General features: G+C 35.2%; 5 protein-coding genes, 1 non-coding gene and 1 pseudogene across 18 annotated transcripts; 4 read left to right on the top strand and 3 right to left on the bottom strand.

The window, feature by feature from the left end:
* The first annotated feature begins 1,610 nt into the window (after nucleotides 1-1,610).
* On the top strand, nucleotides 1,611-2,878 carry LOC113495809 (annotated as a pseudogene).
* Nucleotides 2,879-6,249: 3,371 nt separating this feature from the next.
* LOC113495805 (transcriptional regulator ATRX homolog) lies at nucleotides 6,250-30,781 on the top strand. Of its 6 annotated transcripts, none has more exons than XM_026874759.1 (29): nucleotides 6,250-6,478; nucleotides 9,923-10,005; nucleotides 10,390-10,580; nucleotides 11,052-11,161; nucleotides 11,403-11,437; nucleotides 11,562-11,765; nucleotides 12,118-12,223; nucleotides 12,312-12,404; nucleotides 12,519-12,659; nucleotides 14,215-14,331; nucleotides 14,594-14,760; nucleotides 20,837-21,000; nucleotides 21,276-21,413; nucleotides 21,675-21,850; nucleotides 22,119-22,240; nucleotides 22,539-22,659; nucleotides 22,893-22,961; nucleotides 23,175-23,322; nucleotides 23,609-23,786; nucleotides 24,074-24,186; nucleotides 24,468-24,576; nucleotides 24,660-24,831; nucleotides 25,124-25,336; nucleotides 25,724-25,883; nucleotides 26,504-26,640; nucleotides 27,356-27,440; nucleotides 27,545-27,669; nucleotides 28,184-28,389; nucleotides 28,465-30,781. In XM_026874759.1, the coding sequence occupies exons 2-28, from the start codon at nucleotides 9,923-9,925 to the stop codon at nucleotides 28,385-28,387; spliced, it is 3,681 nt and encodes a 1,226-aa protein (XP_026730560.1). In that variant the 5' UTR covers nucleotides 6,250-6,478; the 3' UTR covers nucleotides 28,388-28,389; nucleotides 28,465-30,781. The 6 variants fall into 6 exon arrangements, with proteins under 6 accessions (XP_026730560.1, XP_026730555.1, XP_026730554.1 ...); XM_026874754.1 differs by lacking the exon at nucleotides 6,250-6,478 and adding an exon at nucleotides 6,492-9,540 and having other exon boundaries at nucleotides 27,548-27,669; XM_026874753.1 differs by lacking the exon at nucleotides 6,250-6,478 and adding an exon at nucleotides 6,492-9,540.
* Nucleotides 30,764-31,612, bottom strand: LOC113495811. The gene has a single exon (XM_026874770.1). It carries the CDS (start codon nucleotides 31,508-31,510, stop codon nucleotides 30,968-30,970), a length of 543 nt encoding a protein of 180 aa, XP_026730571.1. The 5' UTR covers nucleotides 31,511-31,612; the 3' UTR covers nucleotides 30,764-30,967.
* A 94-nt stretch (nucleotides 31,613-31,706) lies between these two features.
* Nucleotides 31,707-34,741, top strand: LOC113495806 (DNA repair protein REV1). Its single transcript, XM_026874760.1, has one exon. The coding sequence runs from the start codon at nucleotides 31,859-31,861 to the stop codon at nucleotides 34,673-34,675; it is 2,817 nt and encodes a 938-aa protein (XP_026730561.1). The 5' UTR covers nucleotides 31,707-31,858; the 3' UTR covers nucleotides 34,676-34,741.
* A 2,371-nt stretch (nucleotides 34,742-37,112) lies between these two features.
* On the bottom strand, nucleotides 37,113-57,731 carry LOC113495807 (tubulin-specific chaperone cofactor E-like protein). Of its 5 annotated transcripts, XM_026874762.1 has the most exons (9): nucleotides 57,690-57,731; nucleotides 56,940-57,126; nucleotides 49,716-49,992; nucleotides 48,971-49,473; nucleotides 48,731-48,830; nucleotides 40,302-40,486; nucleotides 38,750-38,881; nucleotides 37,616-37,715; nucleotides 37,113-37,500 (listed from the first exon to the last, which is right to left on the bottom strand). In XM_026874762.1, the coding sequence occupies exons 3-9, from the start codon at nucleotides 49,959-49,961 to the stop codon at nucleotides 37,372-37,374; spliced, it is 1,395 nt and encodes a 464-aa protein (XP_026730563.1). In that variant the 5' UTR covers nucleotides 49,962-49,992; nucleotides 56,940-57,126; nucleotides 57,690-57,731; the 3' UTR covers nucleotides 37,113-37,371. The 5 variants fall into 5 exon arrangements, 4 of the variants coding, with proteins under 4 accessions (XP_026730563.1, XP_026730564.1, XP_026730562.1 ...); XM_026874763.1 differs by lacking the exon at nucleotides 57,690-57,731 and having other exon boundaries at nucleotides 56,797-57,215; XM_026874761.1 differs by lacking the exon at nucleotides 57,690-57,731 and having other exon boundaries at nucleotides 56,940-57,215.
* Trnam-cau lies at nucleotides 41,158-41,230 on the bottom strand. Its single transcript has one exon. It is a non-coding gene; the product is annotated as a tRNA-Met (tRNA).
* A 398-nt stretch (nucleotides 57,732-58,129) lies between the features above and the next one.
* LOC113495810 (persulfide dioxygenase ETHE1, mitochondrial) lies at nucleotides 58,130-66,491 on the top strand. 4 transcript variants are annotated; one of them, XM_026874766.1, is made up of 6 exons: nucleotides 58,130-58,285; nucleotides 60,939-61,068; nucleotides 63,916-64,060; nucleotides 64,359-64,573; nucleotides 64,919-65,189; nucleotides 65,637-66,491. In XM_026874766.1, the coding sequence occupies exons 2-6, from the start codon at nucleotides 60,940-60,942 to the stop codon at nucleotides 65,681-65,683; spliced, it is 807 nt and encodes a 268-aa protein (XP_026730567.1). In that variant the 5' UTR covers nucleotides 58,130-58,285; nucleotide 60,939; the 3' UTR covers nucleotides 65,684-66,491. The 4 variants fall into 4 exon arrangements, with proteins under 4 accessions (XP_026730567.1, XP_026730568.1, XP_026730570.1 ...); XM_026874767.1 differs by lacking the exon at nucleotides 58,130-58,285 and adding an exon at nucleotides 58,496-58,592; XM_026874769.1 differs by lacking the exon at nucleotides 58,130-58,285 and adding an exon at nucleotides 58,647-58,663.
* Nucleotides 66,492-66,782: the final 291 nt, after the last annotated feature.

Genomic DNA, 66,782 nt, shown 5'->3' with positions numbered 1-66,782 from the left:
CGGGGTGTTAACTATGATGATGGTTCTAGATTTAGTTTTATACATTTCAACATTTTACATAAATTTCGATTTATATGATAATCATCATAACAATTTAGAAAAATCACAATACGAAAACACGGAACATAAACAATCGCGAACGAAAAGCGAATGAACTAAATGAACTATTGGAATGTAATTACACTCTTTGACAGTTGAGTGACACTTCAATATGACGGTTAGAGTGAGAAAACACTAGTTTTTGCCATACATTATAAAATTTTCTGTTTCATTTTTGAGAATTAACCTCAAAACTTTAATTTAAGATTTCTCAAAAACTACACATTTCCGCACAAAAACACTTTATATTATAACTCGGGGCATCATTGCCGATCTATTAAAACCAAAAACACCCAGTAATTCGTGCAGCCCGTTTCTAAAGTCAACCCTATTATAATGTTGATAAGCAAGAATCAAGTATTTTAAAGAGAAATGAAAAACCCAGTCAATGTGGTCTGCTTTGTTTATCTGCTTGCATTGACATTCAATAATATTTTACTTATATTCGACGACATACTCATAAAGCAAGACATACGTATGTGGTAGATGCGCAAATAGTCAAAACCACACAACAGCCTAAATAAATAAAAAATGAAAAATACCATGTCATGGCCCAAAAATATACACAAACACACAAACATGACACTGAACAAAGGACACTTACGTTTAGCTATTTCCTTCCTTAAATCTTCCACTTGGTCTATTATATCTTGTAAAACTCTGTTTGTATTATCATTTAGAGAGTTAAATTTTGTTAAAGCTTTATCCAAATCTTGTTCAACCCCAAGACACGAATCCATGGTTAAGTGATCACAATATCGTGGTATATAAACACCGTTACGTAGTTCTAGCAGTAAATACGGCAAATGTTACTAGGAAAGTCACGTTTAATAGCTATGTAATTTAAACAATTTAGATGTATTTTATGAAAACAGACATTTTGCTTTCTACTGAATTTCTAAATTACACAGATAAAAATGAAATGTCATTTACTTTTAGCACTTTCAAAATATTGGCTGTATTGGCTACAGAAATAAACAAGAGAGTTGCAAAGAGTTGCTAGGTATAATACTTTTAAGTTATTATATTAAAATTTGCTTATTTCTTTGTGAAGGAAGATTGCATTTAAAAATCTGTTTAAATTAAATAAAGTCAGATTATAATATAATTCCTGTTTTCATGCATTTACAACCCAACAGGGTAGCAAAAATCTTTTATTGACACAGCGTGCGTCTCAGGATTAACGATTTTTATTCAGTACATTATTTACAAAAGTTTAAACATTGTTAAGGATAAAAGAAGGAGCCCTAAATTGTTATTATTACACTACATTTTTATAAGACTGATTCTGTAAGCAACCAAAAATACTAAAATTCATGCTCTTAACTCTTGTCTTAAGGAAATGATATGGCATAGCTCTTTTAATACATTTTAAATGTTATTGTCAGTTTTTTTTCTGAGAAATACATAAGAATAGATATAAAACTGAATTCCACAATTTAACTGACTGGTTTTTCATTTGTAACGAGAATATTTTTTTTTATTTTTCAATAGATTATCTATCTACCATTCTTGAAGTCTATGGTTATTGCACAATTGTTCGATTTCGACCCGAATAGTTAGGTTAGAAATTTTTTGTTGGAAAATTTATTGAAATTTATTAAAACTATACTTACTGTTACTTTACAAATATGGCACAAAGTAAGCTGAACGACATGGCGGGCAAATTTGCCAAGGGTGGACCACCTGGTCTTACGCCGGTCTGAAAGTAGCTGCAGTAATAGGTGCGGCGGGCTTATGGCATCTCGCAATCATTGTTTACCGTGGAAGGTGGTCATCGGGCCATCATGTTCAACAGGATAGGAGGTATACAAAATGACGTTATGAGCGAGGGTATGCACTTCCGAATTCCTTGGTTCCAGTATCCTATCATATACGACATCAGATCTCGTCCTAGGAAGATTTCATCACCCACCGGTTTCTAAGGATTTGCAAATGGTTAACATCTCTTTGAGAGTACTATCACGTCCAAACTCTAGCTCGCTCCCCACCATGTACAGACAACTTGGCACCGACTATGATGAAAAGTATTGCCTTCCATCTGTAATGAAGTATTAAAATCAGTTGTTGCCAAGTTCAATGCCTCCCAGTTGATAACTCAGCGTCAGCAGGTCTCACTGTTGATCAGGAGGGAGCTGGTGGAGCGTGCTGCTGACTTCAACATAATTTTGGATGATGTTTCCTTGACTGAATTAAGTTTCGGTAAAGAATACACTGCTGCTGTTGAAGCTAAGCAGGTAGCCCAACAAGAAGCTCAGCGTGCTGCTTTTGTTGTTGAAAGAGCAAAGCAGAGCGTCAGCAGAAAATTGTACAAGCTGAGGAGAAGCTGAAGCTGCTGAAATGTTGGTAAGGCCATGGGAATGAACCCTGGTTTACCTCAAGCTGCGTAAGATTCGTGCTGCCCAAGCATCTCCAGAATGATTGCTCAATCACAGAACCGTGTGTTCCTCCCGGGCAACAGCTTGATGATCAACCTGCAAGACCCCACCTTTGACGACCTTTCCGAGAAGCTGACTAGAAGAAGTAACATGAGGCTGAGAGTGTGTCAGCTGAAGGCCTGGAGCCAGCGACCACTCTTACAGATGTTGATGCTGCTGTTATAATAGGTGGAGCTGCTTCAGTTGTTGTTTAAGCATTTTTCAAGACGAATAACATAAGCATTATAAATTGTGTGAACAGTCAGCCTACTCACAAAATATACTATTGCATTTTACGTTATTTAGTTGTAGGTTTATAGTATGTATGGGAATCTAATTGAAATAAAAAGGTTCAAAATTAATTTGTTGTTATTATTTTTTGTTGGCCTTAATGCATTAGGTGAAGCTACTTATTCCAAAATAATTTATGGTTAAAATTTAAATACATTAGGTAATATTATCTTTACGAGTATTATCCACTAATCAGATTACAAAGCTGTAGTCCAGTCAAGCAAATAAAGCCCTCAGCTCAACTGTATAGGGATGTTTAAAAACGAGTGTATTGTTGCTTTTTAACCTTCATTTAAAAATCTAGGACGTGATGGTGAACTCAAATTAGTTCTGACCTGTGGCTTTTTTATTCGAAAATGAAAATGGTTAAGCCAAACAAGCTGACTTCTCGGTTTGAGCAACGTAATGTCTGTAATAAACTACAACCACCATGAATTTTATTAATCTCTTATAAGGCTGAAGCCACACTAGTTTCAATCGTCAATGCCTATTATGCTGGGTCCACACTAGTGGCTAACATCATTATCCATTAACGTAATAATTATTACGTTAGATAGAATTAAGCTATCGCCTAACACTAAGCGACAATGTTAATGCGTTAACTTGTGGCTACACCTACGGTTGTCGTTGATAATCGCGATAATTAATGGCATTTTTCGTTAGTGTGGCCCTAGCTCAAACTTAATAATTATATCAGTAGCTCGAATTCGTTTTGTCTCCACGAAATACCTACAATAGTTTTTTAGCTACTCTGGAACGACCGTCCATGTCTGTTCTCTTGACCGTGGGTGTTCCGCAGATGCAGACGCAGAGTACAAAATACATATAAATATAAATAAAATATTATATTTTTTCCCGTTCATGTAACTCTATTTCTCATAGCCTAGAAATAGGCTAGGTATATAACGTAAAAAAATGAAATCTCGTATCATTAGTTCCAGAGATCAGCGCGTTCAAACAAAAAAGTCTACAGTTTAATAATATTAGAATAGACCTTATGTTCCACAAATAAACTGCCGAAATTTTTGTATGTAGGTAACTGGTAAAAAATATGCATATATATGGGTGGATTTTAGATCCAGGCCTAATAAGCGAGAAAACTGGGGAGCTGTTTTATTTCGGTTCAATCAAGCTTCTTAAATTAAACAAACATTAAAAAGTTATGCAATATCCCAAAAATCTATGCATTTTAATCTTATTCCTATGCTTTATAGCGATCAAAGGCAGCATGCAGGGGTTAATATATCGTTATATACCTACCTACACCATTGTGTATGTACATCTTCACATATTATGCATTATTATCTTACCTATTTTTGTGCCAACATTCTGACTACATAGCATAGCATTAATTTAATAAGTATATACTTAGTTGTGTTTTTATTGATATAAATAGTTATGGCTACTTTAAAGCAGTTAATGTTATGCTATAATTGGTCAGTAGCTGATATCTGGAGTGACTTTGGCTACTTTCAGATTTAATATTTATATTTGAAAAGTAAAATAAGACTAAATACTGTCCAGTTCCGCTCGCAGCTCACGCGTTTGCCACCACTTCCATCTAGTCGGGCTATTCACTGATCGCATTATATAAAGATATTTTAAATAAAAGTAAGGATGTAATAGAAAAAAAAAATTGGACAGAATAATGCAAAATCCAAATAAAACCTAATTAACATTTTAGTTAAATTCCACGCGAACGAAGTCGCGGGTACAGATAGTCCCATATAAAACAACTTGTGTTTATCAAATGGACAGTAGGGAACCAAACTGTATGGATAACCAAGTGGTATAGGAACCACAAATAATCAACAGTTTAGGCAATGAAGGTTCGATCCACATACTTGTAGTTCAAGCATTCAGTAGTGTGATGCCTAAATATTTGTTCTGACCATGTGTGTAAAATTAAATAAAATTTCTCAACACAGATTTCCTGCGACAAAAATTGAATTAGGTTGAAGCATTTGTCTATCGGAGGCCAACATTAAAACTTGATTCATTTAACAAGTATTTATTAATACCTTACTACAAAATATTCCATATTATATTTCACTATAAGAGCCATCTCTTAAAATATATACAACAATACAATACAAGTACTTCAATGTTATTGCAATTTAATAATTTAAATTATAAACATTTCCATTATATGAATGAGTGGCACCTAACAAATTAATAGTGACTTTACATAAAATAAAAATCTATGGTTAATTTCTCAAACAATGTTTATTACACTAACGGATATAATATAATATATGCATGTGTTCTTTCTACTTTTTCAATGCAGATGGTTGGGGTAGCCGGAATTTGGACATTTCAACTTCAGCTTCAAAGAAACTGGTGCTGTCGTATTGGTAATATTCTGGCACTTTGTAAGCTCCAGTCTTCTGAGGATCAACACCAGGGCCCAGTGGTTGATTTGCAGGATGGATAACATTACTGCTTAGTCCAGGAACATCAGGAACCGTCTGAGATGATTGTGCAGACGATGAAGGAGTGCTCTGAGGACCCTCGCTGAAGAAACGAGGCAAAACTCGTAACGAGTTCCTTCTTAGGACATTCATTTTTTTTTAATTATTACACAACCACAACAACCAAAAAAAGTGCAATATTTTGACATTGACAAGTCGCTGAACAGCTGGTTCGTCCACAGATTACTGTCAGATAGTATAGTCTTTTCAAATTACAGCCAACTAATTAACTAATTTGAATTTAGGTGTGTTTATTGTTGTTCTAATTATTTCTTTATAGAGAATTTTACAAAAGAAAATCATCGTGAGATACGCTCTAAATATGAATAAAATTTGGAATAGTCAACCTTCAATAATCCAGTTTGTTGATTAGTCCCAAAAATACCTACATAATTACAAAATTGTTCAATTTTTCTGTAAATGAAAAAGGCCTAAACCAGCTCTAGTCAACTTGTGGCTCGCGATCCACAATGCGCTTTCATTGCGGTTTATTTTATTATTTTAGCGTTAACAAAATATATACCTAAAGTGCAAGGTGTAGTCAGATTTTGCGAAATGAATTATATGTTAAATTCTCTTACACTTAAAGTTTTGTACTTAATTAGGTATTTGTGTGATATGGATTGTTAACGCTTCGGCGGAACATCAGCCCGCAGTAGTGATGCTATTATACAATCATCTTTTTAATTCATTCAGTTGACACTTCTGTGTTATAAAATAATTTTGATATATATGATATTAAAAATAATTGTTATCATTCAACAAGTGCTTAAGTCGATTTTTCACAATCGATTTTGTTACAAAATAAATGTTATTGAAGTTCCTGTTAGTGTTGTTAAATATCAAAACTTAATCCTTTTTTTAATAAAATATGACGATGTTATGCTTTAGATTTTGATAAGCAATAAACATTATTTATTCATAAGCCGAAAAAAAAATGATAGATGGATCGTTACACTGGCATTCATAACTTCCGTGGTACATTGCGTCTCTCTAGTGTCTATGGTTCTTTTTCACGACTGTTTTGGATAGTTTACCTACCTTGCCTATATTGCCGATTTTTCGGTCTGGATGCGGAATATGTGGATTATTTTACAGTGCAATCTATAATACAACGTATTATAATGTTTTTCAATCATAGTTAATTCCTTTTGCTTAATAGATTTCCGTATAACGCTAGTTCAGCCATTTACATGAAAGGTGAGTACAAAAAATTGGTACCTCTATTTTTTTTGTAAAGCTTATGTTTCGCCTTAGTGACACTGTGACAACAATGATTTTAAGAATACATTTCTGATTTATACTCACTCAGTCCGTTGTACCTGATTGTTAGTAATTATGCATACAGTGCTGCATAAGTAATAGTTCATGTATATATCTATTTGCCGCTATTTTGTGTTTTATATTTATGTATAGCAGCTATAACCCGACCGAGTTGAATATGTCGCGAGGAAAGGAAGCGCTACGTTCCATTTCATTTCATGAGGTCTTGCAATCGATTGAATATCTATTCTTAATTTGGTACCAGTCTACTAGCTATCAGGAACTTAAGTATTGTTGACCTTATGACGGAATTTCTTGTATGATTTAAAATTTGGTGGTAATTACATCCAAAACTTAATGAATGTTCTCGGTAAAAAAAATAAATGTAAAAAAAATCGAAATGGAACGTTTTTTAGTCTATGGTGTTTTATACGCTTTTTCCGAATTAGTTAAATTGGAGAATCGTAATTACACTCTGTGAAGTGCGAAGTCAAAATGCATGCATATTGACGACTACATTTTATTATTGGTCTCGTTACGATATTTGTGTATAACTTACGAGTTCATTGTGAAATCTGATATATGAAATGGCGGCCGAAGTGCCTGTAAGTGTTGTATTATGTGAAGCAATGGAGTATCTGTCTAAACTTGGTGCTAATCTACGAACTCGGTCCGAAAATTTGAAAGACAAGAGAATTAATAAAGACAAACTAAAGAATGCTCATGCTGTTCATAAAGCTGCCTCTAAGGTGCTTCTTATTTGCGAACTGTCAAAAAAGTCTCTAGAAAAAGTTGAAAACTGTGTTCAGAGTGTAATCTCGCGAGTTGACGCATCTCAAGCTCCATCGAATGTTGGCGGGAAAAGTCAAGAGAAACCAAAGTTTTACTATTTCGAATATGACACACATAAATTACGAATATCTAAGAAAATTTCAATAAAACATTATACATCAGCTAAAGTAGTCGCCAAAAGTATGACTATTTCAATGCATGATAATTATCCTGTTTATTACGATTGCAAACTAAAGAGACTCAGGGTAGGAACTTCAGACTTCAAAAGTCGTAAATTGGCAAATATTGATTTTGAAACTAATCAGGGTAAATCTGACTCCAATCAAAATGAAATTGTTGATGTAGAATCTGATGATGCAAAAACTGAAATGGCTGAGAATTCAAGTGATGTTACAAAATCTACACAAAATACTGCAGAATGTACCAGTACCAACAGTGATAGGAGAAAACCATTGAGAATTATGAGCATCAGTGACACTGAAGATGACATTGTACCTTTAGCGACTAAATCCTCAAATTCTGTCTCAACTGAAGATAGTGTAAGTAAATTAGTAAGTGATGAAAATAAAAGTGAAGATAGTAGTGCCACAACTGAAAATAATAATGTTGACCATACTGAATCCTTGGTTAAAGAACACAGAGAGTCTCATTCTGGGCCAGAGGATGGAAAGGTTTCCACAGAAGAAAGTAGTAAAAAAAAATCTACAAAAGGTGGTCCAATCACAATATTTTTTAACAGAAAGAATACAGTGAAAAAATCCAAAACAAATGGACAACAAAAGAATTCAAGTCAAATACTGCCTGTAGATGACACCAATAGTGAAGAAGATTTTAAAAGCAATAAAAATAAAGAGGCACAAAAAGAGAATAAACCTGCAAGTAATGAAGCAAATTGCAGTAGTGACAATCTTGAACCCATCAAAAGGAAAAGAAAAAATTCAAATGTAAGTGATTCTTCAAGTCAAATTAATGATGATTCCACTAAGAATTCAGAAGAAAATAACATGCAGAAGGAACTTAATGATGATTCTAATGACTCAAACAATTCAAAACCCTTGATCCGCTGTGTTAATATTACAAAATTATTAAAACCAGATGCAGTGCCAGTCAAAAGTGACTTGTTTGCAGGAAAACAAAGTGATATAAGAGAGCATTTCAGCAAAAAAGGAAGTGCTCAGGTTCATAGTAAAGAGGAATCAAAAATTTACAATCTCGGAAATAAGGAATCCTCAAAATCAATGATTATTAAAAATAAAAGCAATTGGGATAGTAAACTTAAAGAAGTTAAGAATTTCAAACTCAAAAAGTTTAGTTTAAATGTAGAAAGACTGCCAGAATTAAGTACAAAGTTTTTACTTGACCATAATCTTATTAGAATTATTCAAGGTGGCCATACTGTATGTGAAGTTAGAAAAGATGAAGCAAAGTCTGATACATATATGAAAAAAGTTAAAAATGCCTTATTGAATGATTCTGAATCAGATGACAGTGTAAAAGCTCAATCAAAAAGAGTAAAACATAGCCTGCTTAATGATTCTGATTCCGATAAAGAAATTGGAACAAATATTGACAGTCAGGTAGTGAGCCAAAAGGAAATTAATCCTGCAACTATTAAAGATTCACTACTTTGTGATTCTGACTCTGACAAAAATGAAGAACAGGTTGTTAAAGAAAACAGTAAAGTCTCTGATGGCAATACTAATAACAGTCAAGAAAGAATTGATACAGTGGTTGAAAACATTATAGCATCATTGTCTAGGTTAAATGAACATTCAGCTCAAAACCAAGAAAAGAGTGATGACAGTAGTCTTAAGTCTTATGTAAATAAGGAAAATGATAATCATAATGTCAGTGAAACAGAGAAACTAAATGAACCTTGCCATGATACTATCAAAGCAAAATCATCTTTATTAAATGACAGTGATAGTGATTCCGAACCATTTCCAAGAACTAAGGAGAGGTTTATAAGTGCCAGGGAAAGTAGTGAACTAAAAAAAATGCTTCTCAATCATTCATCCAGTTCAGAGCATGAAGAATCTGTAACAAATGTGTTAAAAAGAGGCAGAAAAAAATCACGATCATCAAATTCATCATCTTCAGAAACAGCAAAGTCAAAAAAAACGGCATGTAGTGAAAAAGCCCACAACAGTAGTATCAACCAAATTGATGGGACTGTTGATGAACACTCTGATTCCAGTGTTAAAAAGGTTAGGATATAAGTTACCACACCAATATGACAGATTGCCTTTACTGCGAAATTAATTAAATACATATATTTGTGTAATTCAAATAAGAAAATGTCGCATTTACTATGGAAAGTCTCGAAATTATTGTACTTGTCTACATAATATGTAAACATATTTTCAGTAAAAATGTTGTTATGTGTTAGTATAAGCGCACAATAAAATGCCCATAAATATATTTGGAGTTTTTATTTAGTACAAAATTTAGACAATACATAAAGAATTTATACATTTTCAGAAGATAAGATCAGCTTAAAACAGTTCAGAAAGTAAGGGCTGTCTAATACCCTTGCCTCATTACTAATATTGAAAACAGGGACAATAAAGATTATAAAAATAATTACAGATGGTACGCTCTAAATCAAAACCCAGTGGCAGCAGTGTCCAGAACTCAGAAATTCAAGATGCGAGTGACAGAGATATTGAAGGGTAAATATTTTTCCTTGTGGCAATCAAACATGCCAGTTAAATACATATCTCCATCATTATTTCACATTTCATCTTACCTTGTACTCTTACTGGAAATAAAGTATAGTGGATGCTGTACATGCTATGCTAAAACAATCAAACTGATGTTAGTAATTATAAAAACAAAATGAGTTGACCTTGAGGTGTCCTAGAAAACTCATACCATCATATTATTCAGCTAATGAGAAGTTTTATTGTACAAGCCATTAAAATTAGGCACTAATCACGAAATATGTCTATTATATATATCACATAGTCTTTTTTCTTAGCTGTTCTACTTGAAGGATATTTCATCATAGGTGAATTATATGAAATGGTTCCACTAACATAGTCGAATGTTCGTAGGCTGACAAATTTAAACAGTTTAAACAAATCTCGACGGCATGGTTCTTCGTCAAACAATACTGAGAGCAGGAGTTCTGCGAGGCAAGCGTGTAAGCTGAAGCAGACGCCGACCATCGGCGAGGACTTATTGCACGCTGAGAGCAGCTCAGACGTCTCGGAGAACAATGTCGACGAAAATGTTGAAGAAGAAGGTATACTTCATCCACGTCCATATCCTGCATATTAAAAATGCAGGGAATAATTGGGAGTGTAGGGAATAATTCTTGACTTTCGTTTTTTTCAAAACGTAAAGACCGAATCGAATTAGGTTATTCTGTTAACGGAAAACAAAACAAAAGGATAATAAAAATATTTGAGTCTTTAGAAAGGGAGGAACTACCCTAAGCCATTGTCATCAACACATTCTCTTAACTTTTAATCGTATTTCTGCCATACATTATTTTATATAGCCCATATTTATTGGAAGGAAGGAAGTTAAAAAACAAACTCAACAGATGATATGTGTGATGTGCGTGACCTAAGCATCACCTTTTATGATCCATCACACTTATGCAGGTATTATTTTGACTTACAGAGAAACAGGCTTTCTTAGGCTACAGTAGAACCCTAACAGTCATCATTCTAGTGACTAGTACCTCAAACTCACGTATTTCATTTTACAGATTTACCTAAAATTCATGGTCTTAACGGAGACAGCATCGGTCATCTCGCTAAAGATGATTTACTAAATGAAAGTGATTCTTCGGCGTCTCAGGATGTAGAGGCCACTGAGGTGAGCAAAATTTGTATTGCTTGTGTATCATCATCATCATTATTAACCATTAAAAAAAAAGCTTATAGTCGTAAGAATGTAGTCTACTTTAATCATAATTAGAAGCTCTGAAAAGTACATAGTTCGTTGTGTCAATTTGTTAAAAAAAAAACCACATTTTATAGTCTTAGAAGTCGAATGCCAGGAGCATGTGGAGGATGCATTTATGTGTCATCAAGTTAATGCAAAGAAATCTTTACAGGATACACAACACATAGAAGATTCCGAGGAAGAAAAGTAAGTATAAGTATATTAAGTAGCTATAAGAAATTAAATAACCTTTACGAACACCTATTATTAGAGAATAGCCGACCTGGCATGTTACAATAGTCATTCTTATTAGAACAAATCATATTCACAGCGTTATATCAAAAAGGCGTAAGGCAAATGCAATATCATCAGACTCAGAAGGCGGGACTTCGCGTCGTAAACATGAAGACGATGAAGAAGCTAGGGTTAGCGACTTTGAGGATTCCGAGGATGAGAGCTCAGAGTCTGCAAAACGCTCCAAGCGGAAGAAAAAGCCCTCGGAAAGCGACGGATCAGCGGGATCTAGTAATGAGGGGTATGTTGTATTCAAATATTCGATTTAGGCTACTATTTAGCATTGTTGTTATTTAACATTGTCGAGCAACCGGATTCGCTCATAACTCCCTAAACTATCTAGGTACCTATGATAAACAAACTATTTTATATGCATGCAGTTCTACGCAAGGATTTGTATTCAGTACTATTATGATGCAACAAGCACTGCTGAATTTTTTTTTATAAAATAAAATAAATATATTCGAACTAATGACTAGAATCGAATCTCAATTTTTTGCATAGATTGTTAGTTTTCGAAGGGACCAGTGTGAAGGTGGACTCACAATGGATACAGAAATGATAATGACTTATGGATAGCTTTTTTTTTCTAGAAAAAAGAAACGTCGACGCATAAAACAAGTTAATGATAGTGATGGATCTGGATCGGACACTGAAAATGAAGGTAGAAATAAACACGGCAGGAAGAATATACGTAAGGTAAAGAAGCAGAATGACTTTAATGTGTCAATATTAAACAATAGTGTAAAATAGTCGTGTCAATGATTTATAATGTATTTGTTTGTAGGTAATGGGTAAGAATCAGTTAGAGGAAGCTACAAAGAAAGCTGCTCGCGAAGAAAAGGAAAGAATTGCTCGTATTGCAGATAGACAGAAATTGGTAAGTTTTCATTGTCAGATTTTTATATGCGACCCTATATTCCAGGTAGTTAGTTTCCTTTTATGTTGAAAAATAACACCCGCCAATTAATAACCTATTATTCTTAATTTACAGTACAATAATTTGGACTTTGATGAGACTGGAAAGCCGGATGAAGTTGTCTTGGAAAAAGTCGTGTTGGATTTCGATCCAGAAACTAAAGAACCACTAATTCAAGTTGACAGAGGTCTCGTCAAGAAGTTGAAACCACATCAGGTATGCTGATAAATATGGACTGTAAACACTAACATTTTATTCAAGCACTAGCTGTTGCCCGCGACTTTGTCCGCGTTTTTAGAAGATATAAGTTATGATTTATACCTGCCCTTTTTTCCCCACATTTTCCATTTTATCTTCGCTCCTATTAGTCGCAGCGTGATGGTTTATAGCCTAAAGCCTTCCTGGATGAATGGTCTATTCAACACAAAAATAATTTTTCAATTCATTTTATTTCATTTCATTTCATAATTGATCCATTTATCAGCTAGGCTCTAGAGTTTCTCTTAGGGAGCGGTTTAAAGAGATAGGCATTTTAACTGTAGCATCCCAATTTATTTTAGATAATATACTATGGATACGACAAAATCTTCACTTATACCATAAAAAGAGTGATATACATAGTATAAATACACGGAACAAACATAAGCTAATTGGTACATCGCACCGTTTACATAGGGTACACAACTCATTTGTAGGGCTTAGTGTTCGCCTCTACAATAAACTACCTCCTAGTTTATTGGAATTGCCATTCAACTCGTTTAAATCAACGGTTAAAGATAAACTATGCAAGAAGGCTTACTATACAATAAATGATTACTTGAATGATAAAAATAGTTGGTCGCCGTGATTAACACAGGACGGTTTTAGTGTGGATGAATGTATGACGTGTTATTACGATTATTATGTTATTTGATAGGCATACTTTATGTATGTAACATTGTGTTACCTATTTTGTTTTATTTTTAGTATGATTATACGCATAAACGTATATGTTCTTTATTAGAAATTTTGACATGTATAATTTTATTAATTATAAGATTGAATGACGTAGCAATTTATGCCGCCTCCGTGTTCGGGGCTGTGCCAGGTAAATCAACGTTTGGGGTATTTCTTTCTTTGAGTTTTATTTTATTAGCCGGCAGCAGATACGTCATGCTCCCTTAGTCGTCACTGCCTGCGGTGGCGTCTTGGGTCGGGTCACCTCCTTCCCTCAAATATGGCGAGGGAGGTGATGGCTGACCCTTGCGTCATACTCGTGAACGGGTGCTGCTTGCGGTGGCTGGTCGGTCTGCTGACCTTGGCCGAGTAGTTGACAGTTTAAGTTCATAGTGGCTTAGGTACCATGACCTCAAATTTTTGTTTATTTGGCACGGCACCTACACACTTATTTTGATATATTTTTTAATAATTATATTGTAAATGGAAAGACAGCGTGCTGCTGGGGAGTTTGTTGCGCCGTTTCTTCTCTCACAGCAAAAGCACTTAGGAAGCGGTGACGGGTGGGCAAAACTGGGTGCTGTCAATGTAATTTGACCTTCAAAAAGTGCTACTTAGTAGCCTAATTTGAATAAATGACTTTTGATTTTGATTTTTGATTTTGAATTTGGACCAGTAGTTCCTGAGATTAGCGCGTTCAAACAAACACACAAACTCTTCAGCTTTATATATTAGTATAGAAGATATAGATAAATATATATATATATATATATATATATATTAGTATAGATAAATCTCGGATATTTGTTATTGTATTATTTTTCATTATTTTTAGGCTAATGGTATAAAGTTCATGTGGGACGCGTGCTTCGAGAGTGCCAAGCGAATCAAAAAAGACAGAGGCTCAGGATGCATCTTAGCGCATTGCATGGGTCTGGGAAAAACGTTACAAGTGAGTGTATCATTATCCTTCTGTTTGGTAACTAGGTTATGTTTAATTGTATAAATTGGTTGGACTTCCTCTTAAAATAATGAGAGGCAGTCTGATGTACCACTAACGACGCAGCCATAACTGCAAAATTCAAACTTTAAGAAGTAACAATAGTCCCTTACTTACTAATATCCTTATTAAATTGGTTGCCGAAATCCTTAGATTATTGTTTCAAAGTTTCAGTAAATATAACTTCATGTGTTATGTAATATTATTGTTATAGGTGATATCCCTAACCCACACGCTGTTGACTCACGGCTCCCTCACAAACGTGAACCGAGTGCTGGTCGTGTGTCCGCTCTCCACTGTACTCAATTGGGTTAACGAGATCCGCATGTGGCTCAAACACGCCGAATCTGACTTCGAAGTTGACATCTATGAACTGTCCAGGTAAGTGCAACTTAGATGACTGGAAGTATAAGCTGTGTTGGGGAGGGTTACCAATCACAAATGTATGCTAACGGCCGCTTTCTATATTCGATCTCAATCCAAAATTTACGGATCGAGATTGACATTTGAATCCATTTACAACTTTTAGTGTTTCTATAACCGATACATGGATCGTTTTCTCGATCTTTTTCTTCAATCTATCTTTGGGAGGGCGGATCGAGATTTTAGATTGGTATTTGCTTAGATTATATACCTATAGATGTAACCATGGCGTGACCGCACTTGAAACAGAAATAGATTTTTATGGTGTTGCCTAATAAGTTGGCAATTCCCACATATTAGGTAAAAAATATTATGAATTCTACTTGATCGCGAACAGACATTATAAGTACCTGTAAGTACTTCGCAAACTAAAAATTCTGAATTAGCACATTTTATATGCTAGCTTCAATAATGTAACTCTTATGTCGTAGTCGTACGAAATACTTTAATAAAACCTCCTTGGTCTAATATTTCGTTTTTACAAGGGCGGTAAGGAGAATCGTATGGACATCCATCGACCGACACGACATAAAACACACACGACACGTTCAATGATGAAATAAAACCAGTCTTTATCATAAAAATATTTATTACAAACCATAAGGAAATACCTACATTCATAATTATTGACCCTTAAACAATATTAACTTAGTGTGCATATTTCTGATTCTTTCATCTCGATGAGATAATGACGTCATTATATAATGAATCCTGACTTCAAAATATCTAAAAGCGATAGCTTTAATTAATAATACAAAATGATTTTCAAAAGGACTTTGTTCATTAATATGATTCTTTATTTCTGCAAAGACTTCTGTACCAATAAATTTTTTCAAAACACTGCAAGTCATTTTTGGTAAAGTGCCTTTTTGTGAAAAATAGGAATTCCCGTGTATTGATGTGGTTTGTCTTAGAATTTTTTCGGCAAACACACAAATTTTGATAACATCTTGTGATGGATAATGTAATCCGCCAACATCCTTTACAGCAATAAAACTCGGAAACTTTTCAATTGCAAATATTGCTCCTAAACATTCATCACATTTTATTATTTTTTTCAAATTGCGCACTACATATCCAGAAATATAAGTTATGGCTTCCTTTGAAAATTCTGATAATTCTAAGTTTCCTATATAGTCATGACCCTCGGGCAAATCAACAATTGAATCTTCATCGAGACTTTCGTCATTCATAGCCAATATTCTTTCTCTTCTACTGTTTATTTTACGACAAATGGAATTTGAATTGCACGTCAAAATATTAATATTATCTAATGGTATGCAATTACCTGTGGTAATATTTTTTAATTCACCATGGATCAGCAGTCGCTTATACGCCGATACGAACTGCAGAGCAGTAGGGTTATTGTTAAACCCACCTTTAGAGCGAATGGCACTAAAGAAAACCTCCAAATGGTCTTGGCTCATTTTATAAGTACATAAATATCGAAGAGGAGCATTTCCAATATGTATGTACTTGTAAAAAATAATTCTTAGCGCCTTAATAGAAATTAAAAACCCCAGAAACCCTGTTTTTCTTCCCGAATTAATGACTAAATCACCTTCAATGAACCTGAGCGTTTTGAGATAAGTTTCTAACTCTTCTAATTTTGCATTCATCATATTTTCTTTACTGATAGGTTTTTTAAAACCATATGAATATAAACTTCGGCTATTTAGAACATCAAACAAATCATTAAAGTTTGTGATAAATTCAATAGTAGCTCCTGAATGTACAAAGTCTTCTATGGCTAGATAACCCTTGCATAATATAAGAGCCTCGGCGACAGATTTGCTGAAAGTTTGCGCAGCGAGTCTAACTTTCATTATTTGTTTCTTGTAATTAATATGAGCAGCTCTGAGCTTATTCCCTAAATGCAGTTCTTCCAGTTTTTGTAAATTATGCAATTTTTCAATATAATTCCAGGATATTATTTCGCCATTAGCATTCAAAATCTCTTTTTTGTCGGCTAGTGTATTTCTAACAAGTTTTAACATGTGACATGCATCTGGTATTATTACTATGATTTGACCTTCAATAGTTATTGTTGGATTGATATTGTTAATGTCATTAAATTGAGCGCCTAGATTTTTTGTCATGGCGAAATTTGCAGGACATCCGTCAAATGTCACCGATACTATTTGTACCCCACATTCTATTAACAAATGTACACAATTTTTTAATAATTCACTACGTTGGTCCCCGTTGACACCATTTGTCAGAAAGTACCCAACTGGTATTTTCCAACTGGAGTTTAACGCCGTAACCATAAAGACCAAAGCATCCTTAGCTAGCGGCATACTATCGGTGTCTAGATTATGTCCTACATTCACGTATCCGACGGTGCGTTTGCCATCCCACTGTAGGTGTTGTCGGATTGACATTTCGTCAAGACTAAGGCAGCATAATATTTTTTCATTAGACTTACTAACTAATAATTTGATAGCTTCAAAAGCTTCACTTGTGAATCCAGGTTCACAATCCACACATTTATACCACCTATATAATGTTTTAGGATGGGGCAAGCATGTGTTAAATTGCTTTCTCACAAATGCATAGGCCTTAGGGCTTAAAAAATGCAAACACAATGCAAATTTTCGTAACGATGGCGAATATTTTCGCGGACAGTTCGTTTTATCGAGGTATCTTTTAAGAAAATCTGCATTTTCAGATTCAACATTTGACAGTAAATCTAATTCTTCAGATTGCATTTGTAGTTTGCATTTTAATTCTGTTATAATATCTTGTAAATGTGCTGTCTTTTTAACTAATCGTCGTTTAGATTCACGTACAGCACGCAATTTTTTGCGACAATTATTAGATTTTGTCTTCTCTTTCTGCAGCAGATTTTCTAGTCGTTTTTCCTTCTTAAGAGTCGCTGGCTGGACAACAGGTTCTACATCAACTTCATAGCTGGGACCGGCCTAAAATGAAATTAAGTAGATTTTATAGTTCTTCTATCAAATATTTGTAAGTTTTACAGAGAATCAGTACGTCAGGTAAATATTGTTTCATTTTGCGCAGGTATGCTTACCACAGTTAACTTCTCTGGTTGAATATTTTGCACTTCTCGTAAAATAACCAACTTTCTTCGTTTATTAGGAGGTGATAAAGATGAATTAAAATTTCTTTGCTCTCCTGGCTCGTAGATGGTAATGGAGTATTATCCTGTTGTGGACACGGATACGTTGAGGCTGGACTCTGTAACATTTAAAAATAAATACGTAAACAAGCAAATAATGATTAAAAGAAAGACTCAATATTGCATTATTAGAATGAATACTAAATACTTATAGAATAATAAATACTAAATACTAACATGTATATATTTCGTTGGTACTGAGTGAGGTTTTACTTGTACTCGTTTATTTTTATATAGTAATGAATCATCATCAAAATGAATCGAACAAATTTTTGAATACTTTGTTGGCTGCCAATTTTCTCGTCCAGTGGCATCCAGCCATTTCTTTTTATAAAGATTGGATGGAAACCTGAAATTTAAAGAACATTTTATTCACATGCTACGAAAGTTTATCTTTATTGAGTAATAAGTTAAATAAACTACAATAAAGTACTTAAATAAATCTAAGTAAATATAAATTTACATACAGAAGAATTAATTTCCTCTCAATAAAAATATTAAACTACTAGCTTTTACCCGCGACTTCATCCGCGTGAAAAGTATCCTATGTGTTAATCTAGGTAATAAACTACTCGTGTGCAAAATATCATTGAAATCCATCCAGACGTTATTGCGTGATTGAGTAACAAACAAACATTCAACAATACAAACCCTCGAATTTATAACATAACTACGATGAGTACCTGAGCCAACCCAACAATCGTATGTACTGACAAAAATGAAATATGATTTATTTGGGTAAATTCAAGTAGCTATTATGGCAACCCTGAACCGTTCATAGTTTTAGGTTATTTTATTTTGTGATATTGAAAACACGTATCACAACTCAATATTCTTGGCTCACGTCACTGAATTCATTACAAAACATCATAATCAATGATCATCTGGCCTTGTAGGGCGTTGTATTAACGAAAGAAATGATAATTTCGCCTACTTACGTGTGAAATGTTATTCCTTCAATTTTTCGCTCACTCCGGCTTTTACAGCCCAAAACACTGCAACCCACCATCGCACTTACACTAAATATTCTTTATCATCCAATTTTTATACGCACTAAACACTGTAAATTCGCACAATCACAGAAAAATCCGCAAGACGCCAAGTTTGTTTGTCACAATCTGTCAAACTCAGATCTTGCCAAACAACAAGACCGGCCATGTTGACAAAGACAAAAAATATATATTGTGTCCTGTTTCTTTGCATAAGTCTGACAATTAACGATCTCGCTCTATCAAGGAAAGTCATTTTAATGGTTACATCTATAGGTATATAATCTAAGGGTATTTGTACGAAAGTGACAGTTATGCGTTTTCTATAACCGATCTCTGGTTTTGACAAATCGATTTTTGGCCTTTTTTGATCTATAATTGCGATCCCCAATTTTTTACGGATTGTACTGAGAAATCTGTTAAAATGGAAATATTTTCAAGTGATAGTGATAGCGATCTTGAAGTATTAGCTCAGCTATCGGACTGGGATAGTAGTGACAGCGAAGTAGAACAAACTCTGTCCTTAAAATTTGTAATTGTGATTTAGGTATCGAGTGGTTGTTCTGTACTTTACTTGTAAACGGGGGTCAAGGATTTAAGCTGAAGACCAGCGCTCAGTAATTCTTTTGGATTGCTAAGCATAAGCTGACGCTTAAACTTTTTTGCTCTCGGTATTATAGTTTTTGTGTACTAAGTACACTTTTACCAATATCTGTAATACTGGAATCAATGGATAACGATTATAATATTCTCGTTTTGATTTATTTATTTAAAACCATGAAGTATCATTACAGGGTTTACCCTAATGCGACAGCAAAGAACTTATACTAAACAAAAATTGAAACACATTTCATTATTAAAAACACGTCAGTCTGATTTTGAAGAAGTTGGTGGTATGGAGAGCTCTTGTAAGAGGTGCTTTGGCGAGCAAATTTGTTCTCGCGGTAGGAACCAGCAGTAGGTGCGGGCTTCGCCGCCCACTCCGCCACTCAAGCACTGCAATACTTCCGGGTGATTCTCCACTCCACGAAGCACCTTCACCAAGTAGACGACCAGTGCAAACTCCCGTCTCATATACAGTTGATTATTGCCAACCATGCCCAGAACAAACAGAGTGGGATCCATGAGTAGGTAGAACGGATACACCCCATACAGTTTCTTGTACAGATGGCGCGTGAACTTATTCTGAATGCGCTCGAATATTACCGCTGTATTCTATTCTATAACTGAGACATCGGAAAAACAAACAACAAATAAACTTGCGATTTTAAAATATATTATGTTAATGTCAAACTGACTGACAACTTTTCGATTGACTGACGTTCCGTTGCTCATCAATAAACGTTTATTGTCGTTTATGCTTTTTCTAATCTTCAGGTAGAATTATAGTATTTACCGCTACGACTTCCCAATCTTTTATTTTTGTATTTTGTGCAATTTCTAGTGATTATACATAAAATAGATAAGCTCTAAGAAAAAAGCCACCATTTTACTCATTAATAATCGCTGAAGTACTTTTTCTGCACATGCGTAAAACAAAACGTTTACCAGGGCGATCTATCCGTTTTTTTTCGATGGTTTTCGAGACGAGATCGATTAAAGAAATGCAGATTCAAGCTCAATCGAGGGATTGAGAAAAATCTGGATTGATCGGAATCTTAGATTCGGGATCGAATATAGAAAGCGGCCGTAAATGAAAATCATCAGAAAAGAAAATTGTGAGTGTAGAGTAATTTTATCAGAATGGATCATCATGCAAGAGACGAGCCAGAACCCTCAATCAATATCTACCTAGCATTAATAAAGGGAGAGCAATACTCGGCAGTGAGTTATACAAAAATGATCATAAAGTGAGGAATTCAAGTTAAAACTTGTATTCAAAAAATATACGTTTGTCTACCAGGTATAAGCAGAACTCCGAGCGTGCTTTCCAGCTGCAACAGTGGTTAGATAATGGCGGCGTCTGCGTGCTCGGTTACGAGATGTTCAGAAATCTCTCTGCTGACAACCCTAAGAAGTTTAAGAAGAAGATGCTGAGAAGTTTCCAGGAGAGCCTTGTGGATCCAGGTAAGCTAGTCTTGTCATTGTATTATCATACTAGGTTCGGCAGATTTTAGATAAACCTTTTAACTTCATTAAAAAAACTATTAATTTATATCTCTTCTAATGTCAATAATGCTCCAAAATGACGAAATTAATGTCTATATTTATCATCCCTAGTCACGTCAATTTATTAGGCGCCATGCTAGAACGCAAATAATATTGACACTCGTAAGTTTTGCATAGTGGTAAAAATCATAAGTTAAATATGAATTAAATTGAAACATTTTCGTTTGTTACAGGTCCGGATTTGGTAGTATGTGATGAGGGTCATTTACTGAAGAACGAAAAGACCAGTCTATCACAATCCATGAACAGAGTTAAAACACGGCGTCGTATAGTGCTTACCGGGACACCCTTACAAAATAACTTGAAAGAATGTGAGTAACTTTTATTGATTTTAGATGTTTAGTAAAAACAACACGTTTTTACAATTTTTATAAAATAAATAGATTGAGAGATAGATTTCAAAAGGTTGTGTGAACTCTGTAATGAAAATACAAAAAAAAACATTTTACATTATTTATTAGTCTAGTGTCTGAGAAACTTCATGTTACGGGAGACTTACCAGGTGACTAACTACTAATTAATATATAAAAAAAAATGGGTGAACCATTATCATCTTCATTCTCATATTTCAGATTACTGCATGGTACAATTTGTGAAACCTAACTTGTTGGGTAAATACAATGAGTACTTGAATCGTTTCGTAAACCCCATCACTAACGGCCAGTACACGGACTCAACGGAGCACGACATTAGGATTATGAAGAGACGGTCGCACGTGCTACACAAAATGTTAGATGGGGCTGTGCAGGTGAGAATTTGGTAGCACTTTTGTGAAGTAATCTGTAAAGAGTTTAATAAGAGCTTGCCAGCGATATCATATCCAAGAACTTGTCAATAAAAAGGTATATAAACCATTGAGAAAGGCGCACAGTTAGAAGTGACGTGCTGTCTATATTAAAGTTAATCTAAGAACCATTCTAAGTTTCATTTATGAATACAGCCTTAATCATATTTGTTATATTTTTAACTTGCCTATTGTTATGTACACACAAATTAACGTTTTTTTTTTTGTATAGAGGAGAGACTACGGGGTGCTGGCGCCCTTCCTTCCTCCGAAGCACGAATATGTCTTGTTCATAACACTGACTGATGTTCAAGTTAAACTGTACCAGCACTATTTGGATAATTATTCTAGAAGGTAAGCATGTCTTAAACATAATGAGTGTTGTATTCCATCATACCTGCCTATAAGCCTAAACACATTACAATTGTCATATTAGAATTCTATTTATCAAATTGTCGGTTTGAATATATCAGTGAATGTGAGGAGTGTAGTTATAATAGTTTAGATGCAGAAGACAGAAAAGTCTTTCTAAAAGAGGACAGATCCCTGAACTAAATAATGCAGATGTACTACTGACTAAAAAAAGTATCCCAAGCTTATGAGTCTGTTTGGAATACATACTCTGATAGATATGTATTGTGTGTTACTGTAGACCACTACCAGGCAAGTCTGGGTTCCTGTTTCCGGACTTCCAGTCCTTGCAAAGGATATGGACACACCCGCTGGTCCTCAAATACAATTCGGAAAGATACGAAATTATGCAGCAAAAGAAGGTATGGGAATAAGGAATTTATCCTTTGTAGTTTTTAATAAAACCTCTTTGCTGAATGCATTAGAAGTAGTGTACAATGGACTATTAATGTTTATTTAAAGCATGAATTGTTCCACTGGACAGAATATATCTGCTTTTATTTATTTAAAATGTCTTGTTAACTACTCTTTTAGTTTAGAGTAGCATAACACGATCATACTATAACTTTTATTTACTGTTGGTCTTGATTTACAGAGAGAGAGAGAAGAAGAAGACTCAGAAGGCTCATTAGTCGACTTTATAGATGATGATTCTACTCCAGATGTAAGTAACATTATCCTATTTCATTACATGGATCAAAATGTGTTAAAGCAGAACCTATATACTAAAAACCTGCATACATCAGATAGCTGCTAATAACTCAAATCTAACTGGAAATATTTAACATAATATGGAGTAGGAACAATCAATTTTATTATGGAACAAAAAAAATAAGGATTTACCGTTTCCCAGATTAAATAAAACCTTTTTACTCAGGAAACTTCAACAGAAGAATCTACGGACGATTCATCAGAGCTAAGCGATGACAGCCGCAAAAAGAGCAAGAAAAAGAAATCAGGCAAGAAGGATAAGAAAGGTAAAGAGGCGAAAGTTGGCACGCGACGTGGGACAAGGGCTAATCCAGGTATGTTGAAAGTGTATTATGTTTATCTGTCATCTCATATGAGAAAGTAATTTACATTCTTTATGAAAAGTTGAAAAGAGCTTAATTTAAAAAGATGTATGATGTGTCAAGAGTAATGGCATGTTTGGAAACCTAATATGCACAAATAACTACTGTAATGGTATTAAAGATTCATCATGGATTCAGTGTAGGTAGGCTGTAACTCCACCAATAAATACCCTATTAATATCTTGTTTTTTATGCTGAAAAGTAGACTCAATAGGAATCTTACATGTTTTATTTCCAGTTGAAGCGGATGATGACGATCCCGACGTCGCGGAAGTGTTTGAAGTAAAGAATGAGAACCCAACTGAATGGTGGATCAAATTAGTCGAAGACGAGGAGTTGGATGACATGAGGAATTCACACAAACTTGTGCTGCTGTTCGATATACTGCGGCAGTGCGAGGCTATTGGAGATAAATTGTAAGTATACGAGATTTTTCTAAATAAAGTTATTTATTATTAAATGATGCAACGGTTTGCTCACGCGTATTATCTTGTAGAATTGTGACTCCGCCGCCTTAGCCCATGATTAAGCACTCCGGTTGGGTCCAAAACTAGTCGGACAATACCGAAAAATACGTGTGAGATTGCATCATTTATTAATTTATCAGTCTCACGACACTAACTATAAAAATGAAGTAATTTACCCTACTTAGTTAAAAGTAAACTTTGCCGTTAATCGAAATTTATTTTATCCTTGTTCCTAGGTTGGTGTTCTCGCAGTCGTTGTACTCCTTAGATCTGATCGAGCATTTCTTGGGTAAAGTTGATGAGGCGACCCAAGAAGGACGCATCGACGAGAAACTTGGAGGACATGTCGGTAAGTAACGATGACTTAGTTTTGTGGGTAAATGAAAATAAAATGGCACGCGGAGTATTACGATATAAGAACATAGTAAAACAAAATCGAAATACATTTATTCAAATTAGGCTACAAAATAGCACTTTTTGAACGTCAAATAATAATTTATGTGACAGTTGCCCTTAGTCTCTACCCGTGAAAAGAAATAGTACAACAAATTCCACAGCATAGCAACTCCACAGTATCAAAAAATATGTAGAAATAAAGTTTGATGTTAAATAGCTTTTTCTTATTAACAGGTTCATGGTCACCGGGCGTCGATTACTTCAGGTTGGATGGTTCTACGTCATGTGAAAACAGATCTATTTGGTGTAAGAATTTCAACAGAGAAGACAATCCAAGGGCCAGGTCAGTATTCTGATATTTAATACACCAAGAAATGTGTATTTGACAACTACAGTTAGTATTTTTAATTTTTGCTTATTGTTTAGATTATTCTTAATATCGACGCGTGCTGGCGGTCTGGGTATCAACTTGGTGGCAGCTAACCGTGTGATCATATTCGACGTATCATGGAACCCCTCGCACGACGTGCAGAGTATATTCAGAGTTTATCGTTTCGGGCAGAAGAAACCTTGCTATGTTTACAGATTTTTGGCTATGGTAAGTATTTTCTTGTACCTCTTATTGGGAATGTTTATAAAAATGTTTTAAATATATCTTTAATCTAAATACACAGTATCACCTGCACATATACATGCAACACAATGAAACATGTCTATTTTATTCTACACTATATTTTTTTTTATTGCTGCTTTCCGTCACTACTGCGCTCTACCAAAAAATAGCAGAAAAAATCTCATTCTCTCTGTCTCTTCGTACTCTCGCATATTTTCTCTCTGAAGTATTGCGAGTAAAGCAATAAAATTGCTAATTATTATAATCTCGTTAACAGGGAACAATGGAAGAGAAGATTTACGAGCGTCAAGTAACAAAGCAAGCGATATCGAAGCGCGTGATAGACGAGCAGCAGATCGACCGTCACTACGCGGAGAACGACCTCGCCGAGCTGTACAAGTTCGAGGCGCGGCCCGACGAGCCGCGCCCGCTGCCCACGCTGCCCAGGGACCGCCTGTTCGCAGAGATGCTCAAGGAGCACGAGGCACAGGTATGGACCAACTCATACACATTCTGACTGCTGAAGGGTATGTGCAAATGTTCAAGGCTTTAAGAACATTACTTCTTGATTGTAGTAGGGGTTGTCACAACCATTTAAGTCACAGCACTAAGACGCAAAACGTAAATGTCTGGTTATCTTTCATATTTCCTTACATTCGTAACTCATCACTTAGGTCTCTCAAGTCGTAAAAGTTCTCTGTCAATCAATAACCATAAACAGTTCAGTTTTACTAGCTTAGATCCAAAATCCATTTCTGCAACTCGGTGTAGTAACTTTTCCAGGTTTCTATTGAATGGAATTTGTATACTGCTGCTTCCACAAACTGATTTGTGTATTATTTGTAATAAGAGACTTTTATAACATTTAATTTCTCAGATATACAAGTACCACGAGCACGATTCGCTACTGGAGAACAAAGAGGAGGAGACTCTTAGCGAGGAAGAGCGCAAGGCGGCCTGGGAGGACTTCGAGAACGAGAAGAACAAGCCGCCGCCCACGCCCTTCCCGTCTGCTTGGCCCATGCATAATGGAATGGGTGAGTTGTGTACCTACTACTATGCCTATAGATAATAATCGCTTATTGTAACGATCAACCTTTGTGGAATAGGGATGTTGACAATTTTTTTTTGCAGTGTACGTCTTGTAGTTTTTTGTATAATAATGGATACGTATTTTTTAATTTGTCCCGAAACATAAATTGACCAAATTACAGTGAATGAAACTTACGCGTGACGTCACGATTGAGTATAAATTTTACCATATCGTTACGTCACAAGCCCCCTCTCCTAAACTTTAAAGCAGTTAATCTTTGTCAATTCTAGTTTTTTTCTGAAAAAGGAAAAAATACGTGTCTCATACTTTTCAATTATCTAACTGAGGGACTAATGAGATTTTTTCTTTTTATACCCAGTCATCATCCTTTTTATAATAGATTACATGAATAAATATCGGATGAAAGCTCATACGACTAATTTGAATTGGTGTGATATAAAGTTTACTTTTTTGTGTATTTCAGTATTGTCAACTTATATTTAGTTTTCTTGAGCTTTGACGCCATGATTATTTCGCCTTTTCCTAAAAAGAAACTTATAAAACAGGATTATGTTTGCACGGTATCATTGATAGTCTTCTGATAATATTTTTAATGTCGCACAGTACCAGGTTTGTTGGCGCAACAACAACAGCAACTGGCCTATGCAGCGTTAGCGGCGATGCTTCGCAAAGATATGCCTAACATCAACGACAACCAGATTCGAGACATGCTGCCACTTATATACAACTCTAACCCCGGAGTAAGTAATATACGTACGATACGTACCTAATTCATATCATTAACTATTGAAGTCTTATATCCTAGGAAAAGCAGTGAGCCGTTGGATGCGGTGAGCCGCTAGTGCTTAATGGGCCAACTAACCTCTTGTTACGTAATAGTTCAGACTTAGCAGCCCTCTGGGAGTTTCTGGACTTTATTGAGCAAGAAAATTGTGACAATTGCATAGATTGACATATTACAAAATTTCAAGCAATCAGAACTATTTATCTTGCTATGGAAGCTAGTTACGTTTTGGGTGAAGTTTTTAATGTTTCCGTACTAGCATAATACAGTTTCGATACTGGTTTAAATTAAACGAATTCACAGCATACTGAAGATTATTTGATGCATCATTTTATTTATCTTCAAAATTACTACTTTGTAGATTTTTAATTGGCGTCCTTTACAAACAGCATTATTTATAAATTGATTTCAATAGTGTATTTATTGATATAATTAAGATTAAACCATACTTAATGAATTTTTAACCTTATCTGTTTAGATGTTCGGTGGATATGACTATGGCGTAAGTTTATGTCGTTATTTTTAAGTCCCTTATTTATTTAGACGCCTATAGTCCTGACGCCATTACTCATGTATTTTATGTTGAAGCATGTACTTTCGTTATGTTGTAGTGATGCCTTACATTAATATTTATCAAGAATTTTATTAATAATTTGTTTGTTTTCTTATAGTTGATGCAAAAAATGGGAGAAATATACAAGTATGCTCAGCCGGGAGTGATGAATCCCGGTATGATGAACCCAGTCATGAATGCTGGTAAGATATATTTTTAATTACTCTAAGTGTATTTTAGGCGGCGTAAGCACCAAACACGTAATTTCATAGAATGTAATAGTTAAGATAGTAACGTGTGTGTGCAGCAGCGGGCAGCGGCGGCGGCGCGGGCGGGCTGGGCGGCGCCAGCGGCCTGCAGTACGAGCCGCCCTGGCAGCGGCAGCATCAGCAGCAGCAACAGCTGCGCCTGCAGCAGCTCATGCAGCATAACGTATGTGTCCGCACCCTCGCACACGAGAATGTCGGCCCGAATATAGTTAATATTTGTGTTTTACTCACGTAACAAAAAGGTGAACTAAAAATATCAGGGTTATTGTTTTGTATGTTGTATTGCAAACCTCTACAGCTGAGCAAGAAACACGATTCTTAAAATGCATGGTTAGTTATTTTTAGCAACGTTAAATGTGCTGTAATTAGATTTCGACGCTTGTTTTTGTTAAACCTGAAGTTTACCTTTTTGATATACGTAATAAAATTAACTCTGGGGTGTAAAGTTTAAACTATAACCATCTAACTCTAATCATTACGTCTGAACACACGTACATAAAATATTATTCTAATATTAAGGCTACATTCTGAGGTTTAGCGCTTGACGTGCGTTTTGATACCGCGCGTTCAGATCAATACCTACCCTATGAAATAGCGCGTTTTTGCCGGGAGTCTGTAAACGCGCGGTAACAAGACGCTCGTCAGGCGCCCGTCATCTGAAGTGGCAATATCCACAGCCACAAATGGGCGCGAAGTTCTACGCGGGCGGGCTCGGCAGCCGCGACCCCGTGGCCATGGCCCTGCAGCAGCAGCGCGCGCGCGAGATCATGATGGGCGGCGGCGCGGGCCGTCCGCGCGGCCGCCCTCCCCTCGCGCCACGCCGCGACCCGCCGCCCGCCCCGCCCGCGCCGCATGACGTCGTCAACCTCGACTCCGACTAGAGGTCAGTCTCCACATCGACACACTGTAGCGAACACAACTTGTGTGCACTTTATAACAGCCGTCCCTTTGCAAACAGGTGGAGAGCCGTGAAAAGGACCGTGTACAGTGATATAATGTAATAGGTGCTACACTGCTATATGGAGCGAGGTGAAGTCGCTGCGGCCTCGCCGGCCCGCCGCCACGCGCGACGGGCTCGCCGGGCCGCTCGCACCGGCCTCGAGGTGATCATCTGGCCAAAATACAGTGATATTTTGGAGTGTGAGCTCCATATATGTAGCTTTTCGCCTTGAGGCTTGCGCTCTTATGCTACATATCAAGAATCTCAGTATTTTAATTTGTAGTTCACACCCTCCTAGACGATAGCTCTGTATTCTCAATTTGATTTTATAACAAGGACTTGTGGCGTCCACATATCAATGAACATACTTCATTTCAATTTGTCAACAACAGCGGAAGCCTAAGGCGTAGTTTAGTAAAAGGTAAAGTGCACAAGTTTCGTCATATTTTAAGTTTCGCATACACAATTATGCTTAGACTTGAAATGTGACACTTGTGCTGGTGGGAGTAAACATTCTACTTTCTGACACTATGTGTGAGGATGTCCTAGGAACTATCGAACAAACGAAGCATCCTAAGAAACTACACATAACACAACGTAGTTATTATAACCCGTGTGCAGTAATAGTAAGACACGATACGATTTTAACCTACTGTCGTAGGATGCTTCAGGTGTCAGCTTGATAAATTTTAACTATATCTCTCAGTACAGGAAATTAGTGATAAGTTATATGTCGGTAGTTAGAATACTTTTGTGTGTCTAACATAGTTGCGATCGCGGCTGCGCTCGGACCGTGTTCCAGAGCTGCATTATCATACACCCAGAGGAGGTAGCTAATGGAACAGTTCATGTTCAGGCAGACGCGATCAGGTCGGCTTGCTCATGTATTGCCAAGTAAAACCGATGAAATCATGATAATTATTACGTCAACATTCCATTAGCTCCTTACTCTCTGATATGCACCTTCTATGTAACAGTATAGTGATATATTTACTCTACTAGTGACTGCAACACCAACCTGTTATTAATGTTATTGATTGGTTTATGTAGTTTAAATCAATACAATTTGTTTATAGTTCAATAAAAATCAGGACTTTATGCTTGGCACATAAACCTCTAGTAACATTGATGTTAAATTATAAGAATAGAGAGATGTTATTTTAATGGATTATCAGATATTTTGCTGAGGTGCAAACTTTGATTTGAAAACAGATCTGTTTTAGGAATCTTATTATTATATTGACCCTGCTGCTTAAGCAAAAACTAGTTATAGAATGGTTTGTTATTTCTCCTCCTATTCATGACTACTGTTATAATGACAAAGACACACCATTCATAACTATTTACTGCCTAAGCATCATTTTAAGTAAAGCTGTAACTGCATAACTTAAGTTCACATAATAAATACCACAATTAAGGAGAAATGAATTATATAAGCAGTTTATATATCGTAATTTAAGTCCAAAATTAGGGACATTTTTATGGATGAAAGTGTATTTTTCCAAATTTCCTGAATTATTCAGATGGTATCACTTTTCCATATTTAATTTTAATACTGCTTAGAATTAGAAAAATCATACTTTTTATACATACAAAGCATTACATTTTTTTTTATTTTGGGCATAAGCAATGTTTCTATTCATTACCATGTACTCACATTGAAATCATAGTGCAGTATAACTGTCTTATTATTTGCAAATTCTTTATTTACCATTTTCTCCTGTGTCACTGTGGGGACAATTTAAGTGATGTTTATGTGACTGTATTTATTTGCCTGCTAACAAACAGGTGGTTTAGTTGTGATATTGCCTAATATTAAATTTTTGTATACGTTTATTTTAATTATGTCACATGGGTGACTTTAATGTTAGAAGCAACTATCTGTAGCGATATGTTTTAGAATATGTTATTGTATCTATAGTGTGACATGGAAATTGTAGTGCATTTCATTTTGTAAGTTTGATAATTGTTTTATGAGAAATTCTCATTGTTTTATTATAATTTTGGATTAATTTACAGATTTTTCTATGCTTAAAATGTTATTTATAATTTTAAAACAGTTATGTTAATAAATGAGCAGTATTTCAGTTAGTTTTAAGCTTATGTTATATCCAATATCTCCACACATACCTATAGTTTATTTTTTGTTTTTCTTTTTATACAACTACCTAGCAATAGTGTTGCTACATGAATATTGTGAGGTTGCTACACATGAGTGAGGACTGCTGTAATTGTTTTATTATTTATGTAATATATAATATAATTGTAACTGTAGAGAACTTCCTATTATTTTGTAGTACAATCAAAGTATAATAAATGATTCAGAAACGTGTAATCTGTGATTTATTTACTCAAAATCAGCAACAAATCATAACATGGCTTTTTTGCAAATTCTTATATCCCAATTTAAATGAGTACAGATTCTTAGATTTCTAATTTGTATATACATAATATATTATAATAGTTGGTTGTTAAAGTCACACCCATGAACTGGTATTTACAGTCATAGCTAAGTTTAAAATCACACATTAAGGTTAGGTAGACCAGTCTTTACACCAATAGACACTTCAATGTATTTCAATAAACGGCGCGCCAAAACTGTTACGTTGTCTGGGTCAAACACATTAGCTGTTATAATATCCAACTTCACATCATTCTGAAAACTTATCAATTCACTAGCACTGATTGCCATAGCATTTACCGGAAGCCCACTAGCATTCACAAGCACAGCGCGTCGAACTTTTAAGTCTGAATGCATTTGCGCTATAACGTTCTTTGCCCACTCTAAACAAAATAGTCGACTTGTGTCAACTGCTAAAATTACGAAGTCTATTCCTATTTTTCCGGTTAAGTCAGCTTGTTTGACTACTTCTTCTAAATAAAAAGATCGTAAAACTATTAGTTTCCATCGAAAATTCCCTTTCTTATGAACTTCCGTTAAGGCTTCTGATATCTTCTCAATTATATCAATATTTGACGAAAGTACAATCACTGATAAACTGTTCTTGCAACTTGTAGGTCCAACCCATGGCGCCACGACAGCATCTTTCCTTATTATGGACATTTTCACTATTCTTCAATAAGTATTTCTATTTTCTCAAAATTATTTCAGCAAAGACACAACAATAACAAACAAACGACCAACAAATTCAAATTGTGACATTGGTTTGATTGACCACAGATTATATCATTTTAAAAATGTACAGTTTACATTTTGAGGCAAGATTTTGTAAAAATCGACTAAAATCAAAAATGTTACAAATCCTTATGTCAGTGGCACGTGTGACATATGTCAACTTATTTTAGAGTCATGTTGTTACCTGTTGTTTTGAAAATTGTCATGGGTACAAAGGAGGGAAATCTGTAATTTGTGTTTGAAATACTTTTGACATGGTCCATAAACAGATTTAAAATGAGGCGAAGAGACGAAAAGTTTCCTGAGAATGGCTTTGAAGCATGGGGTGGCTACATGCAAGCCAAAATTGCAAAATTGGAAGAACAATTTTGTGTTTCTGCAGGAAAAGAAGAAGCTCTGTCCGATATTTTTAACGGTGTAAGTATTTACGTCAATGGATTTACTGTGCCCTCGGCTGACGAGTTAAAGGTCCTCATGTCTAAACACGGAGGCACGTATCATACCTACCAACGCAGCGATGACTTTATAATAGCCTCGAACTTACCTGATACTAAAGTGAAGAACATGAATCTAAGTAAAGTTGTAAAACCTGAGTGGATAACTGATAGTTTGAAATCAAATCGTTTATTAGACTTCAGAGAGTATTTACTGTACAAAAACTCAAGAACACAAAGACAATTAAACTTTCATAAAGTTATAAAAAGTAATGATTCTATACCAGCTACATCAAAGTTAGAAGATGGCCACAATGATTATGATAGTAAAGGAGAATACGAAACTTTCGAAGAAAACAGCAAAGCTACATTAAAAAATGAAACTTGCATTCAAGAAACACTGCCCGCTATAAGTGTAATGGATGTGAAGAAGAGTAGTGATATAAATATTCAAGCGACATCCAAAGCCATCTCTGGTCCTGTAACAAAGACAGCAGCTGATCCAAACTTTATAGCAGAATTTTATAATAATTCAAGACTCCATCATATTTCACAATTAGGAGCTTGTTTTAAACAGCACATCAATGATTTAAGGGAGAATAGTAACTTCCAATTTCCTGCAAGAGTTGAGTTGAAAGACAAAATAATAAACTCTAACAATTTCAACAACTTTACTCAGTTGAAGTTTGAGAAAAACAAGGTAATCATGCACATAGATATGGATTGTTTCTTTGTTTCTGTTGGCTTGCGTAACAAACCTGAACTCCGTGGTAAACCAGTTGCTGTGACTCATTCTAAAGGGGGACAGGGAAGGCCAAAGCGGGCAGGTGTTGACAGGCATGCAGAGTTCAGTCTCTACAAACAGAAACAAATAAAGAAATTTAGTGTGAGTACAGGACATCCTGAAAATGAAGTTGTGATCGAAACTAGAGTAGACAGTATTGGCGATGAAAATGAAAAGTATGGCTCTATGAGTGAAATAGCTTCATGTTCATATGAAGCTCGAGAAAAAGGTATAGGAAATGGTATGTTCATGGGTGCTGCGCTTAAGCTCTGCCCAGATCTGCTCACCATACCATATGACTTTGATGGTTACAAAGAAGTGGCATATACCCTATACAACACCATAGCACAATATACCTTAGATGTTGAGGCTGTTTCATGTGATGAGATGTATGTAGATTGTACTGAGCTTTTAGCAGATATGAATGTTAATGTTCAAAGTTTCGCGACTATGTTACGAGAGGAAATAAAAAGTAAAACTGGCTGCCCGTGTTCAACTGGGTTTGGTGGTAACCGTTTGCAAGCCAGATTGGCCACAAAGCGTGCTAAACCAGATGGACAGTTTTTTCTCACTGAAGATCTAATTGAAGATTTTATTCACGAAATTAAACTAAGAGACCTCCCAGGTGTTGGTCGGCAGACTGCACAAAAGCTGGAAGCCTTAGGTCACGTAACATGTGGTTCACTCCAAAGTTTATCATTGGCCTCATTGAAAAGTCAGTTAGGTAATAAGACTGGAGCTCAGCTTTTTGATCAATGTCGAGGTCGCGATCAGCATCCATTAACTTTTCTCACTGTAAGAAAATCAGTTTCAGCTGAAGTAAATTACGGAATTAGATTTGAAAATAGCAATCAATGTACGGACTTTTTAAAACAATTATCAGCAGAAGTTCATACAAGAATGCAACAGTTTAAAGTTGTAGGGAAATGTATAACATTGAAACTTATGGTTAGAGATGAAGAGGCGCCTGTAGAAACCGCAAAATTTCTGGGCCATGGATATTGTAATATTATTAATAAATCAACCTCATTGAATAAAGCTACGAATGATGTTGAAGTAATTACTAAGGAAGTGCTATCACTTTGCAAGAAGCAAAATATAGATCCTAAAGAAATGAGAGGAATTGGTATACAAGTTACTAAATTAGAACCTGTGAACGCCAAGCCCTCAAAAGGAGCAATAAATAAGTTTTTATCAAGTAACATTAAAACAACAATAAAGTGCGAATCAAATTCTTCTGAAGGAGTTTCTACAACTGGTGGCAAAATGATCATTAAAAAGACGCCAACAAAACTAAAGAAAATTATTTCTCCTAAGAAGAAATCTCCAATTATTTCGACGAAATCTCCACTTGGTAAAAGGAGAGGTCGACCACCTAAGAGTTTAAAATTATTACAATCATCCAATAGGAGTCTAGCACCTTCTAAAAGTGGTCCGTCGATCTCAAAGAACTTACCATCAACTTCGAAGAAAGTAATGAACAAGTTCCTACAGGGTCAGAATGCTTCGAAAGACTTGCCATATAAAAATCCAATGATAAAAGAAATTTTACCGAAAGAAGAACCACCAGTTGGAAAGGAGCCAAAAGGCTTGATAGGACTCTCATGGAAGACAGTCAGAGATATGTTGCGGGCTTGGTTAAACAGTGATCAAACTCCACTACAGTGTGATGTGAATATGATCGTCGAATACTTGCAAGAGATGGTTCTAACAAAGGACCTGGAACACCTTTTTGTTTTAATGAATTTTCTGAGAAGAGTTACTAAGGAAGTTGGCAGTGACGAATGGTTAAAAGTTTATGATAGTATTCACGAACAAGTTCAAAATGTGATGATCGCTGTTTACGGAAAGAAGTTGTATGTGTTTGATGACTAAATAAAAAATATATTTAGAGATAAGAATTCTGTGATATTAAATAATAAAACTAAGATTTTCATATAATTATTCAATTTATTTTTCATTTTGATACTATTTTCTATGTCTATAAACGAAAAAGAAAACATGTCACTACATTGTAATTTTGCTTCGAACAAAACATTGACAATTGTGTACGGGTCAGTGCTAATATCGCTCAGCAATGCTTAACAATAAAAGATTACTAGTTAAAATTTGGCAGCTACATGATTGAAAATAAACAAGATTGCTAAATTCTTTGGCACATAAGTACCAACGGAATACGAAACAAAAGGGATACTCTTCAAGTGTCCCTGATTAAATAGAATCCTAATTACCTTAGGATATGTACCTAAAAGACACGATAGGTGTAACTTTATAATAGCAGTTAGTATCACGGAATATTAATAAGCACTTTTACGACACCTAGTTATAGTTGAGAGATAGGCGCTGCGTACATATACGGCCGCTTTCTATATTCGATCTCAATCCCTAATTTACGGATCGAGATTGACATTTGAATCCATTTCCGACTTTTAGTGTTTCTATAACCGATCCATGGATCGTTTTCTCGATCTTTTTCTTCAATCTATCTTTGGGAGGGCGGATCGAGATTTTAGATTGGTATTTGTATGAAAGTGACAGTTATGCGTTTTCTATAACCGATCTCTGGTTTTGACAAATCGATTTTTGACGTTTTTGATCTATAATTGCGATCCCCCATTTTTTACGGATTGTAATGAGAAATCTGTGAAAATGGAAATATTTTCAAGTGATAGTGATAGCGATCTTGAAGTATTAGCTCAGCTATCGGACTGGGATAGTAGTGACAGTGACGAAGAACAAACTCTGTCCTCAAAATTTGTAATTGTGATTGTGATGCATCGAGTGGCTGTTTTTCTTTTCTGTACTTTACTTGTAAACGGGAGTCAAGGATTTAAGCTGAAGACCAGCGCTCAGTAATTCTTTTGGATTGCTAAGCATAAGCTGACGCTTAAACTTTTCTGCTTTCGGTATTATAGTTTTTGTGTACTAAGTACCTACACTTTTACCAATATCTGTAATACTGGAATCAATAAATAATGATTATAATATTCTCGTTTTGATTTATTTATTTAAAACCATGAAGTATCATTACAGGGTTTACCCTAATGCGACAACTTAGAACTTAAATTAAACAAAAATTGCAACACATTACATTATTAAAAACACATAAACACGTCAGTCTGATTTTGAAGAAGTTGGTGGTGTGGAGAACTCTTGTAAGAGGTGTTTTGGCGAGCAAATTTGTTCTCGCTGTAGGTGCGGGCTTCGCCGCCGCCGCACGAAGCGGTCCGGTACACACGCTCAAGCGCTGCAATACTTCCGAGTGATTCTCCACTCCACGAATCACCTTCGCCAAGAAGACGACCAGTGCAAACTCCCGCCTCATATACAGTTGATCATTGCCAGCCATGCTCAGAACAAACAGAGTGGGATCCATGAGTAGGTAGAACGGATACACCCCATACAGTTTCTTGGACAGATGGCGCGTGAACTTATTCTGAACGTGCTCGAATATTGCCGCTGTATTCTATTCTATAACTGAGACATCGGAAACACAAACAACAAATAAACTTGCGATTTTAAAATATATTATGTTAATGTCAAACTGACTGACAACTTTTCGATTGACTGACGTTCCGTTACTGATCAATAAACGTTTATTGTCGTTTATGTTTTTTCTAATCTTGAGGTAGAATTACAGGATTTTACCGCTACGACTTCCCAATCATTTATTTTTGTATTTTGTGCACTTTCTAATGATTATACATAAAATAGATAAGCTTTAAGAAAAAAGTCACCATTTTACTCATTAATAATCGCTGAAGTACTTTTTCTGCACATGCGTAAAACAAAACGTTTAGCAGGGCGATCTATCCGTTTTTTTTCGATGGATTTCGAGACGAGATCGATTAATGAAATGCAGATTCAAGCTCAATCGAGAGATTGAGTAAAATCTGGATTGATCGGAATCTTAGATTCGGGATTGAATATAGAAAGCGGCCGATAGCAGCTAAAGATATTATGCAAAAATAATGTCACGTCATAAGTAGTTTACCTTAGATTTTGTAATCTAAGCTTTATTATCACAGTTGCTTATTGCAAATAAAATCGAGGGTATTTTGACTTTCAATATATCATGCATAATTACTTGATAATTTAGTTATAAAATATAATTCATGATTCAGTTTTTCTTAAGAATTTTATAGGCGTAATTGTGCTATTTCATGAAGCTGTCCATAAGTTAGTAAAGTAAAGCTCACAGCTCAAATCATATCCTTAAAGCTAAATGCTTTGTGACAACCGTTAACATCCACTACATTTGTAATACTTTGCGTTATTATATCTAAGACAATCAACATGGAAAAAACAGAAATGATTTCTCACAAAAAATATAATTAACTCATTCCACGTAAATCAAGGTTAGTAAGACGTTCAGTAACATGAAAAAAAATATACGAAATGGCATGTTGTAGGCAAAACTTGTCACATGTCAGTTGTATCCCTAGACATGTGAACGGCGGCAGTATACTTGTTTAGTTGATTTCGATTGAGACTGGCACGATGGCATGTTTCAGTCTTAGTCCTCGTGTGTGTATGAGATGCCACCGAGGTGCTGTTGGCGTCAGGAAGTCTCACGCGGTCGAGTTCACGGAGATGCTGTGCTTCAGTTTGGAGTCGATGATGATCTCATCGCCTGACCTTATGTTGTACGAGTACAGCTGCTTTGTAGGGTACTTCATCTCCTCTGGACCATGGAAAGCCTGGAACGAGACAATTTGATTTTAACGTATTGGAAAAAAATCACTTGTAATCTAACTTAGTAGTTTAGGCAAAAGACTAAAGAGTCAAATCTTGAGGTTAGTAAAGATTATTTACCTGGGTATCCCTAAGCTCCTGGTCGACGTAGAATAGTCTCATTTTAGCCGCGGGAAAGCCGGCCATACGTTCTAATCGTGTCTTCAAGTCAGATACAGTTCTGGAAACAAGAAACAACACTTGTCAATACGGATTTGAAGAAAAATATTTTTATTCAGTAATAATACGGGAGCAGAGAAACGGCAATGCTACATACCTACTAGGAATATATAAAAATCCCCGAAACCCCTTTGAACTATCGTTAAATTGTCTAATTAAAAATAATACACAAAAATTACCTTGTTTAACATATTTCACATACATTCAGATTTACTTCACATGAACTTTTATTACGAGGTGACACGTTATTCACATTGAAAGTAACACGCTGATCAAATTAGACAACAACCGAGCTGTTAAAGGGATTTCTGGAAAAAATAAATCACGTGACTAACTCATCGATCTTAGGTATTTGTCCTAAATAAAACAAACTGAGTCAAACTGAATGCCTGAATAAAAGCTATACTGGTTTCAACTTCTAGTGTTAAGCGACGTAGGTATGCTAGTATCCCAGTATCTAGTAATAAAAGCTTGCTCCACCAAAGTATAGTGATAGTTACAAATCTGGGAATATACACGGTGATTTTTTTGTCGTCTTACAAAAGCAGCCCAGTTCATGTATCCGACGTAAAATACCCCTAGGCGCGATTATTATTTTTTTATCATCAACTAAGATAATAAGTACGAAGAAAATTATACAAGAGATATCTGAAATATACTCTTAAAAATGATAAAAACGCCTCCGCCCGCGCCTCTCACTATTGCATTGTTACAAGGCTTGGACCGCGCTCGCAACAGAGCTGTGTTTCTAAAAAACTACGAATTGCATCATAATATTGAATAAAAATTGCATTTTTTTTTTCAAATCTCGTAAATACCTATTTTTTTATCATGAACGTGTTCTAGTCATTGGATACATGAACTGGGCTGCTTTTGTAAGACGACTAAAAAATCACGGTGTATATACATATAACAAGTACAACTTGGACACGGTACGCGGCGGTTCATGTTTAGACAGTAAGAGTCTATCACTACCCACTCCCCGATGATGTGGGTGTCCATGAGGATCCCGCATCCTCTCAAAAAGGAACTAACCTATACACATCGACGGTGCGCACTTCGCTGGTGTCGCCGCAGCGGAAGGTGATCTGAACGCGCTTCTCGGGCCTCAGGTCCACAGACACCAGCGGGTCCAGCTTGCCGTGCACGCCCACCAACTCCCAGTACCTAAACAATTATAGGGGAATAAGTAAGTAGCAATAAATACGTAAGTAAAATCAAACACTTGCAAAAATAAAGAAATAAACAGCTTTTTAGACCAGTATTTATAACAGACAAATTGTCGAACTTATGTTAAAAAAAATCGTGATACAATTAAAAAAAAAAACGAGAGCAGGCCACTGCGTACTTGATACAAATACTTTACGCTTTGTACAGAATTCAATTCCGCAATCAATGTTGTAATCATTGTAGAGGCCTTTGAAGTCCTTGAGATTGACCTACGCCTAACTGTCTGGGTCCAGACAGGCGACCCTAAGCGAATCCGGTTCGCGAAATCAAAGGATAGCGCGTAGTCAGCGTTGAGTAGCGTTTTTATTACTTGCTTACGTCAATTAAATAATATGTTATGTTTATTTGTAAATACGCCGAGTCACGCCGCGTCGCGTCGTGTGCGGCGCAATACGCAACAAAGACGTAATTCACCTGCCTTAGCCACGCTTATACGTCAGCGTGAAACAAGGTATTAATTGAGTGAGATTTTATCACTATTCACACCTACGCAAGATATTTGCATGCGACTTTAGTCATTTATGTAGGTCAAAGTTGTTAGCACAGATACGTCGCCTACATTCACCCCAACGATAGGAATTGCTGCATAAGGACTATATTCATAAAGGTATCTACCAGATAGTAGTACGACTAATTGGAGAGAGAAAGTAATTTAATTAATGAACTTGGAGTTCAATTGCACATTATATCTTATTTTGTTTACATTATGAGTTCTTCCTCGAAATTAAATTATCAATGTTTTGGGAGTGGAGAAATCGAATTAACTAAGCGCTTAAGAAAAACAGCTACAGTAACACAGGCAAAAATTGAAAACTTCTACATACCTAGCGGTATAGAGCAACTCCCAACACAATTAAAAAAAAACAAGACTAACGCACCTTACTTTGATAAAAAAAAAATACACTTTATACATTCAATGTACAATGGCGGACTTAATGCTTGGGGCGTTCTCTACCAGTCAACCAAAGGGTGATGCAGATATAGCAAGAGGTAAAGGTTTAAATAAAAGTCTACTAATATTATAGATGTGATAGTAACTCTGACTTTCTGTCATTTACGCTTTCACGTCTAAACCACTGAACCGATTTTAATGAAATTTGGTACAGACAGAGTTGACCTTGAGAAAGAACATGGGATGAGTTTTTATCCCGGACTTTTGAAGAGTTGTCTTGGAAACGCGATACAACCGGCCTCGACGCGGGCGAAGCCGCGGGCGAAAAGCTAGTATATTATAAACCTGTCTGACGCACCTCACTTTGACCAAATAATCCTGCCTCCAAACTATCCTCATATTATTATCATGTAATATCGCAAGCATGATGTTGTATGTGTATCTATATTTGCTGTATTTACGTACCTATCGGGTCGGTCGGACTCGGGCTTCTCCATGTAGTACCGTATGAAGGCGCGCTCGGCGGCGTCGCGCTCCTCCACGGGCACGGCGCCGCCGCCGTTCAGGGTCCGCACGTGCGGCAGCCGCGCCACCAGCAACAACCGCCGCTCGTGCTCTGTCGACTCGAAACGCTCCCATAGTGGCCAGCCCTGGAACAACGCGACAACCAATGATGGGCAAAAGTCATACACTTTATGTATTGAAGAATGTTTTAGCAGCACATGTTTGTGTGGTATTGTTTGCTTGGCTGAGTACAGGGTCCCAATTTCTGCTATTCTCAATGGCCTATGAATTAATGGCCATTCATTAATCGGTCATTGTAAATAGCAGAATCAAGGCCCTAAGGGTTGCGGGTAAGTGATACTTTTTCTGGTACGCCTGATACTTTTTCTTGTTTCAGATACTCCAGAAAAAGTTACACTATTTGCGGTGTATGATGAAATTTGTTATCGATTTACTAAACGGCTATCTCTATTATCTAAGTAGGTGGAACATCGGAAAATGAAATCATAGCCAAGCCTGTCTGCAGTAAACTTGCGAACCTGCGAATTTACTGAATAATTAGCCATAAACAATAATAATATTATGTTATTATTAATATAATAAATACCTGTTTACGTAAAATGCAATTCTTTGTAAAAATACTAGATACCTAATATTAGATAATATATCCATCACAACTGATAAGTTAACAAAAGTATAAGGAAAAACGAATATTTAATTATAATAATGATTGTGAAATACTGTTAATGTAAAAAAAACTATAAATATAGACAAATGTATTTGACCAAAAAATAAAATAAAACAAGGCAAAAAGATCTGCCCCGGGTGAGGATCGAACTCACGACCTTAAGATTATGAGACTTACGCGCTGCCTACTGCGCCACCGAGGCCGGTGATAACTGTGTCATAATAACCGTACACATGAGGAATATTACGATAAATATTATTTTTTTATCTTTATGTTTGTACATGTGCCTATAAAACATTTATTTTTTACCGAAAATCTTGTTAGGTCTGTTCTGTTCTATTAATAGATACCTATTTATAGTATTTATGCATGGTCTTATAGCGCATATAGGTATCTTTAAATCTTTATTCATATAGGTAAACACGCATTTATGCAGATAATATTATATCTAAAACCTAATAAGTCGTGAATAGCGTTCACTGTCTGTTTACATTTTGGCCTTGATTTTTATGTGCGAGTGTTTAATGCTGTACACATGCGCACAAGGTTATGATGTAAAATACACTTGAAATAATACAATTACCTACAAATGTAATACGTTCTTATTGAAACTAGGGTTTGGTATTAGGAGATCATAGGTGTCATTTACGAAATCATACATAAGTCTACATGCAGAATCTCAAGTCTATAAACACTTTTTTCACATAAAATTTAAATGGAGTAACATGACTCCTTGAGACCAAAAAGATCTAAAAACACATTTGAATTAAAAAAAAATGTGAATGAATGTTCACTTCACTTGTTATGCTGATTGTATATTAATTTCCTATAAAGATACAAGAGTCCTACTGGCTCCCGAAGACTATAAAAAGATCTTGCTTCTTTTGCAAGATCACGATTCAGAGCTAAAGGATAATCGAATGGAAACAAAAAGTCATAAAGATGAATTGATTTGCTTTTTGTTCGTCTCAAGGTCCAAACAGGATCAAGTTTCCTTGTAGGGCGCGGATCGAAGCGAAGACGTTAGTTCCTACTGTCCTCACCTCACCGTGGATTTATGTACTTAATACTCATGTTATATATTCAATGTAGATGTCAGCTTACTCGGGACAACCAAGTTTGTATATCTACTAAGTTAATTATTTCTGCGTATTTTAGGGCAAGGAGTTTCGTAATGATTCGTAACAATTCTTGTTCAAAGGGGTTGCCTTTACCCACTTGGTGTATGGATTGATTGGAATCATAGTAAGGTAAAATATTTGACAAAATAAAGCGATAAACAGATTAATATTTGAACACTTCGTGAAGTATACTTAGACTACAATATGTTATAATACCTACTTACATGTTAGACAAAATCTTGTAATCATTTTAAGTGGGTCTAGTTTCACCCTTTCGAACATAGGATGGAAATGAAAGTGGCACTTTAACTACGAACTTGTACACCTATTTGACTTTAATCCGTACATGCCAAATTAGTCGCTAATCCGGTATGCATAGAGACTAAAATTCAAATAACATTCCAAGACCTCATATTTTGCGCTTAAGGAAAATTAGAACTAATGACTAAGGCCGTTGGGTTTAGAGTCTGATTATCAATAGTTCCTTTGTTCTCCCTAGTACAGATCTTTGAGCGTGCGTTCAACAACGCTGGCCTGTTTTGCCTAAAAACGGAAGGCGGAATCACCTTTGCATGCATCGGTCCCTACGGAATTTACTATTGCCGCATGTTTACGCTCTTCTTATGGAGAGCTTACATTTTTGGTACCGCAAAACATGGTTCAGACCGAAGGGATTAATAATTTATCAGATTCATACAGCAAGCGTATTGATTATTTATTTATAAGCATTATTTTGACTTATCCTTTCTTCGCTTTTTGTTTTCTTTTAAAAGTGATTTGTTTGTTTTGCTAACAAGTTGCGAGATACCATTGTTTCTCATAAATGTGAAGGAATTATGCTGAGGCTTTAAAGACAAAAACTTCCGACGGCAGAATTTGTTTGAAGAGAAAACTATGTAACATCCGTCTCCTTCAATAGTTTTGCTATCCAGCTGTCAAAATATGAAATTGGACAAAAGACTTGTTCATGTCAGATTCACAGGTTAGAGAAAGGGTTGGAAAAGTCAGCTGACGGGTAGCAATCAACAGACCGTTGAAAAAATATATTGCAGAATTGACCCCTCCCCTCTGATCGGCTGAGTAACATCTGACTAGCGACTACCCACACGGACCGCGGGAGCGTCACACACGACCGTTCCAAAATTAAATAAACGGTTATAATTTGAAGTTCCGTTCCGATCGGTAACAGCCCCGTTCTGAATCATTAAATTTACAATATCGATTTCATTGTGTTAGCAGATGTATGCAGCATTAATGCATAGTGTGGAATTGTGGATGTCAGTGCCCGTCAAAGATTTATTGCATTTAATAGTCTATGCGGGGTTTTCCTAGAAAGCCAGCTAATTAATTGTAATCATTTTTCCATCATTTGTTAGAGAGTACTGTTTATTATCATAGTTTTTCTTTGTCAATTATTTTTGACTTGTTTATTTTATGCAACACCCATAAATCTACAATACCGTTATAAGCTGAATAGCACGTGATTACGTGTCGTATCGAAAACCGGTAAAACGACGATAAAAGCCTATATTCCGTAACATAATACGCATAATATAAATAATTGCGTCTATTCATTTCGTAATTCGAAAACACCTACACGTATATTTAGTTGTCTTGTTTATTGGAGTGATGTGTAGCGAGGGGTCACGATGCCCGATGCACGATGCACTGGAGCTCGCAGCTCCAACAGTGGCTTAGTCATGGTATAATAAATAATAGCTAGCATTACTGCGAGATATCGCGATCTAGCGAGTAGCGTGTACGTAACACAACAAAGAAGTAGGAAATATTTCGTGCTGACATACCTGCGTACTTATTTATGAAGTGGATTTCAAATCCTAATACGACTTGTACGACGACAAAGGAAACCGTCGAATCGAATGTTTATGTATGAGACGTAATTTGTAAAACATTACGTAGATTGTATAATCTATCGAATATAATGTATAAAAAACACACGCAGAAATACACGTTATAAAGGACCTCCCAACGATAAATAGTAGTTACTATTTAATTAATTCAACTTTTAGCACGATATAATTGTACGATTAAATATCAGCCCATTATAAATACTTTGCATTAAAATAAAATACAAACTTAATGAACAAACTTATTCATTCAGACATTCAAGTTAGAATATATTTTAGAACCCCCAAGGAATCTCTATTAGACGGCTATTATTTAATAAAACCTTGAATCCAGTTCAAGGGCGAAAATAAGTATGACGTCATTGGTTAGTGAAAACTGCGCAAAAGTCCTTAATACTGTCTGGGCCATCGTTTTAATAAAGTAATATTTAGCTCGCCTACGCAAATTACCATACGAGCTCTAGGTATGTAAACTCGATCTAATCTAGTTTCAAAACTCAAGTTAGGTAATATTTCACCGAAAACGATTAAACAACCATAATTACTATAATTAGCGCTATCTGTGTGTTTAAAATACAATTTTATTTCGAGTTAAATATTTAAGTTCTGTTTTTACGCATTGCGACTGTAGTTTTTTGCAGAGCGTATTTCGTAGGGATGTGGAGAAACCTTGATACCTCGGTTCTAAACTGAGGTCGAATAAAGGAGATTTCAAGGATATACGGTATATTATGGTTTAAGTTTTTGCTTACTTGGCATTCGTTGACAATACTAAAGTATTTCTTGTCAAAAATTTAAAAAATAGTTTGGTTTCTTTATTTGGAACAGTAGGAACACGTTTCTAACATTTCAGCAGTAAAAACTGTTTAGATTATATCACTTTTAATCGTTTTACGATAAATATGGGTAACTAGGTCTAATTGCAAAATGTCAAATTATCTAATCACTATCTTGAAATGGAAGAGACTTCTCCGCAAATCAAGAAGTACCAAGCTAAGCAAGTTTGCGGCGAACAATCGAATTAGCTGTTACTAAAGGGAAACTACTGCATTGCGTGACAAAGGAAACTGCCTAAGTGCCCTTTACAATGTTAATATAAACACTTGAGTAATGAACCTTTGTATACACATGTAATTTTGCCGATAATTTACAATTGAAGGAAGGAACATTTAAGGGTGTATTTTTGGTGTAGACACGCTTTGTAATCTGAAGACTATTCGCACATTCCTGAAGTCTGGTTTTATTAATCTTACGAACTAGTATAATTTAAAACTTCGCTTTCATTAAGAAAATAGCTTTATAATCCAAAAAAGTTACGTATTTGAAAAATTGCTGAAATATGTAGAGCCAAAGCGTAAATAATACGGAGTGTTATTAAAGGTCCTACTTTCTATGCAACGTATGCACAAAGGACTTAAAGCAAAATATACGTGAGGTTCGCTAGGAAAGTTGACCTGAAACGGGAAGTGCCGGCAAAGTAATGAATTCATAGGCCATGAAAAGACGGCGAGTGGTACATCTTTTATAGAGAAATTATGTTTAACAACCGTTATAAGTTTACCATTATATTTTATGAGTAATAAACAAAGATATTCTATTGAGTACTTCTCTTATGGTATTGATGAGGTACGTATTTATATCACACTACGGCATAGAACGAATAGAGCGAGCAATGCACGTGTTTCTGGGTCAGACCGGCGACCGGGCGACCCGGTCGACACTCCACGTCCAAATCTATAAATTTTGTATTCACCTAGCGACCAAGACAGTTATCTTACATTATCTTATTATGACATCTACATTCTACGGAGGGAAAGGTTTGAAAGGGAAACATCTGAATCTGATAATACACAGATATACTTGTACAATGTAAAACGGAACAGACAATTTCGATTTTAAAGCCAGTGAGTGGCAAGGGAAGAAAATGAATCAAAACTTAAGTATATGAACTCGCAAAAAAGTGAAGTGACGCGCAAAAGGCGTGGGTAAAATCAAAGGTAGAGTCGACTGTTTGACACCCCAATATGAATCATGGAGTGCAGCTTATTGTCCTCACACGTGGCGAGTCATTTTCCAATTTGTTGGAGCACATATTTTAATAAAACAAACGGCTACATAAACATATTAGGTAAATACACAACGAACGGGGAACACCAAAATTGCAGCTTGCGAAGCTAAACTGCTATCAACGATATTGCAGCGCCGATAAACTTTTATATTATGTGAATGTGTTCAATTTAAAGATTGCAATATTCAAAGAGTGCTGCTATATGCTATATTTAAAGCAGAAAAGTATCCAAATAAATACCGTTACAGTCTCGTTTTAGTTGGGAATATGCAGAATTTTCATCTTTCATATTTTTATCATCCAAACAGCATATTTGTAATTATCCAAAACCAGATTACCAAAATATCCACACACTAGACAGAGTGCAATTTAACACTTTATTTACAAGTAGAAGGGTGTGAACGTTATTGCTTATTTACAAGTCTACGCGTATTTACATGAAACTTTCCAATACGAAATAATAATAAAAAAAATGTAAAGTTCACATTAATTCACATATTAGGACAAGGCTTAATAACCAGATAGCTCTTAGCCGTCTTTAGATATTTCAACACCAAGTTTCCTAAATTTAAACGATATGTGCTATCTTAACTTCAGATATTTTATTATTTTAACTCATTCAATTATGCAATAAAAATACAGGCTTACTAGCAATCAAATGTAGAGTGAAGAAATCCAATACTGCTGCGATCTATTTTGCAACAGGTAGTTAACTAAAGCTTGCACTTATAATGTAATTTACTAGTAGAACGCGGTGAGCAGGCTTCTCTTATCGGGGCCCACCAGATAGCGAAAATAGTGGGCCACAGACACGGAAGACGAGGTAAGACTGTTGGAAAACCAGTTTGGCCCATTCATTACCAGCGCATAACCTTCTATTGTATTGTCATTGTACTTTATCGCTGTGTTTTCCAAATAGGTCGTGAATAAAAAGGATATACAATATCAGGGACTAAAAAGTGTTCCAATTTCGTCTTTATGCTTTTGTTTCTTGAAGGGTTTCAGGCGATCAAGGCAGGATGACTTTTATTTTTAAATAAATAACCTTTCTCTGTATAAGAGTTTAATTAATTCCTTTGTTATTTCTTCGAAGTTCGAATATTAACGGGCAAAGGAAAGTTACATAGTGAGACAAGGCCGCCAGCTCAGCTGTTAATGTGAACGACCGAACCAGCGAGTTCGATTCATTTTCAATATGATTCATCGTGAACGCTACCTTTTAAGTTTTTTATTTGCTTACCGCGGTGCAACCCTTTCTTTCAAGTTTTTGTGGTCGTTAGTCGATTTAATTGTATTAATCCTTTTTGGTTGAAAGCAGAAGGTCTAATGTTTCGTTTTGCGGTGAATATGCAACGTCTTTCAAACTTTATGCTATCGACTGGTTTTCATTAGTACTTTGCTCTCAAACGTGAATACGCATCCTTTGTTACGTGAACATAATTTAACGGTAATTGAAGTTACCTATCTTTTTATTTAATAACGTATTAAACACAATCGTTAAGAGCATTGTAATCAAAAGGCATAACCTATTTCAAAGTTACAATGCCTAATAGTGTTTCATGTAGGTGTTTAACTTGTACATAAATTAATGCGCAATGTTTAATACGAATGCAATTTAACATTTCATGAATACGGCTCATAAACCTATGCATTAAGCGCATATCAAAACAAATAGGCACACTTTCACATTCTCTGTCGCATGACCGTCACAAAACGTGGACTCTATCCATATCATATTATCCATGGTAAAAATAACTCTATTCTTATATACTTACGATCCATAGTAGTACAAAACTATGGCTGATACAATGATTAACAGTTTGCGTAACAAAGGACAGAAACGTGTACACAAAGCTATTAGCATTTAGGCGGCCCTTTCGAATAGGTAATATATTGCGTTACCTTGAACTTGATAAAACATAATTTTACTACTTTGAATGGTATAAAAAGCGTTGCAGGAACGATTACAAAAACGTAAGATAGGGAATACAGAAACTCAGGGAACGGCATTCGTCTAAGAAAGTATCCACAATGAACGGATCATAAAAGCGAAATGTAGAGACAATCCAAGGTAAATCCTATAAAATGTATTCCCGTTCAGACTCGCGAGCACGGACGTGATGAAATAACGCATGCCTTTGAGATCGGTGGCATATTAGCTAACGTTGCACAAGCGTCAAGTAGGCCGCCACTATATCTGGAAGACCTTCACCCGCATTACGCCAGGCCACCGAGATCCCGAGGGACGTTACACGGTTAATTTAAAACACACAGCCGAACACTTGATGCGCTACCGTCTAACCTCAAATGTATATCGGTTATCGCGGTGTTCTTCAGATTACAAGTTGGCGCCAGTACCGCTTTGGCAAACACTAACACATCACGTAATGCCAAGAGCACTTGCAGATAATATTATAAACTGCTTGCAGTTTCGAAGAAATATTGATAACAACTCTACAATCCAAAGTAGCTTTTTGAACTATGTTCTTTTACGAATCCCTTGTTCTAAGTCTGCCTACAGTACCGTACACAACACAGTTCCTGCCATGTGCATAATCCAACATTCGCGAGGTCAGCATTAGCAAACATTTGCCGATGTGCCGAGAATACATTATGAGATTAACAGGTGTTGTGTTTTAACTCACCTGCGCTCGCAAACTCTTGAGAGCAGGAAACTGTGCCAGTCGATCCACCTCATCCCAAGTCGATAAACCCGTATTGTTCAGGTTTAGGAAGCGGAGGTGCCTGGAATACCAATGCCTTCAATGATGTGATGTTTAACGAAGCAAACATTATTTAAATTCTGAAGTTCAATTGGTCAATGGCAATATAGACATATTGACCCAATTGTTCCTTGATAACAATTACAGATTAGATTCACTTACGGGAAGGCATCGTGACTCGCCTTGTTGCCATTGTTATCACCACATTTTTCACACGGATCCGGTTCTAGAGTGGCTACTGGACAATCGTTTACCAATAGGGTTTCCAAATTAGGGAAGGCATAGCCAAGCTTGGAGATTTCTCGCCAACTGCTAACAGGGTTTCCAGAGAAATGTAGTTTCTTAAGCTGTTCGTGCACGGGCTCAGTGACATCGACGTTGAGTCGTGAACACGCCTCACAATGGTCCTTCTCTTCAACTTCCTGCCCGCTCAAGTCTACATAGGAGTACTCATTAAGGCTCAAATGCAACTCCTCCAGAGCTGGTAGAGCTTTGAGTAACGCGTAGACACTCGGCCAGCCGACGTATGTAGAATTTAGAATGAGGTGGCTTAGACAGTCCCATCGTGGTTGGAGTGTTTGTGCCGCTTGAATTTGCGCTGACAGACGATTAAAGCTCAAGTTTAAAAATCTCACTCTTGGTGTCTGTTCCAATATCGCAAATATCTGCAACGAAACTATGCGTTAGTCATAGATAATTGAGGAGTTAATACGTAACACCGCGGAAATAGGTGCAGTCTTATAACCAATAATTGGCACAGTTTGTTATAATTGTGGGAAAAGCGAGCTTATTACAGCATATTTGTAACCTGTGATCATTGGTAAGAAAGCAAGGGGTTAGATTTTAGATTAGCTTAGTCGGGGTCTGCTTTGTTATAGAATGATGCAGTTAGATATTATTTTCTTACTTCTTCCCACTCGCTAAGTTTATTATTGGCTAGGTCCAGTTCGACGACGTCGGCGCACTTATCTGCGAGGGCCAGAGCGTCCCCGGCGCAGTCGATGTCGCAGTCGTTGAGCACCAGCAGCGTGGGTACACTGAGCCTCGGTGAGCGCTTTGGCACAAATATGGCGACCGGCATGTCATCTATAGAAGGGTTTATTTCTCCCTTCGCGCCGTATTTGCCCTCCAGGGCTTCGAGGAGTGACGGCATTATGACCACCTATGATTCCTGATTTCTGTGCCTGTAACAAGGAATATTTAGATTTAATAACACGTCACTTGGTATGTTCTGATTGATTATGTTACTTGCGTAGCCTCGATTACATCGCTTTCGTTGCCAAAGGGTGCTGACCCTAATTTACTTCGGACTGCTATAAAATGTAATTACCATCTCAAATTGTTATATTTGACTGTCAGCAGTTAAGTGCATAATAAATATTTAAGGTTACTATCATTCATTTACACAATCAAAGCCATCGAAGGTTCAATTTGAAATTAATTAATTGGTCAATATTAATGAGCGGGGTTTCCTTCTCGGTTGAACTCATGCGCAACCGGCTAAATAAATACATAGTACGTAAAGCAATAAGCCAACCGACCGGAATATTTTCTCAAGGACTTCATTACCGGCTTACACCTAGCAATAGAATAATGACGCTAGCAGAGGTGTATTATGTTGACAAACATTTTAACACGTGGTTTGATGTGTATTCCGATTCTTTCTTAGCATTCTTAGTATTGTTTTATGTCTAAGATACTTTACGATACTAAACCTTTATGTGCTTAATTAATGCTTAGCCTTATACTTGACTTTGAACTAAATTATGTTCTCAATGCAAGGATTCTAACAAAGTGCCGAACAGAAAATAAATGTAGGAATATCATTGTTTCATGTGTTCGTGCTTTAGGACGGTAAAAAGGAAATGTATTTTCTGTTACTTATAGAAGTTAACGCTGCATAAATAGTATTGTTTATGGTTCATTTGTAGTTCTGACGAAAAAAAAGGTTACTTAAAAAAAAGGCAAGATAATTCCACAATATAAGTGACACAGAATAATCTTATTTCGCATGGTTGTATGGTCAAAATTGTTTAATAAAGATTATAGAGACGCTCTTTATTACGGTTGATGTTTATTAATTTTTAGATATTTTTTTCCAACGTAACATTTTCGTAACACTTTCTCTACGTCGCGACTGTTTAAAAGCGTAAGTTAATAGATTAAAAGGCTTAAGATATAGTCTATGAATACATAAATAGTTACATATTTAGACAACATGACGCAAAAAATAATCGACATTAAAAAATTGCATTATATTTCCGCTATCTCTTGGCGACGTTACACAATTAGTAGAGTAAGCCTTGAAATTAATCTATTTTAGTGTTGTCAGTTCTAAGATAGGCGATTAGTCAATCAAATAGACTATGATTGCAATGATATTAAGATTTCGATCTCCGAAATAAATAATAAATTGGTAAGAAAAATAAGCAAGCATATTTACATCAATAATTGTGCAAATTCAATGCTAGATAATTATTGATACACCGCGCAATAAAAATTGCGGATATCACAGTTCGCTCTTTGATGAAATAATTAAGAAAGAGAACTGAAGGAACAAAATAACTAAGTTCATAGAAACGTTAGCAAGAAAATAAAACGGTAGGAACAATATTAGAAGGGATGTTGCTCAATGCGAAGTAGTCGGGTTGTCTCGTGACTACTGCGCCAAGGTCGAGTTCAAATGTGCATTAAACTTAATTAGTGCTTTGTCTCACAGTCACAGCTGTTAGCTGTAGCGATAGCGAACGACATGTCATGATTATGAGTAAATACTTTTTAGATATATCAATGTACCCAATGATGATTTGTGCGATTTCAATAAGATTGGGATAGATTTTAGCTGTCCAGTAATGGTTGATAAATAAATGACTATCAGTTTAGAATCAAGGAATTTTCTTGTGAAATTTCTGATAAAAGTTTACTAACTCTCATTATCTTATTTGATTCACAAGCACCAGTCAAATAGCAGAAGTTAATTTTATTAAATCAAACACTCAACAAAAAACGACCTTCGCAAAAGCCAAGGGACAAAATTACAAAAGGTGTTTGTAATGAATTACAAAAGTCAAGTACAAGTCAATTATTATATTCTTTAGAGCTTGTCTGGCATGTAATATTCGGCGGGACGTAGTACACGATAAAGTCAAGGCTATTAGAATTTATTTGCCTAACGGTCAGACAATAAACGAGACTTAACACGTACCACCCATATATCCCATAAGGGATTTCAAACATTACTTGCAGCTTCAGCAAAATCCATCGACATATTTCATATTAAATCTTCAAAGGCGATAAAACTGACGTAGCATGACTCTTTTGTATTTGATCTGCAGTTGTGCACTTATTACCAGACATTAAATTGTCAGTTTGTTGTGGAATATCAATAAAACATGACATCAGTCCCCGTAAATTGCTATAACCACGCATTACGTATGACATAAAATCCCGTTCTACATTTCCAAGGCGCTTATATCGCTATTGCGAGCGCTCGCGTTGGCTAACTGACGTCCATTGATTGTGCAAAGCATCATGAACATCGCGGATGTAATGCGATAGTAAATTTAACGTGCATTACGCGTCGCCTAACCTTTTTCATTGACAGCCAGTATGTATTGGAAAAACATGCTTGCGATTACGTCGGAAGGAGGCTTTAACTCGTAGAATATTTACGACTAGTCGCTGTCTTTTTAATATTTGAATTTCCTTGAGCATAAATAGAAATGCAAGTGATACTTTCTTGTTTTTTTTTTGTGTCGATGGTTATAATTTTTATTTAAATTAGGTTTAAATCTAAATCGATGTATCCGGTTGATTTTCATTGAATATCGATAATATTACTACAAAATGGATGCGTACAGCATACCTATACTGGTAGATACCAAGACCTCATAAAAATGTTATCTTTCTCGTTAGTTTTAATAACCCTTTCGAATTCCGTAGCCGACGTGACATGGCATGCATTATAAACTTGTTCCGAGTCCCATTTGTGAAGTAGCATTTCCTATAAAACTGCTACTGCTTCAAATTAGTGAGTCAGGCATATTTTTCGGCAACTTGCACCACTGGCCGTCGTAATAAGGTTAAACAATTCCGCTCTAGTTATTATTTACATAACACGTTATATTACCATCTCTACCTGCATCACGATGTATTATAGTTATTTTGTAATTTACGCTGAATATTTTTGAATTATAACTTGAATTTTATTCCGTGATAATTTAAAGGTATTTGAATTAAGTGCTCTTAGAAATAATTTGTGCTTCTTTGTTTTAATTATTGAAGTTCTATTGAAGCAGTGCTTAAAGGTGAACAGAAACTCGAAAGCGATCAATAGCTTGTACGATGACACGCGAAGACATGATAAGCTAACGAAGAACTAGAGTTCCTCACGCTAGAATCAATCTAAATAATTAAGATTATTTTTAACCATTATATATAGATAATAATGAACAAGGAAGACATAATACAGATATGACTTTTGTCTTTACTTGCTTAAAAAACAGCCTAAAAAACTGCCTTGAAATTGATAAAACTATGATTACATTAAAAACGTGAGTATGTGTATTAAAATTGTAATTTATATTTAGTTTATAATGCGGCTACAGTAAGGTTGTTCCGAAAGCGAGAGCTAACGAAGGCCGGATGGCTGCAATCATATTTTGCACAACCACAGGTACTTAGATGCTTATATTACTATTTTATACACGTAACAATTAAGATAGTTCTTAGGTGTTTTTTAAGTCTTAATTGTGATAATGGTTAACTAAAAGGATAAAGCTCTATCATAATCTATACATGATGCACAAGCGACGTTTTGAGGTAAAACGTTGACGTTCGAAAATGACTGTCTCAATATTTCACTAAACAATGACAAAGACAGAATTAAATGAGCGACACTTTCCTCAGTGTCTTTTCTTTCAGATTTCCATCAATTATATCCTTGCATTTAATCGAATTACTGATTTATTTAGCATTTGTTCTATTTCCTTTTTGATTGGGAACATTTTTCATGTTCATCCTCAGTGCAGCTAAGAACCAGGACCATAAGGTGGACACTAGTTAAGCCGCAAATTTTAAATCGGAGTTTTCTTTGTTAAATCTGTTCCTCTTAAACCATTCACTCTAAACTACTCTAATAGATTTATACGTAAGGCTGTGTCTATCTAGATAGCGCAAAGACAAAGCGCGATACATCCTTGTTGAAACAATGAGGCTAATAAAATTAATTGTCCGCGCAGTTGAACACTTGAAACCTAAAGTATACTTAGCTAGTAAAATAAATATACCATTAGCCATAGTACTAGAACACGTTACTGTCATGTCATGCCAGAACTTAATTGGAGTTTCGTGTCTAGAATATTGCAGCAACTCCATGTTTTTTGTTACTTTCATTTCTAATTTAGTTAAACAAAATTTTAAGCAGTTATTGAAAATAAATGCAACTTATAAAAGAACATTGTCTGAAATGAGTCAAAGTTTTGTAGTGTCTCAACATTAGATACTTTCAGCTCACAACTACTAACGATCGATGAAAAATTTTTCTTCACAATATTCAATTCACTTTTCCGAAAACCTGCTTGGAAAAATGTTTTTAGAAAGGCGAACAAACAATATCTCATCTCGCATCTCATGTGCATTTGTTTGCGCATAGGATTGCTTACAGGAAAACAAAAGAAGGCAGACGCTGTGGTTTCCTTTGTGGATAAATGAGAATTCATCCAGGGTGGCCACCCTGTCGGGCGACGCGACGGTGAAGGGCGGTGAACCTAACGTCTCGACTACCAAGAGCTAAACCACTTTGTCTAATGCCCATCTGTTGCTTATAATGTCTGGATCGGAAAGATATTATAAAAACGACTGACCATGCATTGAGCGTTAGATTTATGTCGAGCTTAGCCGGCACCCCCTGGATTTGTTTCCAAATGATTTACAGTTCACAAATGTGTGATTAAGTGGAAAAAATACAAACAGAGGTGACGTGACCAATTGTTGACGCTTGATAATCGCTCATACGACCTTCACAACATTGACAAATATAACAAAAAATATTGTGAATCCTAACACAGACATGGTACTGCGTAGTACATGCGGCGCAAGTTTGTATTTAAACCTGTAGATTTATTTGTAAACAAAGGTTTGTTGGAAATAAAATTATCTAGTTTTCCTCTAGCACACATTGTTTAGGTAACCAGTTGTCATTGTGTTTCTACAATCCAATTGCGCGCAAATAGACATTTCATTTTATGACATTACAGACAATTTCGAGCGCTTATAAAGGCGAAAATGAATAAATAAAGAGTGAACGCGTTCAGTATTTAATAAGTGATACATTTCTAACACGTTTAATATATTATATTAATGGATGCAATTAATAGTAGATCGATAACATTATCGGCCATTATAATTATCAGTTAAGTGAGCCCTTAGGCAAAATATGGAAAGAACTTTCCATTACGGCTCATTTACTAACATTCCGGTTTTGAGTGTTTTCTTTTAAGTAATAACTCCAACTAGATACTTGGAGGACTGTGCTAATATTGTTATACGGATATTGAAGGTCATAGATGATAAACAGAGAAATAGCTACGTGGGTGGAATCACACGTGCGGCAAACATTACTGATTAGAGAACTACGTTTGTGCCGTGTTTAGGACTGTCCAGTGATAATTAATTTCCAGTTATCAGTAGGATGACCAAAGTACAGGCATCGTAAAAAGTAGTCTTCTTGCTTTTCAAGTTGTGTGTAAAATTATCGAGAGACTTATGGGGCGCAAAAGTGAGGTTTGGCGTTCAATTAAAAGATATATATCATCAGAAATACGCTATCTTAATTTTGGTTTATTAGTACTCAATAATTTATTTTTATAATGGGTACATTACCATTACCATCGCCCGATTTGTTATAAGACAATTTGAGAATGTTTACACATCTATTGTTCGATCAAAACGTGATAATAGATGAATAAAAATGGAACCTAGGTTCAGTTTATATTAAATTGTTCTAAAATAAAGCACAGGCTACAATACTTTAATAAATTCGCACGGCGGTAACAAGGACGTCTTACTATTTCTGAACGCGATGTTGCAAGCGCGGGAATTCTATGCTTTTGTCGTACGATTATGGTGGAGACTAGATTTAAATATTATTATGTTCCAAAAATTTCACAACAAATCGGAGGCGTTTTTTGCGAGCAGCCAGACACAACATACAAATCTACATTTTATTTTTGTGTCAAGAACGAAATGGTTTCGCGGTTAAATGATATTTGTAACAATTTTGTTAATCTTAAATTCTTAACGAAGCTTTCAACATAGCTGCTTAGTTACTACTTTTTATTAGTAGCGTACAGCACGGCAACTCGTTTTCCCATATGGAGCAACAAAGGAATGCCTAGGCAATAATGAAGACACTTGTTACGGAATCGTTACCATTATCATGATGTTTATTGCTCAATAGGAGCTATTACTGATTGGTGAAACAATTTGGACGTGCTTTTGTTACTAGGAAGTGGGTGATATGCGCGCGGATAGAATTATATGGGTCACGGTCAAAATCGATAACACAACTGACCATGTAGAACGGTGCAGAAAAAAAATATTACATCATGCTAATTAATGTAATAGAGAACAGTCTGTTTTTGTTTAGAGAGTATCGTTCTTTTTGTAAAAGAGCGGGAGAATACTTTATTGTTTAGAAAAAGTAATTTATGTTAACATTTTGTGTATTTATGTGGAACGAAACAGCCCTACCTTTGTACCCCTATGGTTAAAATATTGCTTACTGAACCGATAAGTTCGATTGCGCATTTTATCACCATCTACCTATTTACCTAGAACAAGGAAGTTGTTTATAAGTACATGGCGTCATCTAAACCAGTCGTGTCTTGTTTTTCAAAACAGTCTCTTGTGTTTTTTTTCTTCACAAAAAATGTAACATATTTTAGTTGTTTTGTAAGATAGAAAACAAAAACAATCCGAATACTCACCGAAATATGGAAGGGATTTAGAAAACACCAAATCTGGTATTTGGTTCCACTAAATAACGGCACAATATAACCGATCGATACATAAACTACTAGTTACCTTTCTTTAAATTTGTAATGTATTTAAAAACTATTAAAAAACTGACCTTTATCTTCCACCACTTTTATAAACAAAGACTTTTAGCACTGAGTTTGAAGCTTAATTTTCAAAAAAATCCGCAATTAAAAATATACACATTGAGTTTCACTATAATTTTAAATAAACGAAATCAGCTGTTCACATTTTCTTTGGAGTGCGCCTTGAAAAGATTTCCATACGATCCTCCAAACGCACTGAAATAAAATGACAAGAGAATGTTTACATCAATACATTGCACAGACGTAATGCCTGTTTCCACGCACACTACCACGAGTCTGTGTACTTACGAGATCGAAATATTGACTGACAGAAGTGGGGATGAAAGAGGTCAATGACGTTTACGTTTCAAGTGTTGCGTGAGAGGGACAGAAGTATTTTATTCAAAAGGATACTTGAGAAGGAAATACAACAAATCATGCACCGAATAAAAAGGTATACAAATACAGGTTTAAAGTGGTGTATTTATATACTGCAGATTTTATTTAGCTACTATATTCTGAAAGCATATATATATATATACGCAATTTACTAACAAAACATTAGAAACTATTATAAGACGTCAAAAAATATATTTCGATTTAAGGGTATGGATTTCGATAAATCGACTTAATTCAATGTTATGAACTTGTATTTAACTGTTTGAAAATCTGTACAATGTAGTAAATCATAATAAACAAATCGTCTTAGAGCTTTTACCAAGTGCACAGCAATAAAAAAGCTATCATAATGAATTCAATTATGAAATATGTAAACTTACCGAAAATTATTATTTATATTTGATCATTGATAGTATAAATTTTTAAAATTGTATATTTTTACATTTTATATTATTTTACCTCTCAACAACGTCATAACTAAATAACTTCTTAAACAAAAAAATAAATTGTTGTAATTGCGTCTAGCCTGCCAGTCTGATAATAGTCTCTTTCAGTCTTTGCATGACTTAGCAGTTAATAAAATATTTTTGCATTACATACAAAAAAGACAACAGAATTTTATTAAAAAATAAATATAATTTATCAGTAAATAACGCTCAAAGAAAATTAATGAATAATGATTTGAATATTTTTAATTTAGTAAGTTTTGTTGCATCTCTACACCCGGAACGTTCCTTATAAATGTTATATGCCAAAGTCACTGTCACTCTGACAGCTGTGGAGTGTGAACTGTCAAATTTTCAAGTAGGTGTCTATTCGCTACTTGAATTTGAATATTATGTTCATCTTTATTTTTGTCCGAATATTTGGGTTTGTAGTGTAGTGATAATGATAATACGATATCGTTTACGATAACAATTCATCAGTGATATAGATAATTATTAGTTATTTTATTTAGTTTTTATTAATCCACCAAGTAAGTACACAATATTTTTTGTTAGTACACAATTTAATCATTTAGAATACAACCTTTTTAGTGGTCAATGCGAAATCTTACATAATTTATATGTTTATGTTTTATAGCCAAATTCGTGTACTAAAGCTCTACTTTCTTTCTTACATCATATTGTGTAATATTATTAGTTATCTTTGAACTTTTTGACATTGTTTTTATCTTTTGGCAATCAATATAGAAACAACTTGTAACGTGCATTACGGTTCTTATCTTTGTTCTACGTTTCCTGTCAGTATCGGTAAACTGAGTTAAAATTTTATTACAGGAGGTGAGTTTTATGTTTGCACTCAAATTGTAGTGATTAAATTTTTTAATTGCTTTGTTAATCGAAAATTATTGGTAAGTGAGGTTTTTTTCCACTAAGGGGCACCAAAAAAATTAGGGATTTGTTTTTCTTTGATTTAATGTTGCTCTCTAACTTGGATACCTACCAATATTGTAATAGACATTAAAAGTAGCAGAGATTTTTTTTTTAATGAAATCTTAATAATGTTCTTGCCAAATATTTCATAAATTAATTTCTTGTGTTTATACTAACACTGCTGGACAAATGGTCAGCTACTTTAACCCTTCAAGTGCCATTTTATACAAACAATTGTCCAGTGTTTTCCAATACTATATTTTATCAATATAGAGATGTTTATACAGTATGTTAGTAAACACACTCATTGCACTATAGGAGTGGGCAAACAATGAGCAATACTGACCAAGAGTATATCAAAATTAAATTAGCAGTGATACTTTTTGTCTCGTGACGGACAGTTGTGACTGGGCAATCATTTAGCAGTAAAGTGTCAGGTTGGTTATATTTAAAGATTTTAAACCTTGATTTAAAAACTAAGTGCAGATATCTCTTATTTTTTTTAATTATTATGTATTTAAAGAGTACCACAGTAGCATCATTTCTGATAATTAAAGTTACAGAAAGTCTCCTCATAAGAAATGATTTTCTCAAGATATAATTATGACATCTTAAACTTTACATCACTTTCTATTATTAAGATCATGTGGCACATAAATTACTTATTACTTTCCTGTTAACAATATTTATTTTTTCGCTAAATGAAAATTATAAAGTGATGATTGAATAAAGTCATCTCTTTAAATTAAATTATCAAAATTTGAAACAATGTTATTTTATAACCCAAACAACCATGACCATCTGACCCTTTTGAGTATTCAAATGTGCTGCCATTGCCTTTATTTCTTTTCTTGGGAAGGGAAAAGTACACTATTACAACCTTAGTTGACATAACATGACTGTGTGACATCATTAGTCATAGCTAAGAGGAAAAAAACAATTGACACAGAGTGGATTACATAATGCATAATTTTCGTAAAAGAATTCAAGACCTGTTCACAACTTGCGTTAATAGATTAATTATTTCATTTTGTTTAAAAAAGTTATCCGATAAACTTATAAGCTAGGATAAGGTCTCACAAAACAGTAATGAGTAAACACTGTTTGACTGTGAGATCAAAAATCAATGAAAAACAAACAAATTATATATTTTTTTAAACAACTCGCGCATTTAGTTATTTAATCCTCGTGTCACAGGGTTTCACTCGCACACAAAGACATCCAGACTCAGAACAAGCATTCGTGGATCACACAAATGTTTGTCCTACGCGAGTATCGAACCCGCGCCACGACGCGCACCGTGGGTCATTGAGATTATTTTTTTACCTTTACTATTCTATGCATGAGTATTTTTTCATGAATTAAATTCATATGTTCTTATATAAATTGTGTTTTATTACACAACCATTCATTGTTGTATTCATGATTTGTGACTACATAAACGTATAATTATGTTTAGTTCACAAGGTAAATATTATTTGCTACACCTCTGTGGTTTCCAAATGGCGTATTTAAATCCATAAATAAAATTGAATATTGTGTGTGATTATTTATTGATTTGGTCTATCTTTTGTTTCGTAAAATCTCGTAAAATAGATGTGGTTGGCGTGGTTGAATAAGTTTTTACAGTAATTACTACCAATTACTGCGATTTTAACTGCGTAGAATTTTACAAAAATTACCCGTTTTTTCTAAAATAGAAGTAAAGAAAGTAAGAGTTACTCCTTATTACATCAGCCACTAAAAGTTCTGTCAAGACTGGTCAAGCTATTTCAGAGATTAGAGGGAACAAACACACACACCGATAAAAATTAAATAAAATGTTGTTTTGGTAAATACACCATACACGCATGTAATATAATAAAACGGTTTTTTCAATATTACAAACAGGCTCTCCAATTGTATACGTAAAAAATACACAACGTAATTATTCCACATATTGTATTTAATAAACATATACTAATTGGAACTACTCCTTACCTCCACTTTTAAGAAACTTTAAGTCGTAAAAGATGTAAGTCATAGTTTGATAAAAAAAGGTCGAAACTTCTTTTAAAATTAAAGTTCGAAGACTAATGTTCACACTATAACTAGCCTTTTCTATTGCAATCATGAGAAATCTCATGAATGCTTACATAAACACACCTTTAATACTACTTAAACAATAATAATAAACCTGTCATGTTACTAATGCACATAACCTACCCATGTAAGATGTTAATATCATTGTGTAATAAGAACTCTTTGGTTCAGGATGCTGCAGAAACTGTCATTCGGTGGTTGGCGCGTAGCCGGCGCGGTGTGCTCGCTGTCTAAAACCGGTGTACGAGTTAGATTCATATCTACCGCTATGGATAAGGGACAGACTTTCTTTTTTAGACAGGTATGTAAACAATTTTTAATTTACCAATTTTATATATATATAAAAAAAACAGTGACTTTCGGTTATGCTCGTTGCTCTTTAAAAGAAAAAAAAAGTCTGTATTTTTTATTTGGCGCGTAATTTTCGTTGCTTGATTATTTCGAAACGAACTTTTAACTTAAAAATTGAAAGTTTTTTTATTACTTCATTAAAACAACAACAATATAATGTACTGAGTTATTATCAGACTAAAATTGAAGTTGTTTTTAATTATCTATTAACACATTCTTAACGTGGAGCCCATCTGTGTTTAATTAAATATTAATCGCGGCACCGGTAAACTTATTTAACCTACATTTGTATTGTTTCGATTCCAATGAAATACTTAATTCAAATTGTATTTATTTAAAAGTAAAGGTGTTTAGTATCTTATTTAACTAAAATCAGTCGCAACAGTAAGTACAGTCGAAATAAATGAATTAGTCCCGTTTAAGTTAAGAAATAATCATTTTGTGCGGTCAAGGCACTTCAAATGTCCGCCAAATGTTGTTCGAATACTAATGCTCTCCATTGTCGGTTTGTAGAGTTTTTGCATGGTTTACCGGTCTTAAGGCAGACCTTCATTAGCAAGGTTACCTTACTAATATTATTAAGAACGATATAAATATGGGTTTGAGAATGGACCTCACAACCCAACAACTACAAAAAACTAAGCTCGTATTCTCAGACTCTAAGGTCTTAATTCGAAGGTTTCGTCAGTAATACATAGAAATTACACATTTATTCATAGTTCGTATTTCATACAACTTTTTATGACGGAATCGTATTTGAAAATCAAGGTTAAACGGGTTATCCGCTGTGCTTAGATGACTAAACCACGGTAAAACATAAATTATGCTACGTAATTATGACTGGCACATAATTTGTCCTCTTCTATTAACTAATAACTCGCCAGTATCGTCTAGTATAGTCTTAAATTTGTTGATAGTATTACCCGATCGGGGTTTCATCAATATTGTCATAAAACACTCATAACAGAATTCTGGAACTGTCGCGTGCGTGACCCAGAAGCGTGTTAGTAAATATGGTGTAAGTTCCCAACCAATCACAACTAGAAATTCTTACATCGTGCCAACATTTCAAGACAATCTAGTACGAGTCAAATAGACTTGCGCTAAAATAAGTTTTGTAGCTCTTATTAACAGCATTACCTAAGTCTTTATGTTATGGTTTAGTTTAGCTATTCTTGACTTGCATCCCAATTGAAGTAACAAAGTATCTATACAATTTTAAATCTTGCTATAAATGCTTTTTTAATAGACTGCAAGGATAGAACTGTGGTATGGGACATCACGCCAGATCCACTTTGCGCGACGGGTCTCGAGACGTGTCTCGAGTTTGTCACGACTTAGGGCCAGCATTTGTGTGATCCACGAATGTGTTCTGTTGAGTCTGAGTGATTTCGTGCATGTGACTTGAATTTTTGTGGCAGCCTCTGAGATACAAGGATGAAATTAATTTAATATTGCCATTTTGGATTAGATATTTTAAGCTTACGGCCTTCGATACAATACCAAGACTGAAATGAGTTTATCATTCTTTAGTGTACTTATTGATTGTTTATGACGTTTGCCGTAACTAACAACAATTTCCATTGTTGATAGGCACATAGATAGTTTCTGTTTCCATTGGTACAAACCCCGTGGCTGCAAAAATGAGGATAAAACGATCAGAAATAGCTATTGCTGATATCAAGTGTATTATTAACGATGAGCTAATCGATAAAGTTAAATAACAGATAGATAGCTGAAAATTCTATCTATTGATTAGCAGTGTTCAGATAAGCAGATAATTGTCGTTACTTCATTAGAATGTAGGGAAAACCCTTGTACGAAAACGTACAATAAAAGTTGTTAACTGGAGAGCTAGTGAACCCTGGGAATAACGGTCTTCCTGTATGCCTTACAGGAAGACCGTTACTTCCAGGGTTCACTAGCTCGTGGACTATGTCGTTAAGCTACTAATTCATCTAAAGTATTGTCATTACTTGGTGATCTCCCTGCCTGTTTATCAGGTACACGTATACTTTAATATTTAGCGTGATAAAATGAAATTACACAAACCCAGTGTTTGTAAAAATAAAGGATAACACGATCAGAAATAGCTATTGCAGTCACGATGAGCTAATCGATAAAGTAAAATGACAAACAGATAGCTGATAATTCTGGAAAAGAATGCTATTGATAAGCAGTGTTACAATAGTGGTACAATATATGGAAAACCCTTGTATGTACGTATTAATTTTTTTTTGATAAGATACTAACTAATCAATCTAAAGTATGGTCGTTTTTGGTATATACTACTTGGCGATCTCCTTGCCTGTTTATTAGGTATCCATACTTTCATATTTAGCGTGATAAAATGAAATGTGACTTTCGAATTTATGACATTAAATGCATGAGCAACTCTGTTAGTCTGTCACGCTTTCATAGCTATATCATTCCGATAATTATTAGCTGAAACGAGAAGAACCAACATATTGTTACCTTACTACTAAAACATCGTCTGAAAAGGGTAATTGCTCTTCAACATATAAGATAAACTCACAGACGGAACGAAGTGTACATTAGGTCTACGTAGCGAGGCGGTAAACATTTTTGTTTGTTTATGATATAGGTACCTATGATATTCACAAATAACGTAGTTCTCTTTCGGTACCTTCATTCTCAAAATCAATTGAGGTGATCCATAGATTACAACCCCGAAAAACTCACAGACTACTATAATGCTAGCAGAAACATAATATATTGATACTTGTACTATTTTTTTCTATCTTCAAATGTTCCCTTATTTCCATTCCCGTTCCAGTTATTTGACACTGTAAGCAGTACATACACGTATCTGCTGGGCGATCCGCGCACTAGCGAGGCGGTGCTCATTGATCCCGTGTTGGAGCATGCAGAGAGGGATGCTGCTCTTATCAAGGAGTTAGGGTTCAAGCTGGTGTATGCATGTAAGTGTAGATATTCATTTTGATTTTATCATTGTGAAAGTAAAACTCCAAGATTTGGTTGGTGCTGTTGCTATTGTAGAACTTTGTCAAAGCACTATGTTATGGTGTGTCGCTTTCCAAAATGTCAACGTTACTGTTGTTGCTTGTGACTTCTTTCATAATTACTATATATTAAAGTCCATTTTCGACGTAGCACCATTCCCATCGCATTCCGCATCTAATCCGACAAAACATTACATAAATATTGCATTAAAGAAAGCACACGTCTAATCTAACACAAATGTTCTTCTCATTTCAGTGAACACCCACATGCACGCCGACCATGTCACTGGTACTGGGAAGCTAAAGTCATTACTATGCGAAACTCAGAGCGTGATCGGCAAAGCCTCAGGAGCCCAGGCAGACATACACCTGGTGGACGGCGACGTGGTGAAGTTCGGAGGTCATGAGTTGCTGGCCAGCGCCACTCCTGGACACACTAACGGATGTCTCACTTATATTTGTCACAAACAGGTTGGTACCGAGATATTTTTTTTACCTGAATACTCGCTTTTGGTTGTATAAGGCCATTTTTAAATGCACTACTAGGTTTTAATTCGTATGAGAAAACTTTTAAACCTGTCAGTCAACAGTCATAAAAAATCGATAAGATTATAAGTTAATCAATGTTTACATTTTTCTTACGTATTCCATATACATATGTAGTCATTTACAAAACCCGCTATATTTTTTGATTACCTAGAAACAAAACAGCGACGCGATAAAACTTAAAACTCAAAGGCAAAGCCATATTTAGTAAACATGGACCGAACGACCTACAACAGTGAAAAATCTAATTCTCTCTCTACTTTATTCCAGGGTATGGCATTCACCGGCGACACCCTCCTCATCCGCGGCTGTGGTCGCACCGACTTCCAAGAAGGCTCCTCTGAAACCCTCTACAAGTCTGTCCACCAACGTATCTTCACGCTCCCCGACTACTACCTGCTATACCCGGCACATGACTACAGAGGACAGACCTCCACCACTGTGTGGGAAGAAAAGAAATACAATCCTAGACTGACGAAACCGTTGAATGAATTTATTACTATTATGGAGAACCTGAAGCTACCGTACCCGAAAATGATTGGTGAGTGACTATATCTACGTTATTTATACTACAGCACCATAGTTTAGTTCAATGAGACATTATCAGATTGATTCGAGACGGCAGTGTATTAAAAGTTGCTACTAAACGGCAACTTGCCAGTGACATGCTAATGTGACTTTGTTAGTTTCAAGTGGAATATAGAGATGTTTAAAATCTTACTTAGATAAATGTCGCAGGTAATTTCGGCTGAATGCTTCTTGAATCGTGATACTGACCTGATATAGACGAATATAATTTTAGATCGTGTGCGCAAAAGATGTGACAAGTGCTGTCGTTTTGGCAGATATTTTCTAGTAAAGTAAAACATTAGTTCAATTTGAGTCTACTGAGTAACAAAATAAAAAAATAAGGGTACCTTATTTATACCAACAACATAGCGCCACCTGTTATACATTTCATAGAACTAACTTAAACATTTTGTTTCAGACAAAGCCGTGCCCGCCAACAGAGTTTGCGGACTACATTATGAATAATTTAATCAGAAAAGGTATTAAATATCTATTGCTCATGTATTATTCACATATTAATACACACAACATCGAATTATAACTATTTTTACTAATATGTACAAATCTATGGCCAGTGATAGTAACATAAAGATTAGTTAGAACGAAATAAATCAGCATTAGAACAGCTAGCTAGCATTCAAAAAAACATATTATTTACGTACATTTAAAATTGTGTTATTTTGTGTAAATATTTCTGTCATCAGAAAACAATAGTTTATCCAAATAACGTGTAATAGAGGCTGAATAAAAATTATACGAATTAGATTCATATAACACTAAAATTATTATAAATATTAGATGTAGTTATCATCTGTGATAATTACGGCAAATTTAAAAACATATTTTAAAATAAATACATAATCTATAATTATATATTATTTATTCAATGCTAGATTAGTGTGTTTTCTTATAAAATTTCTCTTTTTGCCAAATAAATTATTTCTTAAAAATTTCGTGTCTAAAAAGCATTACGGGTAGACAACCCTTGTTATAACTTACAGGGTATCGAAAAAGAGACCTACCAAATGTGAATGCAAAACTTAAAAACATTGGCAAGGACGTTTTTAAGAAGTATGGCTTTGTGTCAGGGAATTTTCGGCTACAGTAATATTTTTTACTGCTACAACTCAGGACCTCGTGTATCAGAGGCGCCACCTAGTGGACACCCAAGGTAGCTCCCAATATTATCAATAACATTGGCCGGTTTAAAATTTAACAGACTTTTTTTTAGTTCTTAATAGTCACACAAAAAAAGAATGTTCCTTATAATATGTGAAATCAAGAAATTAAAAGAATAAACAAATTATGTATATGTATGACTACCTGTATATTTATGTATAAGACTTTTATGCGCAAGAAATAAAGTAGTGTATTTTTTTTTGTAAAGCAATTGTTGTAATATTATTTTAATGTTCGGATTATATTATCATTGTTTAAGCAGAAATGTTATAGTGACAATTATTTCTATTTGTTTTTATGTGAATAAATATTGTTGGTTTAAAATGATGTTGTTTCAATTACGGTCAAGTCATCAAGTAAAACACCCTTTTTTTACTTAATTGTG

The sequence above is a fragment of the Trichoplusia ni genome, chromosome 7 (genome assembly GCF_003590095.1).
Source record: "Trichoplusia ni isolate ovarian cell line Hi5 chromosome 7, tn1, whole genome shotgun sequence".
Taxonomy (NCBI): Eukaryota; Metazoa; Arthropoda; class Insecta; order Lepidoptera; family Noctuidae; genus Trichoplusia; species Trichoplusia ni.
Note: the sequence above shows the minus strand (reverse complement) of the source record. Positions and strands in the feature narration are given on the sequence as shown.

Coding starts and splice junctions, on each gene's coding strand:
- LOC113495805 (XM_026874753.1), top strand. CDS start 7,129: ATGGCGGCCGAAGTGCCTGTAAGTGTTGTATTATGTGAAGCAATGGAG. Junction 10,581..11,051: donor CGAAAATGTTGAAGAAGAAG/GTATACTTCATC, acceptor TTCATTTTACAG/ATTTACCTAAAATTCATGGT. Junction 14,332..14,593: donor GTCTGGGAAAAACGTTACAA/GTGAGTGTATCA, acceptor TTATTGTTATAG/GTGATATCCCTAACCCACAC.
- LOC113495811 (XM_026874770.1), bottom strand. CDS start 31,510: ATGTCCATAATAAGGAAAGATGCTGTCGTGGCGCCATGGGTTGGACCT.
- LOC113495806 (XM_026874760.1), top strand. CDS start 31,859: ATGAGGCGAAGAGACGAAAAGTTTCCTGAGAATGGCTTTGAAGCATGG.
- LOC113495807 (XM_026874762.1), bottom strand. CDS start 49,961: ATGCCGTCACTCCTCGAAGCCCTGGAGGGCAAATACGGCGCGAAGGGA. Junction 40,487..48,730: donor TCAAGAGTTTGCGAGCGCAG/GTGAGTTAAAAC, acceptor GCGTTGTTCCAG/GGCTGGCCACTATGGGAGCG. Junction 37,501..37,615: donor AGGAGCTTAGGGATACCCAG/GTAAATAATCTT, acceptor GTCTCGTTCCAG/GCTTTCCATGGTCCAGAGGA.
- LOC113495810 (XM_026874766.1), top strand. CDS start 60,940: ATGCTGCAGAAACTGTCATTCGGTGGTTGGCGCGTAGCCGGCGCGGTG. Junction 61,069..63,915: donor AGACTTTCTTTTTTAGACAG/GTATGTAAACAA, acceptor TTCCCGTTCCAG/TTATTTGACACTGTAAGCAG. Junction 64,061..64,358: donor GTTCAAGCTGGTGTATGCAT/GTAAGTGTAGAT, acceptor TTCTCATTTCAG/TGAACACCCACATGCACGCC.